At 48.3% G+C, this 69,713-nt stretch overlaps 5 protein-coding genes across 7 annotated transcripts; 1 reads left to right on the top strand and 4 right to left on the bottom strand.

The window, feature by feature from the left end:
* Positions 1-249: 249 nt before the first annotated feature.
* Positions 250-3,237, bottom strand: LOC120679351 (cytokinin dehydrogenase 11-like). The gene is made up of 3 exons (XM_039960920.1): positions 2,100-3,237; positions 1,421-1,689; positions 250-906 (listed from the first exon to the last, which is right to left on the bottom strand). The coding sequence occupies exons 1-3, from the start codon at positions 3,033-3,035 to the stop codon at positions 579-581; spliced, it is 1,533 nt and encodes a 510-aa protein (XP_039816854.1). The 5' UTR covers positions 3,036-3,237; the 3' UTR covers positions 250-578.
* A 5,645-nt stretch (positions 3,238-8,882) lies between these two features.
* Positions 8,883-14,504, bottom strand: LOC120678975 (F-box/FBD/LRR-repeat protein At1g13570-like). 3 transcript variants are annotated; one of them, XM_039960447.1, is made up of 6 exons: positions 13,628-14,497; positions 12,597-12,746; positions 12,217-12,515; positions 9,775-10,374; positions 9,623-9,694; positions 8,883-9,539 (listed from the first exon to the last, which is right to left on the bottom strand). In XM_039960447.1, the coding sequence occupies exons 1-4, from the start codon at positions 14,450-14,452 to the stop codon at positions 9,927-9,929; spliced, it is 1,722 nt and encodes a 573-aa protein (XP_039816381.1). In that variant the 5' UTR covers positions 14,453-14,497; the 3' UTR covers positions 8,883-9,539; positions 9,623-9,694; positions 9,775-9,926. The 3 variants fall into 3 exon arrangements, with proteins under 3 accessions (XP_039816381.1, XP_039816382.1, XP_039816383.1); XM_039960448.1 differs by having other exon boundaries at positions 8,883-9,528; XM_039960449.1 differs by lacking the exons at positions 8,883-9,539; positions 9,623-9,694 and having other exon boundaries at positions 10,052-10,374; positions 12,217-12,359; positions 12,449-12,515; positions 13,628-14,504.
* A 214-nt stretch (positions 14,505-14,718) lies between these two features.
* On the bottom strand, positions 14,719-20,134 carry LOC120679395 (F-box/FBD/LRR-repeat protein At1g13570-like). Its single transcript, XM_039960980.1, has 6 exons — positions 19,257-20,134; positions 18,358-18,510; positions 17,984-18,287; positions 15,380-15,629; positions 15,226-15,300; positions 14,719-15,084 (listed from the first exon to the last, which is right to left on the bottom strand). The coding sequence occupies exons 1-4, from the start codon at positions 20,067-20,069 to the stop codon at positions 15,577-15,579; spliced, it is 1,323 nt and encodes a 440-aa protein (XP_039816914.1). The 5' UTR covers positions 20,070-20,134; the 3' UTR covers positions 14,719-15,084; positions 15,226-15,300; positions 15,380-15,576.
* A 19,204-nt stretch (positions 20,135-39,338) lies between these two features.
* On the top strand, positions 39,339-51,840 carry LOC120678180 (protein DETOXIFICATION 16-like). Its single transcript, XM_039959332.1, has 10 exons — positions 39,339-39,469; positions 42,376-42,499; positions 42,603-43,147; positions 43,229-43,315; positions 43,411-43,467; positions 43,584-43,810; positions 51,172-51,183; positions 51,285-51,403; positions 51,512-51,598; positions 51,679-51,840. The coding sequence occupies exons 1-10, from the start codon at positions 39,339-39,341 to the stop codon at positions 51,736-51,738; spliced, it is 1,449 nt and encodes a 482-aa protein (XP_039815266.1). The 3' UTR covers positions 51,739-51,840.
* Positions 51,841-51,961: 121 nt separating this feature from the next.
* Positions 51,962-55,288, bottom strand: LOC120678946 (12-oxophytodienoate reductase 7-like). Its single transcript, XM_039960411.1, has 5 exons — positions 54,937-55,288; positions 54,691-54,831; positions 53,657-53,787; positions 52,933-53,115; positions 51,962-52,803 (listed from the first exon to the last, which is right to left on the bottom strand). Exons 1-5 carry the CDS (start codon positions 55,035-55,037, stop codon positions 52,163-52,165), a joined length of 1,197 nt encoding a protein of 398 aa, XP_039816345.1. The 5' UTR covers positions 55,038-55,288; the 3' UTR covers positions 51,962-52,162.
* Between the last annotated feature and the right edge of the window lie 14,425 nt (positions 55,289-69,713).

Raw genomic sequence — 69,713 nt, 5'->3', positions numbered from 1 at the left:
GGTCCGGGGTGCCGCGAACCAACGGCCCGGCGGCCCCACGCGTCGCGGTCGCGGCGTTTGGATCCGGCCGGGGTGCCACGTGGGGTGCCGCCGGGCGGGGACCAGCGCGGCGGCTGGCTGGCGACGGCGAGCGAGAGCTATCGCGGGGGCCGAACAGAATCGAAGCGCGCGGAACGAACAGTTGGCGGGCGCGCGCCACGGCGGCGAGCCGACGGGGCCCGAGGGGAGGAAGGCTCCCGCGAAACCCGGTGGAAGGCCACAGCTTTCGTTTTCCTCTGCGCCTTCATACTTTTTTCCCTTTCTCCATGGAAAATTCATGGAGATCTCCACGCACACACGCACGCCAATCCCTTTGGGCAGCAAGCAGCCGCCCCGCAAGATCGGCCGGACGCACCTAACGGTGGCCCGATCGCCATCATTACCCTGCTCGATCGCCACGGCCGCGGTAGCCCCCTCCCTCCTCGATCGCCCATCATCACCAGGATCAGCGGCGTAATCAGCATCATTACCCGGCCGGGGCCATCATCCTTCCCTTCCTCCCGGCGCTCGCTGGTCCTCACCGTCGCCCACCCCTGCTGCTACAGCTGCACGGCGACGGAGGCCGGGGCCCGGGGGAAGATCTTCTGGCCCGGCGCGAGGATCGCCAGCGGGTCGTAGCGGGCCTTGCGCTCCACGAAGCGCCGCCACCTGGCGGCGCCGAAGTGGCGCGCCCACTCGGCCTCGCCGCGGTAGCTCGGGAAGTAGGCCTTGTGGTCGTACCCGTTGGCGCGGCACTCGCGGAGGATCTCGCCGTTCTGCGCCACCAGCTCGCCCACCGCCGGCCCGCCGCCGCGGCAGAAGCGCAGCAGCGCCACCAGGTAGAAGATCTCGCCCTCCGGCAGCGCCACCGACGTGTTCGGGTCCCACCTGCACCAACCAGCAGCCAGAAAGAGTTAGCGCGCGCTGTGAGCAACGGACCCTACTTGACATGGGCTGTGCAGTCGTGTCGAGGACAAATAATAATTCAGTTTTGCATCAATCCGAAACAGAAGCGGCCATGGATTCATGGATGGGGAATCATCGGAGCTCGAATCCGGCCGTAGCATTTGCAGGTACGGACGGCCAGCTGCCCGCCCGACTCGGCACCAGACGTCAGCGAGACGAGGAGCAGAAGAGGAGGACCCCGAGGGCAACGGCGGCTCACATGGCTCCCGGCCCCTTTTGCCGCAAACGGCAACTGCACCCGCCACTGCACGGCAGTGGCAGTAGCCACCTCCAGTCCTCCACCGCCACCGCTCCGCTGTGCCCACCCGTACGGCCGTGTCCACCACACGGCAACGGCAACGGCAAGCTTGCTGCCCAACCGATCGAAGCAGCTGCGGCGAGGAGCGAAAAAAAAGGAAGAGAACAGAGAGAGAGAGAGAGCAGGGGATGGACTCACTTGCTCTTGAGCATGGGGTAGACGAGCATGGGCCCGTCGATGCCGTCGGCGAGCATGCCCTTGATGACGGCGCGGTCGAAGTCGGCGATGTCGCGGACGGAGACGAAGAGGTTGAGCCAGGGGTGCGGCGCGTCCCAGCTGCCGTTGCGCCGGGCCTCCTCCTCCACCCGGTTGACGCGGGACAGGAAGTCCACGTACCCGACGTCCGCCGCGAACTCCAGCCCCCGCACGTGCTTCAGCGGCGCCATCATCCGGCTCACGGCCGCCGCCTGCCACGAGTTCAGGGATCGGATCAGCGTCAGCGTGACGACGGCGCGCCGCACGGCCGGGCCGGATCGCCGCCCGGTAGGAGCAGAATCCCGAGCACTCAATGCGCGTCACCCGGCGCCGCCGGCGCATGCGCCTGCGCTCCGTGGGGACAAGGCGTGGTCACGAGCCGGGGGCCGCCGCGCGATCGCGTCCGCATTGTACGCGCCCGGCCGATTCGGTCGCCCCACCGGCGGCTGCGAGGGAGATCGGGGGCGCGGCCGTGCGTACGTGGGGTGGCTTGGCAGGACGCGGCAGGGCAGGGGCCGCGCCCCCGTCACCGAATCCAGCGGGGGGATCACGCGACGAGGCCGCGGAAAAGTACACGGGGATGGGGGAGGCAGCAACCAGCAAGGCAATTACTGCTACCTACCTTGTCCTCGTCGTCGGGGTACCGGTACAGGGCCACCTCCAGGCAGTAGAGGACGGGGCCGGCGCCGGCGGGGAGGAGGGCCGGGTCGAAGCGGGCGCCGCCGGGGATGGGCACGGACGGCCACCCGTTGACGGGGTCGTCGCTGTTGACGAAGGCGAAGCCCTCGACGTAGTCGAAGGCGGCGTCGGGGGCCCGCGTCACCAGCCACTCGGCGTCGGCCGCGTACTCGGCGAAGCTCGCGTACACGGCGCGCGCCCACCGCACCTGCGCCGGCGCCCGGCGGAGCGGGATGCGGGCGCGGGTGATGACGCCGAACTGCCCGAGCCCGCCGAGCACGGCGAAGAAGAGGTCCGGGTGGGAGGAGGGCGAGCAGACGCGGCACTCGCCGTCGCCGGTGACCACCTCGAGCTCGGCCACGTTGGACACCTGCGGCCCGTAGCGGAAGGACTGCCCGCTCACGCCGCCGTTGGAGAGCGTGCCGCCCACGGTGAGGCGGAGGTAGTCGGTCCAGGACGCCGGGGCGAGGCCGTGGCTCTTGACGCCCCAGTGGAGCACCTCCTCCCAGAGCGCGCCGCCGGGGACGTCGGCGAAGCAGGGCCCGCCCGCGACGGGGCACCCCACCAGCTGCATCTGCGGGCGCCGGGACAGCGCCAGCGCGCGCATGTCCAGGACCAGCCCGCCCTCCGCCGTCGCCTGCCCGGCCACCGAGTGCCCGTTCCCGCGGGCGGCCACCGTGAGGCCCGCCGTCCGCGCCGCCGCGCGGATGGCGCTGGCCACGTCCTCCGCGCTCGCGGGCCGGACCACCGCCGCCGGCATGGCGCTCACAAGCCCGCCGAAGTCCGTCGCCGCCGCGCACCCGGCCGCCTCGGCCGCCGGCTCCCCGGCGTCCTCCGGCTCGGCCGCCGCCGCCGCGCGGTCCATGTACGCGAGCATCATCCTGCCTAGCTTGCGCGAGGGAGCGTGGCCTTGCGGCTGCTGCTGCTGTGTGCTGTCCCAACCCAAACCCCCCCGTGCAGGTGCAGCCGAGCTGATGCTGAGGCAGCTAGCTAGCTCAGCTACAACGACATGCTGCTGGCTCTCGGGCGCTCTGCCTGTGCCTGTCTGTGATGTCACCGCGGCGCTCTCCTCTGCTCGTGGTAGTTTGGGTCGCGGGGGGTTTATAACGAGCGGACACGCGGACGCCCCAAAACGTCCCCAGAAACAAAAACAGAACGGAAAATAAATAAATGGAACAAACAAACGTCGGCATGTTGCAAATTCCAATCAAAATTTACAACCCTTTCTTTCATTTCATCCCTTTCCAAAATCTCTTCTTTCGTTCACATGCCTGTTCCTCTGTAGCTTTCTCGTGAGGCCTGTCCTGTCCGGTGCTGCTCCTTTTTTCGAGTTCCACAGATGATTGCAGCGCGGGACGGGTGCTTAGGATCGGATCTAACGTTGGCCTGTCTGCCACTATTGCGCTTGCAACCGAGCGAGCGAGAGAGGCATCGTTTAGTTTCCAAAAAATTTCAAGATTTTTCGTCACATCAAATTTTTAAATATATGTATGAAGTATTAAATATAGTTTTAAAAATAATTAATTGTAACTGTAAATGATGAGATGAATCTTTTAATCCTAATTAGTATATAATTGGACACTAATTACTAAATAAAAACAAAAATACTATAATAGTCAAACCCAAAAAATTTCGCGAACTAAACACACCCAGAATCAGATGGCCCACCGTGAGCCTCTCGGACCTGCAAATAATTCATCGCCTTTTTCCCCCTGTACTGAAACCCTGAAACTCCCGCCCCGTTTCAGCGCAACAAAACCCTCGCCTCACATCGATCGATCACTCGCTCCGTGCAGACGAATGGACATGGATGGACGGAGACGAGAACGAGCACGGGCACATGCTGGCATTGGCTACCGTCCTGCGCCAGGCCAGATTTCGCCAGGTTGCCAAAATTTCTCGATCGCGGCGCCCATGCCCGCCCAGGGGATGGATTCATGGACGCCCCACGCGCCCCTGTTGCTGCTCAAGTTTCCATCGCCCCGGCGGCCGGTGTACCAGGGCGCGGCGCGCACTGGCGTGGCCAATGGCGTGGCGACGCTGTGTACTCTCCTTGCCGCCGGATCGCGCCGAGGGCGGGCCGAGCACGGGCGCGGCGCGATCGGCGAGGCCGGGATTGGAAGTTTTGGGGGTAGGGTCCCAGCGTCCACTCGCTCCCTCGCCGTGTCCCGCTCAACGTTCCACAACGAACGGGGCCGTGCCGTGTCGTCTTCCTCCGGGCAGGGCGACGATGGGGCCGCGCTCTGCTGCTCGGATTGGCATGCGTGGGCGGCGGGTGAAACCTCACTGCAGCTGCAACCGGCGAAGGAAAAACCGGAGCTGCAGACAACGAGAAGGAAGGCTGGCTGGTTTTTCTTTCTTTTCTGAAACAAGGAAACTGCCCGGTGGTCCATGAGCTTCCGTTTATTTCCTCGCTTGTGGTTTTGGTTTATGCGGATACAGAGGCTGGCCAGAATGAGGACATCTTGTTGTGTTTTCTTCTGAATGCTGCTACAGGAATCCCGCGGTGATGATTGATGAACTGTAAAAGAAGGGGTTCAAATGGCAAGATGAATCCACACAGACACACAATTTCGCAGGTAGATGAGAGTGGCAAAATAGGCACTTTGATCCTTCAACTTTGCTCTAAGGGTCAATTTGGTCTCTCAACTTTCAAAAAGACCAATTTGATATCTCAATTTTGTTTTTAGATCAAATTTGTCCCTATACTGATGTAATGCTCCATAATACCATAAGACTAATGCTAAAAAGTCATCGTTACCCCTGACTATTTCCTCTCATTCACAATTTGCATGTTTAACAGTGGTGCAACATGTTAATCAAACATGTGTATAATATTCTTATGTGATCTAGACTAAATTAAATACGAAAGTGCATTTCAACAAATACGAGAGACATCAAATCAGCCGACAGAATAAAAAATCTATTGTGGCATATTATTGATTAATTACAACTATACAATAATGGAAATTGAGTATGAGAAAGAGGTAAGGGTAAAAATGACTTTTCACATCTATCTCATGGTATTATGAAGCATCACATCAATATAGGGACAAGTTTGGTCTAAAAACAAAAGTTAAGGACCAAATTGGTCTTTTTGAAAGTTAAGGGACCAATTTGATCCTTGGAGCAAAATTGAAGGATCAAAGTGATCAAAGTGGCTATTTTGCCGATGAGAGTCAAATGCGCATGGTTCGTGCAAGTGTTAAATTGTGTGGAAGAATGGAGCATGTGTTTTGGATGTCAACCTCCGTCCTAAAATATAATAACTTTTAGATTTTTCGAAGTCCAACATTTCCATTTTTTATCAATAATATCTTTAAAAATAATTATTTTTAAATAAAAAAGTTTATATGTTGTGAATAAACTAATATCACTATTATATTATCAATCTTTATTTTTTTATCATCTACGGTTAAAGATGAAAGTGTTTTGTTATATTTTGAGACTGAGGTAGTAGCATCTATGTGGGAAAAAAAGGTCATGATTCATGCCAGCCCAATTCGCATTCATTTTGTTGCACTAATGTTTCTGGACTTGAAAAGTGAATCCCAGTGTGTCCTTACAGGTGAGTGCTACGCCGATCGAAGTTGCACAGCAGATGAAATCGCGCGCATTCAGATCGCGATCGCAGCTATTTGCGGTACCGAATCCAGAAGCTCATCAGGGGCCACGTACGTCGGTACGTGCCGCCATGACTCTTGGCCGCAGTGCTGGTGCCTGCACTGCACGGTCCTCTGAAAGCGCGTATGATAAGTTCGTGAAAAGTTGGCGAAAAAGTTATTGGAGCATGGCAACTATTGTCCAACCATGAAGTAACTAGTTTCAAAAGATTCGTCTCGTCATTTAAAACCAAACTGTATAATTAGTTATATTTTTTAACTACATTTAATACTCCATGCATGTATCGTAAGATTCGATGCAACGTGCGTCGGAGAAAAATTTTGAGCACTTTTTGGAGAACTAAACACAGCCCTCAGATCTTCAGGATGCAGGGAAGTACGCGTGCAAGTGCAAGACGGCCGATGCGGATCCTCAGGATCGGCCTCGGAAAGACTCCGGGCGCGTGTAGCTACACTACCCTGCACCGGCGATCCTGTACCGTGGCGGAGAGCGCCAGGACGATGCGCTCGCTGTGGCCTGTACGCGCGGCGCCTTCAATGGCGGCCTCAGCTAGCATCACAGCTCGCAGCGGACTGAAACCCTGGACGGGACTCAGGTGCCTGCTCCTGGCTCACTGCCGTCACCGATCTCCCTCGCGCAGCGCGGCGTCGTTGTCGCCAGGGCGGGGCCTGGCAACCGTGCACCCCGGGCCGGCTCAGAAATCCACGCCGCCACGTGAGGGCGGGCGGCCGCGGCCGCGGTCGCCGGAGTACGGCGGCATCGATCGATGAACCCCCGCACGGCGGCGGCAGAGGGGATCGCGGCGCCAGTCGTGCGCCAGCTCGTGGCGTCACGGCGCTGCAGCGGCCGCGCGCAATAATTGCCCGGCTGGTTGCACCGGTGACGGTTGGGCCGGGTCGGGTCGGGTCTCCATCGCCGCTGGCAGCGGCGGCGTGTTTGGACGGGAGGGCGAGAGGTGTCCAGGGCCCGGGGCCGGGGGCCCCGGCCGGCCCTTTGGAGACGTTCCGGAAGGGGGCCAACGCGAGCTTGCTCTGTCCATGGCTCTGTCTGTCGTCTCTGCCTCTCTTTGACTTGGTCGCCGGATTTTAAGCAAATTTTTCAGGGTTTTTGGTGATTGCATTGTGCATGGAAACTAGTAGCAACCGTGGAAGTTGATTCCTCATTGTTCAGCTTCATCCAAAGTCCTTGCCTTACCACCTTAGGCCAGGTTCAGTAGAAGTTTCATGATACAGTTATCAACACTGGAAACTAGGTAACTGTATCAGATGAGTTTTATGGTAATGAAACTCTCCTCACATCCCATGAAACTCCAACATTCTCTCCTTACCATGTCAGCAAAATTGATGATATTTAATATTATGAAATCCTCCATAAAACTCCCATTAAAACTGACCTTAAGCTATAGAGGAGTACATACTGATGAAAGAGTTGGAGCTACAAAAAATGCTACTTTTTCCTTCAACATACTAGAAGCTAGGGCCTATCATTTTCTTGACTAAAAAAAGGCAGATAGTCAAAAACTAGTTATAAAAATATTTCACTGTATTATAAATCAATATGTAAGAGTAAGAATATACAGTACAGTTGCAACAGGACAAGTCCGAGTCACTTCAGGCCGTGTTTAGTTCTTTACATGTAAAAATTTTGCGTTGGAATCTTGTTAATCTGAAGTACTAAATGAAGTCTATTTATAAAACTTTTTGTATAGATGGGTTGTAAATCGCGAGACGAATCTAATGATGCTAATTAATCTATGATTAATCCATAATTAGTGGATGGTTACTGTAGCATCACTGTTGCAAATCATAGATTAGGTAGGCTCATTAGATTCGTCTCGCGATTTACAGCCCATCCATGCAAAAAATTTTGTAAATAGACTTCATTTAGTACTCTATACATGTGCCTCAACATTCGATGTGACGTTTTTTCTGTGTTTACGATATTTACGGCTAAAGATCGGCTCAGTCATTTTACCGGTCACGAGCCTGACCCCGTCCGAATAAAACAATATTGTCGATCGCGCACACTGCCGGCGTTGCTGTTTCCGTGGAGAAATGAAAGAAAAAAAATGTAGTGGAAGCTGCTTCCTTCTCTGATGAGCCGTCGATGGCTAGCAAGCTCGCCGGCAGATCGGCGAGGGCGTCTCCGTCCGGCAGCGCCGGCTCGAAGCGGAGGCGAAATTCTCCCGGGCCTTTATTTTTTCTATGGACACGGAGGGAAGTTCTCCTCCTCCCTGGGCGCCGTCGCCGGTGTCATGTAGCCGGAGCGGCAGGAGCGCAATGATTTCTCGGAATCTCTCTGCGTCTCGCCCTGCTCATGCATGTCCTCACCTGGCAACCTTGATCGTAGCGTCGTTGTCACTTGATTTTTGCTCGCATCGCGTATGGCCTGTATGGGTTTGGAATTTTGGATCTGTGCAGGGCATGGCGTGCTACTTGCAAAGGCAGGTACAGGTCAGCAACATATATCCAAAACAGAAATCTTTTTTTTTTCTTTAGGGAAGAGCAGAGAAAACCTCTTGGAAAAGGCAGATTTTCTGGCCCACAATTCGTGAAATGAGAGTTGTGTGAGCTTTGTAGGATTGCAAGGAAAAGAGTGCGTTTCTCTGCTGCCGTTTAGATACATCAAAAAATGCAAGTATGTGTAAAATTGAATACCCTCCTTTACTGAGAAACAGATTTTTTGGAAATTTAGGTACAAACTGTCACTCCCAATCGAGCAAGACAAGCAATAATATGCCCCCTGAAAAGACAACAAATGATGAAACGTTGATCTGAGATGGAACACAATAATTGGCCAGGAAATGTCAGCTTCAATAGGCTGCCTTTCTTAGCTTTCCTTATCCTATCAAACTTGTGTGTCGGTAATCCAACAATCATTCCGTGAGAATGTGCACTAGTCTCACCTACAACAGTGTCATTGCCCTTAAAAATAAAAAAACAGTGTCATTGTGTCAAGCGTCAGGTTCCAGCCGTTTGGAATTGCCAGTGTGGCAAGGTCATTCACCTTCACCGTTTGCACAGTGAAGGAAGCACAAGACAAGATGGACTAGTTCAGCTCGATCAGGCACAACTAGCCATCACACGCACCATCACAATTCATATAGGTCTTACTATCAATAGCCAACAATATTGAATGTCAGATTCAGAGACAACCACCACGTCATATCAAATTGAACAGGTCAACATATGCCTGATGCATTGTCAAGCGTAGTTCACGATGGAAGCAAATCGTACATTTGTTCAGTAAGAGTGCATGGCATCAACAAACTGAATAGGCAAGCACAGAAACAGCCAAGTCGCAAGAGGACCGGACTCATGAAATCAATCATCAGGAACGGCATGCTCATAAGAATCGAGGGTGCTAGCACCATTGGCAGCATGGTCACCTGAAGAATCCACTTGAGCACTGGAAGCGCCACTTACTCCATGGTCTTCTGGATAATCCACATGAGCATTGGCAGCTGTTGCCCCGTACTAAAAGAACATCGGCAGAAGCATCATTTATGCATGTTCTGAAGAATCGGCAGGAGCCATGCTAGCACTATTGATGGAACGATTAACATCGGCAGAAGCATCATTTATGCATTTTCTGAAGAATCACGTTGAGCCATGCTAGCATTATTGATGGTATCTTCTAGGGGATTTAGGTGAGAATTATCAGCGTCATTTACACCATGATCTTCTGAGGAATCCACATGAACACTTGCAGCACCATTGACACCAAGATTGACAGGAGAACCTTCAGTTCTGGACGTGGCCTCCATCAAAAGGAAGTTATACAAGACAAGCATGTAAGATGTGTCGTAGTTGTTGCTAATATCATCAGGCAAGGATTACCTACCAAAAGCGATGATAGGACCGATGAAGGCTCAGGAAACAGTGGCAGACTAATGTTGGTACGCTCAGACAACTCCTGCATTTCCACCAGACAGTATGAGTCACTTATTTTTTTGCACATGAAGTGAAGAATTGTTAAGCTAGACCAAGCTTTACCTTGAAGCAAGATTGGTACTTTAAATTCGCAATAACAGTATTAAGCAGCTCTGTCCTACTCTCAAGGTCCAATCTCCTGCGGTCAAGCTGCAGCTGCAGCCGCACCTTCTCCTGCAGTTCTCGCATATCCACCTTGAGCTGCTCCAGCTGTGCTACAGACTCCAATCCAGCCGTTGTCGCCTCCGAGGGTGTGCACCGTTCACCAGCCCACTGTCTGCTACCTGTTTCTCTTCAACATCAGCATTCTCCGTGGACATATTGATGGATTCATGCTTGCTGTCTGTTGTCTGTATCTTATCCACCTTAGCATTTTCAGTGCACATTTTGATAGATGCACACCCGCTGCCTGTTGTCTGTGTCTCTTCCGCCTCATCATTCTCAGGGGATGTAGAGATAGTGCCACTCTTGCCGTCTTCTGTACGTGTCTCTTCCATCTCAGCATTCTCAGTGGATGTAGAGATAGAGCCACGCTTGCCATCTTCTATACTTGTCTCTTCCACCTCAGCATGCTCAGGAGGTGTGTCAACAGAGTCATGCTCTCTGCCTGTTGTCTGTACCTCTCCCACCTCAGCATTCTCAGTGGACGTATTGATAGGGCCACTGCATTTGATGAGAAATTTGATAAGAAATTAGGCTATGCACTAATGCACCCATACCAATTGTAAAGTGAATGTAACTTAGACCATGCTCACATACCAATTGCAAAGAGAATGTAATTAGTCCATGCTCACTATATTGACTGACCTATCTTAGCAGTCAGAATCTCTCATAATAGAGAAAAAATGGGGAGGATAAAAAAAACCGAAATTACTAAATTCTTGTTTTCTCAAAAGATAATTGTTTTAGAACAATGGATCCCAATAAACTAGCCTGCAAATTTTAAAAGGAAAAAGTCTATATCACCCCCTCAACTATGGGGTTGGACTACATAAACCCCCAAACTATGAAATGGTCTATATCACCCCCTGAACTTTCCAAAACCGGTCAAATTACCCCCTAAATCAGTTTTGAAAAATCATAGTAAATCACAGAAAAATCATAAAATAAAAAATCAAATTGTGTTAGACTCCAAATGAGTAGATCTACACAATGAACATATAATATGGTATGCTTTAGTACAATTTTTTACAGCTATGAAGAAAAACATAGATCTAAAGCTACAGAAAAAAAAATATACTAAAGCATACCATATTATATGTTCATTGTGTAGATCTACTCATTTGGAGTCTAACACAATTTGATTTTCTATTTTATGATTTTTCTGTGATTTACTATGATTTTTCAAAACTGATTTATGGGGTAATTTGACCGGTTTTGGAAAGTTCAGGGGGTGATATAGACCATTTCATAGTTTGGGGGGTTATGTAGTCCAACCCCATAGTTGAGGGGGTGATATAGACTTTTTCCAATTTTAAAATGAGAGTACACAGGTGCGTATCCCAGGCAAACAAACACTGGGTGTATGATAAAAATACCATCTTGGTATGGCCACCAAACAAACATGAAACATTGAAAAAAACTAAAAAACATACTTCTCATCAAACATATTGATAGGACCACTGCACTGAAAACTCGACCGGAGGGGGGTATGATGGCCCCTGCTATTTTTCATTAAGAGGAAGCGACTTCGGCTTTTCGGCCAAGAAAACCCCCCGAACCCTAGTTTCTCTGGTCAGCGAGGGGGATTTATTTTAACCTTAGCCTGAAATTCGCTCCCACCAGGAGTCGAACCCAATGTTAGGTTTCATGCACCAACCAGATGAACCCAAAAGCTTAAGCTCTTGGGAAGAGGTGGGCAATCCACTAATACTTCACAACACTCCCACTCACATGCAGCCGGAACAAGGCGCAAATGGGGAAATAAAGAAGGGAGCGGAGGACTTAAAAGATGCCTCTACCAAGACTCGAACTCGAGATCTCTGGCTTTGATACCATATTAGGTTTCATGCACCAACCAGATGAACCCAAAAGCTTAAGCTCTTGGGAAGAGGTGGGCAATCCACTAATACTTCACAACACCCAAGACCTAAAGAGTGCTATTGGAGCCATGTAACCAAGTCAGCTAGAGGCTCGTTCGCGATAGGACCACTGCACAAACTTTGAAGTATGAATTGATACCATGCGGCAAGGATTAAAAGTGATAAAAGCTTCAAAGTTATACATCCAAAGGGAGAAGAAAGGAGGGGATGGGGACAAATAAAGCTACTATCCACATCAACTCTACTTAAAGACAAAAACATGAATTTACATAGCAAGAGTTTGACATTCACAAAAAAACATATTGGACTTGCAGCCAATAATTAAAGACAGCGAATACTGAACCGATTGGGTGCCAAAACAGCATGCCAGACATAATAACAAGGTACAATTGTAGTTTTAGAATCACAGAAAAGATTGGCAGATATATTGGAATAAAGGAAATATCAGAATAGGAGTGCTTACGTATTTGTAGATTCACTACCCAAAAAGATGACTTGCACATCAGGTGAAGCTTTTGGATATTCCTTTATAGCAATAAACACTGCCTCATTACTGCATAGGGCATCAGGACCAAGCCTAACAGATAGCACTTGCAAAACTCTTGCCTTGTATAGAATGAATTCCACGAAGTGCATTTCATTAGAGAAGCATAGAATGTTGTTCATTCGCACAACATGAAGTTTGCCAAACATACCATCAACACACTGAGCATTCAAAAACTTGTCATCCGCATTGACTACCTGTGAACCAGTGCTCCATCCCTATACCCAAAAAAAGAAGCATTAGCAACACACGAAGTAAGTAATGGATGAAAGAATAAGCAAGTGACAATTAGACATTACATAAACAAGTTCTTCAAGAATAGGAGCACTTCTTAGTAGACAGAAAAAGGATAAAATTGCGAACATCTCAGTAAAATCAACGGTAATGAGTAAGCTCCTCAGGTTCTCAAACAGGAAAGGTAGCCGATCCAGCACATCAACTTCAGCCCACTGAAAACAGGAAGACAGACACTTTGAGAAATGAATTCCATAAACATCAACAAATATCTTTATTTTAATATTTCCTTTGCAGATTACTCTCGGTGTAATAAATGAGTGGAATGTCAAGGTAAATAAAATTAAGTTGAGAATGCTCTTGATCAAGCTAACGAAAAATTCTTAGTTTCAAACTAATCTATAACTGCACATTGAAAGTGTTCTCTTCTGTTATTCCTCCAAGTTAGTATGCATAAAGAAATATCATCAGGAAATACTTGTGCATCAATGCTAAGTAGTAAAGTACTTGAAATTGGTATAAACCATCCTTGTATAATAATAGTACTAGTTGCAATTACAAAGGAAATGCGTAAGTGATGTTTAGCAAAAATAGACAAATTGAATCACGAAGATGGATAAGGAAAAATCAACTGATGTAAGCATCTTCAAACAGCTTGTCAAAACCTCCTTCTATAAACAAAATCGGCAACAGGAGACAACACTTGGTTAACATGCCCAAAAACAATGATAAATTGGGCCACAGCCAGAAACACCATAAATGCGTGTTCTTTTGCTGGTTGGCACCTAGATGTAATTGTGCACTAGCAAAATGGAAACGACATTATAGCGCTAACTTTAGACCAGAGAAGAAAGTCTACGACAATGAAGCATGTCCAAGAGAAAACACTAATTTGTGGTCTGTTTGAAGCAAACGATAACCAAGTGCAACGTCTTTTATCCATTTTTATGCTGTTATAAATTATAATTATAAGCTAGTACCTATTTTAGTCTCTTTCCTTGGAACAATCCTCAGATCATATGGTTGGAATATTATCAGTAAGCACAAGACAAAAGTAAGTAAAAGAGAAGATGCATCTGGGTTCTGGGGTATTTACCCAATCAAAGCCCGCAAACTCAAGCTCCGTAATGTGTGACATCCCCATCAAGAACTTGGCGTAATTGCAGCCAACTAGAACCCCTTTCTGCAACCGCGGGAGTTCTTCAACACGGCCACCATAAGGAAAAGGACTAGCTATTGTCAGCTCTCGAAGGCTGGGTGCCTGAATCACCCACTCGTCTTCAGCTTCGGGGTCGTCCCCAATGAGCTCTACTCCTTTGAGCTCCACTTTCTCAATTGACAACGATCTGGCGATTAGGCCCGCCAATTGCTTACCCCCGTGCTCCGGGATGGAGACCTTGTCAAATTGTAGCCTATTCAGGCTCGGGAATCCGGCGAACCCCGCCGGTGTGGGCGGCAGGCGGCAGGAGAAGAGGCTGAGGGAGGTGAGCTCGCGGCAGGAGAAGAGGCTCGAGTGTAGCCGGAACCCGACCGGCGGGAACCAGAGGAGGAGGGTCTCGACGCCGTTGCGGGAGAGGTAGAGGAGCCAGTCATTGAGGGCGTCGACGTACCAGGACCTGTTCCCCACGAGCCGGAAGGTGCGGAGGGGCGCGGTCCGGCGGAGGAGGAGCGCATCGACCTCGTCAGCGTCGACGGGGGGCCCGCCGAAGAGGTTGACGGTGGGAAGCGTCTCCCACCGGCGCCGCCACGCGCGGGAGAGCACCGAGGTGCGGACGACGTCGTAGATGTGAAGGCGGGAGAGGATCTTGTCGAGAACTTCGAGGGGGAGCGGCGTGAGAAGGTCCGGCGCCACCCCCGTCGCCGCCTCACCCTCGGCGCCGGCCTCCAACCGCGGCTTCCGGCGCGGCGGCGAGTCCGCCATTTTCCTCCCCAACTTCCGCGCGCTCCGAAACCTACGCCCTCGAACTCTTCTCGAAGCCCTTTCTAGTAGGCTGCGCGGTGTACTCACTTCAGTCAGTAGTTGGGCTCGGCCCAGTCCGATTAATCTTCTGTGTCAAAAACTGGTCCGCTATTCTTTTTTTTTTGTTTTTTTTGGTTGGAAGAGGTCCGCTTATTCAGCAGATTTTCAGAGCGAGAAAAAGGGCATACTGAAGAAAAATTAATTTAGTTTTTTTTTTGCTGACTGAATTGATGCTTAAACCAGATGATTTTCAAATTTCAAGCTTGCGCCAAATGGCACAGCTCCTGAAAATATGGAGTTCGCAATAAAGGGCAGCAAATTGAAGATACATCGTTCGTTATCCAGCAATCCAATCCAGGATGTAACCAAACTGGATAGTTACAGCCTTACAGGCTTAGTACAGCGGAAAGAGGGGGGGCTGGGGAGGGGGTGGCACTAGACCAATCTCCTTGTTAGTCATGGTCTGCTGGAGATTTCAGGTGAGAATCCGTATGAACATTTCCAGGTTCACCGACAGCATGGTTTTCTGGAGGATCCACACGGGAATCATCGATGGCAGTGTCCACTGGAGTGCCTCCTTGTTTGGAAGTGCCCTTCATAAGAAAAAGTTGCACATGATAAACACGCAAGACAGCCATTGTTGCAAGACAGAAGGCAGATTTCTTTTTTCATCATCCAAGTCATGCAAAACTACGTGACAAATTGTTGTAAGAGTACTACAAAGCATTACTTACTGCATGGTCCGATGACGATGCACGAGTGGCGGCATGGTGGTCAGCGCAGGCAACATTGCATCCTTTGCGCAGCAACTGCATTTCCATCAAACAATAAGAATATTCGTTCTAGGGCATGAGGCAGAGAACGTTTAAGCTAGTACAGATAGGATACCTCAAGGGCATATTTGTTGTAACTGACATACTTATCAACATCCTTATACAGCACTGATATCTCCTCCATCAACCGTATTCTGTCCCTGAGAACCTGTACCTCCTCATTTTCTAGATTTTGTACCTCCTCCCGAAGCTGCTCCACTTGTGCCACAGACTCAGATTTCAACCGCTGGCGTCTTCGAGGGCGAGCTTTATCTACTGATATCTCATCATCAGAATCCTCGGTGGTGATGAAGCCTCTGCATTCACTGAGGGGAATCAAAGTACTAAGAAATTACGGACAAAAGTAGAATGCATATTACTAAAGAAACTATAAGCAACATATACTATGCTCAATCTAAAGCAAGACTTACAACATCAATGATTACCGAACAACTCATGCCATACTGCTAAGAGAAGTGCAAATTATTCACTGTGCACTAATATTTTGAATGGTTGAGTTAGTTTCATATTTGTAACCTTTCAACAGAATTTAGTATAGAATGAGTTCGTAGTCATACAGAGATACACAATGTGCTGGCCATATATCCTGCACAATATGTTCCTGAAATTAAAAATGTGCTAGAAAGCTCCATGAACTTGGATTTAAGCTCTTGCTTAACTTGTTTCACTAAACACCCACAAACTATGCAGTTGGACTGATTTGGTGATGAAGATTGCAGGCATGGAGGAACTAGCCTATGTGACACATCACCAACTGGAGGTCTACCAAATAAAACAAACATATGAAGATAAATAGCCAAATAAGAGTAGAACCATGGCCAAAAGAGAACACAAAGCACAGTCCTCTATCACTTTATTAATCTCTGCAACTAGGGGTGGGCATTCGGTCTATTCGGGTATTTCGGTTCGGTCTATTCGGGTTTTGCGAATTTCGGGTTTCAAAAAATGAGAACCGAAATTTTAAAGACAAAATTAGGAACCGAACCCGAATAGACCGAATATTTCGGTTCGGTCTATTCGGTCCACCGAATTAACCGAATAATAAACACACTCTCATCTTCCATCAAAATATATGCAATGAATAGTTAAATAGAAGTACGAGTAATAGCGATAAGTAACTATGAAAAAATAGCATAATGAAATAGACATACAAATATTAAGATGAGATAACAACTATTAGCTAATAAATTCAAAAATCACATAAGATATCATGGCATACCAAGAGTTTGAATGAATTTCGGGTTATTCGGTCTATTCGGGTTTTGGAGGCTAGGAACCGAACCCTAACCCGTACCCCGAATTAAACCATAAGTGTGGACCGAACCCGAACCCGAGAACCCGAATAGACCGACATTTCGGTCTATTCGGTTCGGTTCGGTTCGGTTTGGTTTTTTCGGGTTTTAAATGCCCACCCCTATTTGCAACCCCGTTAGCCTCTTAGGCTCCCAGCATTATTTAACCCAACAATACCAAAACCTACCCTGTCAGGTAGTTTGATTTCTTATGTCTATTATTTTTTATAAAGCTTTTGCATATTGGCAATAGAAGGGCGGGCCTGGTGCAGCGGTAGAGCCTACCGTCTGTAACCGGAAGGTCCCGGGTTCGAGCCCCAGCCTCTACACAGTGCGGGAAGCCTACGGCACTGGGTACGTCCTTTTTGCATATTGGCAATGTACTAGATAGGACTTAGGAGCAAGCAGGATAAATAATAACGTGCATATCATTTTTATAAGATCCAATGGCTTGACGTGGACTTGTGGAGAGCAAAGTAAAAAAGAAAATTCCTGCCAGGACCACCATAGTAGACTTATGTTCCATGTTGAATGTCACATAAAAAAAACTTTATTGGACCAAGGTGGAAAAGGGCCAGTAAGCTTAGGAAACAAGTCTAGGGGAGGCGTAACCCAAAATGCTTCGGGAGTTATGTGGCAAGCACATAGGCACAACTTTAGGGACCCAAAATGCAAATGCCACCAGAATAGTCAATGGCATCTGGGGTCTGGTCCTACATGTCAATATGTCATTGAGACTGGTTGGTGGTATAGATGAAAAGCTCAGCTCAAACAGTTAGGGGAATAATCTCTTTCTTATTTCTTTCCCATGACGACTAGGAAAAACAGTTTTTTCGTTAGTGCTGATACGGTGCCTCTCCTGAAGTATACTCATACCAATTACAGGGCGTGCGTTAGCACTACGGCTTTTCAGCCTCCCTTTGCTCCTTCTCCTTTTTCTTTTCTAAAGACGCAGCAGAATCGTGAAAATATCCCTCCCAAAACGCAGTCAATACAGTATATACTGTATCAACCATGTGTCAATAAAGTACTAGCAGCATCTACAAGCACAAATGTACTCCATCAATGCCAAAATGTAAGACGTTTTAGTTTTGTCCACCAAATTTATCGAAAAATGCACCAACACCTACAACATCAAATTAGTTTCATTAAATCCATTATAAATATATCCTGATAGTGCATTTATTTGGTATTGTAGAACTTAATATATTTTTGTATAAACTTGGTCAGGGTTAGAAGAAGTTTGACTTAGAACAAAACTAAAACATCTTACATTTTGGAATGGAGGGATTAGTTCACAACACCTGAAGGCACTGACAAATATATGGAACAAAACAAGAGGGAAAGATGAGGATCTCAATGCTTACTTATTTGCAGATCTGGTTCTCTTCCCATGAAGATGACCTGAGCATCAGATGAAGCTCTAGGATATTCTGCTATTTCAGTAACAACCTCCTCATTACTGCATGTGGCATAGGAATCCAGGGTGACATATAACACTTGTAATACTCTTGCTTTCAATAAAACAAACTCTATAAAGTGCATCTCATTAACGAGGTATGCAAACTTCTTCATATGGACAACATGAAGTTTTGCAAATATATGATCAGCACACTGAGCGTTCAAGAACTCGCTGTTTGTTTCAATTTCCTGGGTTCCATCGCTCCATCCCTAAAAAACACTAATTATCATCATTCTGAAGATGTTAGAAGAAAAATTGCGAGCGAGAAATCGACATTACCCAAACTTCAAGTTCCTCAAGAACAGGGGCACTTCTGAGCAGGCAGAACATAGAAAAAATGTGGCACATTTTGCAAAAATTCACTGTAACAGATAAGAACCTAAGGTTCTCAAACAGGAAGGGAAGCTGCTCCAGGACATCAACTTCAGTTGGCTGAAATAACACAAGCTTAGAGATAAGTGTGATATCAACAGAAAGTGATGTGTGTAGTGCTCACATTAACATTTCCCAGAACTAGGAACCAAAAACAATCTTATCTATCTATTAAAAAATGCTGTTTTGTACAATGACATTTCTATTTTGGTATTCCATTTGATGATTATCAATCCTAATAAGATAATTAGAGAACTATTGGAATAATAAGAGTTGAGTAAGAGCAGCTCCAGTGTGTTGGTAAATCAAACGGAGAGTTGCACGGTCCGATTTACACACTTGGTATCAATGCGGGAGGAAAGATTCCTTTGTTTGACGCTTCAACTCGGTTCAGACCGAGGCAGCTCAAACAAATATACAAATCCTATGCATCAGGGCAAGGGAGGTTCTGCTTGGATGAGAGCAGCGCACTGCCTCAAATCTTTCCCTCTCTCAACCTTGGCCAGGCCCACAGTCCGAACAAAAATCTGAAGCTATCGCACCGTGATCCACCTGATTGAGCCATCTGCGCTCAGTTCGCACCACCAGTAGGGGTGCTCTAACGCAAGCTACAATACACAGATTACAAATATAACAACATGACTGATCAGGCATCGCAAGGTTCACCAAATTCTTCTTTTTTATATGTACTAGGTTACTGACTACAATCCCTTTCCTTGATTCGATCCTCAACGATTTGGGTTGAAAGAAAAGGGGATCAAGAAAAGGAAATCAGATGAAAGCACAATGCAAGACCGGAACCTTACCCAAATGGAAATGAAGCTGAAGTCAAGCTTGGTGATTCCCACCATCCCAGTCAAGAACTTTGCGCAATTCGTGCCGAAGAAAGTCGCTTCCTCAAGCAGCGGGAGGCTTTCTGTTACGCCACCATATTTAAAAGCACCGAGAATAGAAAGCTTCCGGAGATTGGGCGCCCGAATCACCCACTCATCATCGGGGCCGTCCCCGTCAAGCTTCACGCAGACCATCTCCACATCCTCAAGCACCGGCGACGCGCCTATCAGGGCCGCGAACTCCCTCCCCGCGTGCTCCTGAGCGGCGATGAAGATCGTCTCGAGGCGCAGCGTCTTGAGGTTCGGGAACCCGACGAGCCCCGCGGGTGCCGGTGGGATGCGGCAGTGGATAAGGCTGAGGCGGGTGAGCTCGCGGCACGAGAAGAGGCAGGAATGCAGCCGGAAGAGGCTGAACCGGGACGGGAAGCCGAGGGTTAGGTCCCGGACGCCGCGCCGGGAGAGGCAGAGGAGCCAGTCGTGGAAGTAGTTCCAGATCATCCACGTGGGGTCCCTCGCGGGGAGGCGGAACGCGCGGACGGGTGCGGAGCCGCGGCGGAGGAGCAGAGCGTCGATGTCGGAGGCGCAGATGCCGGGGCTATGGGAGAGGTCCACCGTGGGGAGCGACTCCCACCGGCGCCGCCACGTGCGGGAGAGCACCGAGGTGCGGACCACGTCGTAGATGTGGAGGCGGGAGAAGATGTTGTCGAGGACCTCGAGGGGGAGAGAGGCAAGCGCATCCGGCACCGCCGCGAACCGCGGCTTCTGCCTCGGCGGCGAGGCCGCCATTTCCCCCCACCGCACGGCCAACACCGCCGCCGCGCGCTCTGGATGGTGGATTCTGGAACCTTTGGTCCTTTTCTTTTCCCTTTGGTCCTTTTTTATTTGAAAAAAATATGTTTTTGTTTTCCTCCCGCAACTATGAAACCGGATATTTCACCTCCTCAACTTTTTAAACCATGCATGTTACCTCCCTCGAATGGTTTTGAAAACTGTTTCGCTACAGAACCATAGTTTTTTCTTTTTAAAAAAATTCAGTTGAATCTTTGAAAAATCATTATAAATTATAGAAAAATCTTAAATTAAAAAATTCAATTTTATTGGACTCCACATGAGAAGATCTACACATGGAACATATAATATGATATGTGTCGGGTACCATAATTAGGAGCACCCTCATTAGAGGACAAAATCGCACTCAAAACGCAAAACCTGCATCAAGCCGCCGGGCCCACGGAGGCCCACACCCTCTCCGATCCGGAGGAAAGGAAATGACTCAAAAAGCCCAATCCAAGGCACAACAACACAGCATGGCCCAACCAAACTCCCTCGAGCCCGCAGGGCGGACACCGCCTCGCTCGAGGGCCCCCGCTGAGACCCTCGACGGCGCCCCGCATCTCCGCCTCGCTCGATGGTAATGAACCCACCCTCGAGCGAACGGATCGGCTCCGCCTCGCTCGAGGCCACCCCTCGACGGAAGGGACAAAGCGGCCAACCGCTCACCTGTAACGTCCAAAAATTTACCTAAATTAAATCACACGTTAAAATTATTTTCTTATCGTTGAGCTCAAACCATTCTAAACCCCGAGCCCTTTTTCCCCGAAACCATCCCATCAGATCAACGAATCAATCGCTGTCTCGTTCCTCTCTTTTCCCTGGTTCCGCGCGTCGCGTACCGCCGACCGCCGCGCCACGCCCGACCAACGCGCGTGCGCGTGCAGCCGCGATCGACGCCGCGATCGCCGCCGAGCGAATCTCTCTCCCCCCTCTTTCCTTTTTTCCTTTTCTTTTTCTCTTTTTCCCTTTTTCTTTTCCTTTTCCTTTTCTCCTCCCTTTCTTCTCTCTCCTTCCTCCCTTTCCCCTTGCCGCGCGCACCTGAGCGCCGCTTGGCCGCAAGCGCCGCGCATGCCCACCTCCCCTGCTCGCCCACGCACCGAGCGCGCCCGGCCCGGCCACCGCCGCGCAGCCCCCTCCCGCTCACCCCCGCACGCCCTCCCTGGCCGTGCGCCGCGCCGCGCCGAGCCACCCCCGAGCCGTGCGCACGCGCGCTTGCGCTCGCCGTGCCGAGCTCGCCACTCTGCGGCACCGGCACGCTGCGCGCCCCGCCGTGCCACGCGCCGCACGCGTTCCACGCTGCCCTAGAGCTCGCCGCGCCGCCCGCTGGTCAGCGCCACCACCGCCCTCCTGTAGCCGCCCTCGCCGCCGGCCACGCCCACGCGCTAGTCGTCGCCTCGCCGCTCGAGCCACGCGACGACAAGCGCAGCGCCCCGGCCCCCCCACGTGCCCGCACGCCTGCCGAGCCGTCTTGTCATCCTCGCCGCCGCACGCCGCGTCGCGACACCGGAGCGCCATTAATGGCGCCCCGCGGTGCCCGCCGGCCGCCACCATCGCCCCGCTCCCATCTCCACCGCCTCGGCCGCCTATAAAAGTGACCGAGGAGCACCCCCGGCGCTCCCACAACCGGCAGCGCCGCCCTGCCCAGCACCTCGCTGCCTCTAGTGCCGCCGCCACGCAAGCCTTCGCCGGCCGCCGCTGCCCCGCCTCCTCACCGCGTCCCAGTCTAAGGTGAGCGAGGGAATCAAACCCCCTCGCCTCCCTTCTCCTTTTCCCTCCCCCTACGGCCGTCGCCGGGGCTCGGGCCGGCCAGATTGGCCGCCGCTGGCGCCTGGCCTCCCCCTCCTCTGTTTCCCGTGGAGGGAGGAGGAAGGAGGTGGCCTTTTGCCACAAAACCCCCTGGCTTTCCCTCTATTCCCGAAAAGAACCCCCCTTGTGTCACTTTAGTTTAAAAGCCCTTCTGCTTTTAGCTATTTAGAAAACTAACCCCTCATCATATAAACTTAATATCAAATAAACCCCAACACCTTTTTGGCAGGCCCCAAATATTTCCAGAAATTACAACTAAGTCCTTTCCATTCCAAAACAATTTACAAATGAGCCCTGAACCCTTATTTAACCCCTAAACCTTTATATAACCTATCATTTCATGTGCCAAACGACCTCGGATCTACCTAAAACTTTACCATGCCTCTCATGACATAGTTTTGTACATGCCATTAGGAAACCGCCCAAAAATATTATTTCTATCTCCATAACTTAATTGTTTCCGATTCGAGCTCAACGATAAAACTTTTACTTTCTTTTTCTTGATTGTGTGTTTGTTTGTTTACGTTGTAAATCACGGTGTGAATGAGGGAGAACCCGTCGAAGAGCAGTTCTGTGAGCAAGCGAACGAGGACCAGTTCCGCGACCCCGAACCCGAAGGACAGTGCTTCGATCAGGACCTCCCGGAAGGCTTTGAAGACGGCAAGTTCAATTCCGCCCTTTGATGCATATTTTGTACCAGTTTTTATAAACACAATCTATTGGCCTGTTTTACAAAATTGTATATGTTTTGCCTGCTGAAAACATGGTTGGATAGCCACCCCTTGATTTGTTATAACCATTCCTTGACCACCTAGATTAATGTCTGAATGTGTTTTGTTTGGACGTTAATCGATGCTAGAACGCTTAGGACCTTATACACAATACAACTTGTTTTATAAAGAAAATGTGTGCGTGTGTGGGAAGGGAGAAATGTGGAATTTCGAAAGAAGAGTTTAGACAGGATAGATGTCATTTCTGTGTGATTTGCCGATTGGTGTGCTTGTACCTATATGGTTAAGCAAGGAAGGGAGATAGCCATCTTGTCACAACTAAGGACCAGGTTGGTGTGTCATCTCACCTAACTCTATTATCGTGCAAACCACTCGACCGTTGAATGGGCAACGGCTTAGCATAAACTCCACTAGTTAGTCTGATAGCCATCAGGAGAGCTGAGAGCAACGGGTGAACAAGAAGAAGGGATTAGCTCTGTGTGACATATGCCCCGGTTACAACCTCTGTGATAGGTCAACGACCCCTTGGTGCAACCCCTGATGGCTAGTCAGGTCTAGCTAAGGTGGGTAATGGTTTTGTTGGGATTTGCAACGACACTAAGGTGATCGAGTTGCGGTACTCCGCTTGTGGGTAAAGTTGCACACCTGTGCAGAGTTAAAAACCTATTCGAATAGCCGTGCCCACAGTACTGGGCGAGTTACGGTGTGGTCACATAACTAGTGTTTATTTTGGGATGGGTTGGCGTGAGTTGTTTCGGAAATGTGTCCGGCAGTTGTGCCGTGTGCTACGGCGGACGAGGAGTCCGGTAGCATCTTAAAACTTGGATCCTGTGTGGATCAACCCTTCATGTTACTCGGTACAAGAAAACTGGTTTTGGAAATGTTTTCTTTCAAATGAACCATTGCATAAAATATTGGTTTCCGCAAAAGTAAACCTTAACCTTATCCTTGAATTACCCTGTGCATTATTCTCTATTTATTCCCCCTCCGTGGGTGTGATTGGACTTGCTGAGTATGTTTGTACTCACCCCATTCTTAATTTTTACAGAGGAAGACCCAGACTTCATTCCAGAGGATGTTGAGTAGGGTACCGTCCTGCACCCAGCCTTGCCTGTGGATTGGGGTCACCCGCAGGAGATACCGCATGACGCAAGACTCTGATGACCCCCTTTTTATATTTAATATCATTGTGTGGGTGTGGGTTGTAATCCTCGCGATAGTGGCGCTTCTCTGCTCACTACCGCGTAGAGTTGTACAGTAATGAACCATCTGATTTAATAAATGTGTCATCAGCCTCCTGGGACTCATGTTTGTATCACATTTAAGTCTTCTCTTATGAGGGGACGCTTCATCATCCTAGAAACACTCGCCAATGCCCTCGTAAACAAGCGGCCTCGAGAGCAAACCATGAATGACAAGCTGACAGCTTTTCTGAGGACCAAACCGCCCACCTTTGTCGGATCTAGCAACCCCTTGGATGCAGATGACTGGCTGCGTATAATTCAGAGGAAGCTCGAGCCATTCGAGTGCCAGGACCGATGTAGGGTCGAGATGGCGGACTAGAGGGGGGGTGAATAGTCCTTTCTAAAACTAATTACGCCGGCTAACCGAAACTTATGCGGAATTGAAACTATTTGCTTAGCCAAGACTTCACCCCTCTAACTATGACTCTAAGGCACCTCCAAAAAGGATCCTACACAAAGCAAATGGAGTGCCAAGCTAGTAAGAGCTCTCCTAACAATTCTAATGCCAAGTCACACAAGCCTAAGCACTAGTACTTCACAAACCGGGGGAGCTCCTAAACAATTCTAATGAGCAAAAGCACAAAGGCAAACCTAAGCTCAATAGATGCTCAAGGACAAGGATACACAATCCAAATCCAAGTGCTCAACTTGCTTAGCTACACAATCTAAGCAAGAGCAACTAATTAAGCTACACAAGCTAACTAGTTACACTAGGATCTCTACTTCTAGCTACACAAGCAAGAAGTTGATTAGCAAGCTACACAAGCTAACTAAACACTAGAGAGCAACTACACAAGCACAAGATATAGAAGAATGTAAATACAATGCTTGTGATTTGGAGAATGCAAACCACCGAGAAGAGTAGACAAAGTTGACACGGTGATTTTTATCCCGAGGTTCACTTGGTTGCCACCAAGCTAATCCCCGTTGAGACAATCTCCAAGGTTGCCGCCGATCCTCTTGCTAGTGGTGACTCTCAAGTCACACTCTCCCACATGGAGTGCTCACATCGAGCTCTAGCACATGATCCGGCCGGACCACTTGTTGCTCTTCACGTCTCTCTCAACTAGAGTTGCTCTTCGCGGCTCCCGCGGGGTGAGCACAATACCCCTCACAATCTCTTCTCCGGAGCACCGCACAATCTTCTTGCGGGCTTCAACGGAGCCTCTTGCCACCAAGCCGTCTAGGAGGTGGCAACCTCCAAGAGTAACAAGCACACCGGCTTGCAACACGATCACCTAGTGCCACTCGATGCAATCTCTCAAAGCAATCGCACTAGAATCGCTCTCTCACTCGATCGGATGATTACTATCAAGTTAGAGTGAGTAGAGGGCTCTCAAGCACTCTCACACATGGACACAAAGTCCCCAAGGTGCTCAGCCAAATCAAATGGCCGGCCACACCCTCTATTTATAGAGGGAGGCCCCAAACTAGCCGTTACACTCAAATCCCGTGAAAACTGAGTTTTCGCGGACTGTCCGCCTCACAAAAACCGGACCGTCCGCCATTTAAAACCAACGGCTAGAACTGCAATGATTATGTGTCAGAGTTGACCGTTAGAGCCCCGGGCGGACTGTCCGCGCCCCTGGGGCGGACTGTCTGCGGTTCAAAACTTCGAACCAACCGATTTGCAAACGTCTCTGACTAAATCTAGAAGTTACCGGCGGACTGTCCGCTCCCCAGGCGCGGACTGTCCGCAGTTCAAAACGTGAGCACACACAGAAACCGCAGTGTTTCTGTCCCAGAAATTTCAGTAGGAGGCGGACCGTCCGCCCCCAAGGACCGGACGGTCCGCAGGTCATTTTGGGCACCCAAGACAGAACAACCAAGTTTCTGCGCCCGTTTCAGCTTTTAAAGGCGGACCGTCCGCCACCATGGACCGGATGGTCCGCAGGTCATTTTGGACCACCCACAGAGCCAAAAACGGTTCTGTTTGAGCTCAACCGAGATAACGGCGGACCGTCCGCCCCTCAAGGGCGGACCGTCCGCAGGTGTAGGGCGGACCGTCCGCAGGTCTATTTCCAGCAGAAATGTACCTCGGTAAAACGGCCATAACTCTTAGCTCCGATGTCCAAATTAGGTGATCTTGGACTCTATGGAAAGCTAATTCAGAGGGCTACACAACCCAACTGAATTCTTGATCCAAAACACAATGGATCAAAGCAGTATTCCACTCCAAGAGACAACCTAATTTCCGGAGAAAACCAAAAGACCTTTCTTGCTTCCCAAAGTTGATCAACATCAACTCCAACTCTTTCTCCTTTGCAAATGTGCCAACACCACCATGTGCATGTGTGTTAGCATTTCACAATCATTTTCAAAGGATTTTCACTTGATCTCACCACGCCACTCGATCGTAGCAACATCGCAATGTTAGATCGCTCAAGTGGCACTAGATGACCGATATGCAAACAAGTTTGCCCCTCTTGATAGTACGGCCATCTATCCTAAATCCGGTCATGCACTTCTCTACACAACCTTTGACCGGTGAAATGAAATGCCCTACAAGTCATACCTTTGCCTTGCGCATTCCATTTCATCTTCCCAAATGTTGATGCCACACAAGCACCAAACTCCATCAAGCCTTTTGATCATCATTATGAGTCAACACTTGGCTTGATCTTTCTTAAATGATATGATCCACTCCATATCATCACATGACCTCTTTGGTCCATCGATCTTGACCTTGCTCGCTCTTCACCGTTGCCTCGGTCCATCGGCGCCAAATCTTGCCCAAGCTTCACCGCCTCGCGGTCCCTCGCTTCAAAGCCTTGACTTGCCCTTCTCCATTGCAACCGGTCCATCAAGCCAAGTCTTGTCTTGATCTTCTCCACTTTGGTCACATAACTCCATGTCATGTCTCATATGCAATGAGCTCATCGATCACACTATATGAGCATAGCATCAACACTTAGCCATTTCTCCTCCATGGCACATGTTGCTCATATTAGTGTCTTTGTGTGGACTAATCTCCTGTGTATCTCAACATAAACACTTATTAGTCCACATAAGTTGTCACTCAATTACCAAAACCAAACAAGGGCCTTTCAACTGAGACAAAGTCCTTCTGGCAGCCCACCAACTCACCGGGACTGCCTTAGCCTGGTGGGAGAATTACTGCGCTGCTGCCGAAGATGCCTCCACCATCACAAGGAAAGAGTTTGTGAAGGAGTTCCGCCAATATCATATTCCCTCGGCCACCATGAAGCGCAAGGCGGATGTGTTCCGCGCACTACAGCAAGGAAGCATATCGGTGGAAGAGTACGTCCATCAGTTCATGGAGTTGGCCCGATATGCACCAGAAGAAGTGAACGATGATGAAAAGAAGCAGAACATGTTCAAGAAGGGACTGAACCCAGAACTCCGGACCTTTCTTACCCCTTAGATCTACCCTGACTTCAATACTCTGATGAACAAGGCGATTCTTACAGAAATGGCCAAAATTGAAGAAATGAAGGATAACAAGCGCAAGTTTCTGGAAAGCAAGTCCCGCCAGCAGGATCGCTTCCAGAAACCCAGAATCTTCAGCTACATTGCACCAAGATTCCAGGCCCCTATGCAGTATAGGACTCAATCTCAGGTGACAGGCCCACAGGCCCCTAACACACAGCTCAGGAGCCAGAACACCATGAGGGCCCCCGCAGAGCAATGCAAGCCAGGTCACCACCAACAACAGCAATGCTAGGGTCTGTTTCAACTGTCGTGAGACAGGACATTTCATTGCCAACTGCCCATATGCCAAGAACAAGCCTACTACATCAGCCTTCTCCAACACGGTGAATGGACCAAGGACAGTTCTGTCAGGTGCCAACCGAGTGCCCATCCGCAGCAACAACAACACCAACAACAACAGTCAACAGATGAGGCAGCCCCAGCAGTCATTTGGACGAGCCCGCGTCAACCACATCAACGCACATGAGGCTCAAGGAGCTCAGGGCGTAGTGCTCGGTGAGTGCCTAGTCAACTCAGCTCTTGCAACGGTATTATTTGATTCTGGAGCATCACACTCGTTCATATCCTCGAGTTTTGTGGAAAAAGCACAATATACCTACAGTATTACTAAAAACACCCCTATTAACCCGGACGCCTGGAGGTGACATCAAGTGTCAACTAGGTTGTCTACGGGTAAGGATCAATTTAAGTGGGGTAGAGTTTCTAGCAGACCTAGTAGTACTTAAGTCTAAGGGAATAGACGTGATCCTTGGAATGGACTGGTAAAGCCGACACAATGGTCTCATAGGTTGTACTGACAAAGTGGTACACCTAACAAACCCAGAAGGAGTACGAGTGACCTGCCATACTCGGGAAAGTGGATCAGACCCAATGGTGTTTAGCATGGAAGCCAAGTCCTTGGAAGAAGTCCCGGTAGTAAGTGAATACCCAGATGTTTTTCCCGAAGAACTCCCCGGTGTAGGATCAAGAACACCGACTAGAGGGGGGTGAATAGGCGGTTTAAAATCTAAAGCCAACAACACTAGAGAAATTTAATTAGTAACAAAGGAAAGCCCTATGTCAAGTTAATACTATCTCTAGATGGGTTTGCAACCTAGGGTGACAAGATGCAAAACAAGCTCCAGTAAAGTAAATTGCTCAAAGTAAAACAAGAATTAAAGTGAGCAAGAGAAGTAACCAAGCTTGACACAAGAGTTTATCCCGTGGTGTCGATGACTTGCCGGTCACCCCTAATCCACATTGAGGTGGATTTCAAGAATCAACCGCTCCTCTATCAAGAACCTCTTGATCTTGAGCCGGCTTGAATCAAGGAATCGCTCCACATCTCGATTCCACTAGAGTTGCTCTTCACCACTCCGGTGAGGTGAGCACAAGACCTCTAACAACCGAATTCGGGGCTCCTCAACAATCTCCTTGGTGGTACTCCACGAAATCCTCTTCTCCAAGCCGTCTAGGGAGCGGCAACTCCCAAGAGTAACAAGTTGATGACGTTTGCTTGAAGTTTCCCTAATGCCACAAAGCTCAAACTCTTGATGCAATGCACTAGGAAGCTCTCACACTCTTAAGAATGCAATCTCTAAGCAAGTGTGTGTGAGAGAGGGATACCTTAGCTCTAATGTGTCAAGAATGCTGTCCAAATGGCCAAGAGAGCCTCCCAAAGGCCGGGCAATGGGTATATATAGACACCCCTTCAAAAACTAGCCGTTACACACTTTTCTGCGAAGTCGCGGACCGTCCGCGTTTCAAAAACCGGACTGTCCGCCGTTATAAACTAGTGAGTCAGAGTGCATTTAATGCATGTCAGAACTAGCCGTTAAGCCCTGGCGGACCGTCCGCGCCCCAGGGGCGGACCGTCCGCAGTTAAGAGTTCCACACCACCAGAGACTAACAACGTCTCTGGAACAACTTTGAAATTAGCCTGCGGACCGTCCGCGCCTCAGGAGCGGACCGTCCGCAGTTAACTTATCAGCCCAAACCAGAGAAACAACCTCTCTGGTACAAATCTGAGATTAACCGGCGGACCGTCCGCGCCCCATGGGCGGACTGTCCGCCGTTCAACTTTGAAGCCCAAACCAGAGAAACAACCTCTCTGGTACAAGTTTGAAATATAGTGGCGGACCGTCCGCCCACCTGGGCCGGACTGTCCGCCAGCCCACCAGAGCCTCTGCAAGCTCTCTGGAACGGGCACGGACTGTCCGCCCCTCTGGTGCGGACTGTCCGCCGTTACTCAGTCAGCTCTCAAACTTAGACTTTTTCGAAACTTTTCAAAACACAGTTAGCCCTCATGCATGCAACTAGACATTTTGAGCAAAATGGCATTAAAGACCCGTCAAGCATGAGTATACAACCCCTCTTGATAGTACGGCAATCTATCCAACAAATCCGGTCACTTTTCATCCACTAAACGCCTTGTGACCGGTAAAATGCAAAAGCCCTATTTTATACCTTTGCCTTGAGCCCGAGCTTTGCTCATCATCTCCAAAACTCCATACGTTCACAACCAAATCTCTTTCATCCGTGGATTAACCTATACTCATCATCTCAAATGAAATCGTTAATCCACAAACCGTTGTCATTAATTACCAAAACTCGAATTAGGGGCCTAGATGCTTTCACCCGGAATGCCACCAGATATGGATATAGAGTTTGTCATCGATCTTGTCCCTGGAACCTCTCCTATAGCCAAGACACCCTATAGGATGACAGCCTCTGAATTGGCGGAATTAAAGAAGCAACTGGAGGAATTACAACAAATTGGCTTTATCAGGCCAAGCTCGTCGCCTTGGGGAGCCCCAGTCCTATTTGTCAAGAAGAAGAATGGGAGTATGAGGTTGTGTGTGGATTACCGAGCGCTGAACGAAGTTACCATCAAGAATAAGTACCCCCTCCCCAGGATTGATTACCTTTTCGATCAATTAAAAGGAGCCAAGTACTTCTCCAAGAATGATCTAAGGTCAGGATATTTTCAGCTTAAAATTAGAGAAAGCGACATCCCAAAGACAGCCTTTGTCACCCGATACGGGCAGTTTGAGTTTACCGTAATGCCTTTTGGACTCACCAATGCACCTGCATATTTCATGAACCTCATGAACAAGGTATTTATGGACGAGTTAGATAAGTTTGTCGTAGTCTTTATCGACGGCATACTTATTTACTCCAAGAGTGTTCAGGAACACGAGCAACATCTGCGGGTAGTACTGGAAAAGTAGAGAGTACATAAGCTATATGCCAAATTCAGCAAGTGTGAATTCTAGCTTGAGAAAGTAGCTTTTCTTGGACATATTCTAACCGCAGAAGGAGTAGCAGTGGACCCCGAGAAGGTCGAAGCAGTTTCCAACTGGCAGCAACCGACCAATATTAGTTAAATTAGAAGTTTTCTTGGATTAGCTGGATATTATCGGAGATTCATTGAAGGATTTTCCAAGATAGCCCGGCCCATGACAGAGTTGCTCAAGAAGGAGAAGCAATTCACCTGGACAGAGTCATGTGAGAGGAGTTTTCAAGAATTGAAGAATATGTTGACGATCGCCCCAGTGCTGACCCTACCGGACATTCATCGGGATTTTGTCATTTATTGTGATGCATCCCGACAAGGATTGGGTTGTGTACTGATGCAAGACGGGAAAGTTGTTGCATACGCTTCCCGCCCACTCAGGCCTCATGAGCAGAATTATCCAACCCATGATTTCGAATTTGCAGCTGTAGTGCATGCCCTTAAGATTTGGAGACATTATTTGATTGGGAATAAGTGTGAGATTTACACCGACCACAAGAGTTTGAAGTATATTTTCACCCAGCCAGATTTGAATTTGAGGCAAAGAAAGTGGTTAGAATTGGTTAAGGATTATAATGTGGAAATTCATTACCACCCTGGCAAGGCTAACGTGGTAGCCGATGCCTTCAGCCGGAAATCCTATGGACCCAAGGATGATCATCTGCGAGACGAAATGGCACGATTGGATGTGCACATTGTCCCTCGAGGCTCCAGCCACGTTCTGAACGTCCAATCCACACTAGAGGACGGAATCAGAAAGGCCTAAGGTTCGGATAAGGATTTAATGAAGATCCGCAAACATACTGGAGAAAACAAGGCACCGGATTTTAGAGTGGATGATAAAGGAACGTTATGGTATAAAAATAGGATTTGTGTGCCCCAGAAAGGAGGCTTCCGACAAGTGATCATGGACGAGGCTCATAACTCACCATATTCCATTCACCCAGGATCCACCAAAATGTATCTGGATTTAAGACAAAAATATTGGTGGAATGGAATGAAGGTGGATATTACACGATTCGTCGCCCACTGTGATGCGTGTCAGAGAGTCAAGGCCGAACATCAGAAGCCAGCAGGATTGTTGCAACCCCTACCCATTCCGGTTTGGAAATGGGATGAGATAGGAATGGACTTTGTAGTAGGACTGCCTAGAACTCAGAAGGGGCATGACTCCATATGGGTAATAGTGGACCGACTCACTAAAGCGGCTCACTTCATACCTGTGCGGACCAATTACGGTGGAGAAAAGCTAGCAAAGCTTTATGTGGAAAATATAGTAAAGTTGCATAGTGTGCCTAGTAGAATTGTTTCAGATAGAGGGACCCAATTCACCTCTAGGTTTTGGAAAAGTTTGCATAAAGCCAGGGGCACCAAATTGGATTTCAGCTCCGCTTATCACCCACAGACGGATGGCCAGACAGAAAGAGTGAATCAGATTATGGAGGATATGTTGAGAGCATGTGTCCTTACCTATGGCAAAGATTGGGAGCAGAGTTTACCCTATGCCGAGTTTTCATACAACAACAGCTACCAAGCAAGCTTGGGCATGTCACCGTTCGAAGCTCTCTACGGGAGAAAATGCAGAACCCCTCTTATGTGGTCAGAAGTTGGAGAACGTGTCCTAGTTGGACCCGCACTCATAAAGAAAGCAGAAGAAAGAGTGGCTGAGATTAGAGAGAATCTGAAGGCCGCCCAATCTCGACAGAAAAGCTACGCAGACAAGAAAAGATGAGAAATAAGCTTCAACCCAGGAGACTTCGTTTATCTCAAGGTTTCACCCATTCGGGGAACTCGAAGATTTCAAGTACAAGGAAAGTTGGCCCCTCGGTACATTGGACCGTACCAAGTTCTGAAGAAAGTCGGAGCAGTAGCGTACCGTCTGGAGTTACCAGAAGAAATGTCGGATATACACCCAGTGTTTCATGTCTCGCAATTAAGAAGGTGTTTGAGAGTACCCGAGGCAGAACACGTGCCAATAGAAGCAATAGATCTGCAGCCAGACCTGCGATACCAGGAAATACCGGTCAAGATCCTAGACACAGCCACTAGGAGGACAAGAAACTCCGAAGTACAGATTTGCATAGTTCAGTGGAGCAGACGCGGAGTAGAAGAAGCTACGTGGGAACGCGAAGACGCTCTGAAAAAGGAGTTTCCCCATCTGTTTAGGAGCCAGCCGAATCTCGAGGACGAGATTCATTTTAAGTGGGGTAGGTTTGTGACATCCCGAAAATTTATCAAAATTAAATCACGCGCTAAAATATTTTTTTCCCAAAACTTTTTATCGTTGAGCTCAAAATCCTCCTAAAACCCTGAACCCTAATTCCCGGAATTCTTCTCTGTTCCAAACGTCCGATTTCCAACCCCCCCCCCCGACCCCTTTCCCTGTGGCCTCGTCCGCGCGCGCACGCGACCGCTGAGCGTGGTCGACCGGGGCCGCGATCGCCGCCGGCGCACGCTCGCCCTCTCTCTCTCACTTTCTCCTTTCCTTTCTCTTCTTTTCCTTTTTTTCTTTTCCTTTTTCTCTCTTTTCTTTTTCTCCCTCCTTCTTTCTCCCCTCCCTCCCTCCCTTCTCTGCCTCGCGCCCCCAAACGCAGCTCAGCCGCCGCCGCCCTTGGCCCACTCGGACGCGCGCACGCCCGCCCAGTCCGGCCGCCTGCCCGCGTGTGCACACCTCCCCCTGGCGCGCACCCCACCGCGCCAACGCTGAGCCGCCCTGCCGCTCGCCTGCCTCGACGCCCGCGCTCCTGTGTCCGCCAGCGAGCCAAGCCGCGTGCGAGCCCCGCCCACGCCGCCGGCCACCCCTGCGCACGCCCAAGCGCAGCACTGCTCGCCGCGCCGCCCGCCGTCAACCACAGTGCCGCTGGCCCGCTCGCCGCGCCTGCCCGAGCCGTCCCATCACCCCGTGCCGGCCTCGCCGCCCGTGTGCCGCTCCACCACCTTATAAAGAGACCCCCCGCGCCGCTCCTCCACCCCACAGCCACCTCTGCCACCTCCAGCCCCCTCTCGCCTAGCGCCGTAGCGCCGCCTCCGTGCGTTCCTCGGCCCGCTGTCACCCGCCGCCGTGAAGGACCGTCCACAAGCCACCCCGGCCCAAGGTACGGGGCGCACCGGGATCCCCTCCTCCTCCTCTCCCTTCTCCACCACTCCCTGGCCGCCGCCGCGCTCCACAACGCCGCTGCCACAGCGCCGCCGCCCGCCACCCGCCTCCCTGCACCCCGGCCCAAATCGAGGCGGGGAGCAGGTTCCCCATGGCCTCATCCCCCTTTTCCCCCTCCCCATGGCAGTCGCCGACCCTCAGAGCCGCTGGCCCCGACCGCCGGCGCCGCACTACTCCCCCTCCTCTGTTCTGTGCCTGAGGAGGAAGAGGGGGGCACTTTTGCCAAAAAAAAAGCCCCTCCCCTTCCCTCTATTCTATAAAGAGCCCCCATCATTTTAGCTTTTTAGCCCTTCCTTGTGTTATAATCCAAAATAAATCATTTCCCATATATACTTAATTTTAAATAAACCCCTACACCTTTTTGGTATGTCCAGGATATTTCCAGAAATTATGATCAGGCCCTTCCACTCTCAGAAATAATTACAAATAGGACCCTGAGTCCTTATTTAACCCCAAAACCTTTATATAACCTATCATTTTATGTGTCAATCAACCTCCGATCGATCTGAAACTTTACCACACCATTCCTAGCATAGTTTTGGCCACACCATTAGGAAACCGCCCAAAAATATTACTCCTATCTTCATATTTTAATTATTTCCGAATCGAGCTCAACGTTAAAACTTTTATTTCTTTTTCTTGATTGGGTGTTTGTTTGTATGCGTCGTAGATCACGGTGTGAATGAGGGAGAACCTGTCGACGAGTAGTACTGTGAGCAGGCGAATGAGGACCAGTTCCGCGAAGGCGAATGAGGACCAGTTCCGTGACCCCGAGCCTGAAGGACAGTACTTCGACCAGGACCTCCCGGAAGGCTTCGAAGACGGCAAGTTCAATCCCATCCTTTGATGCATGCTTTTGTCCTAGTTTTTATAAACACAACCTATTGGCCTGTTTTAGAAAATTGCATATGTTTTGCTTGCTGAAAACATGATTGGATAGCCACCCCTTGATTTGTTATAACTATTCCTTGACCACATAGATTAACGTCTGAATGTGTTTTGTTCGGACGTTAATCATTGATAGAACGCTTAGGACCTTATACACAATACAACTTGTTTTATAAAGAAAATGTGTGCGTGTGTGGGAAGAGAGAAAAGTGGAATTTCGAAAGATGAATTTAGACGGGATGGATGGCATTTCTGTGTGATTTGCCGATGGGTGTGCTCGTGCCTGTGTGGTAGAGCAAGGAAGGGAGATATCCATCTTGTCACAATTAAGGACTGAGTTGGTGTGTCATCTCACCTAACTCCACTATCGTGCAAACCACTCGACCGTTGAATGGGCAACAGCTTAGCATAAAATCACACTAGTTAGTCTGATAGCCATCAGGAGGGCTGAGAGCAACGGGTGATCAAGGAGAAGGGATTAGCTCTGTGTGACTTATGCCCTGGTTAAAACCTCTGTGATAGGTCAATGACCCCTTTGTGGATCCCGTGATGGCTAGTCAGGTCTAGCTAAGGTGGGTAATGGCTTTGTTGGGATCTACACCGACAATACGGTGTTCGAGCTGTGGTACCCCACTTGTGGGTAAAGTTGCACACCTCTGCAGAGTTAAAATCTATTCGAATAGCCGTGCCCACGGTACTGGGCGAGTTACGGTGTGGTCACATAACTAGTGTTTATTTTGGGATGGGTTGGCGTGAGTTGTTTTGGAAAAAGTGTCCGGCAGTTGTGCCGTGTGCTACGGCGGATGAGGAGTCCGGTAGCAGCTTAAAAATTAGGGTCCTGTGTGGGCCAACATTATGTGTTATTCGGTACAAAGAAAGCTTGCTTTGAAAATCCTTTCTTTCAAATGAACCCATGCATAAAAGATTGCTTTCCGCAAATTAAACCCTAGCCTTATCTTTTATTTATCCTGTGCATTATATTCTGTTTATACCCCCTCTGTGGGTGTGGTTGGACTTGCTGAGTACGTTTGTACTCACCCCATTCTTAATTTTTTCAGAGAAAGGTCCAGACTACGTTCCCGAAGACGTCGAGTAGGGTATCGTCTTGCACCCAGCCTTGCCTGTGGATAGGGTCACCCGTAGGAAGTTTCGTATGGCGCAAGACTCTGATGACCCCCCCTTCGTAGTTAATGTAGTTGTGTGGGTTTTAGTTGTAATCCTTGCGATAGTGGCGCTTCACTGCCCATTACCGTGAAGAGTTGTACGGTGATAAACCATCTGATGTAATAAATGTGTCATCAGCCTCCTGGACTGATGTTGGTATCACATTTAAGTCTTCTCTTATGAGGGGACGCTTCACAACACTATAGCTAATATACATTAGTAACCATATATTTTCTGTCTCGAGGGTTTAATGAAACTAGAAAGGCCACCCGCGCATTTGCGCGGTTAGATGTTACCATCTCTAATGTTATATTTTAAATTATTTAATTATTTATATTTATTATTTGTGCGGCTTGATGTAAGTATATTTAAGGTTACATCTTTTTAATCGGCTTTCATAAAGCATTTTTTTGTCGACAAAAATCAAGATCTATTAAAGCTATTTTGAGGGTCAATAATTTGATTTTATTTTCATACTCCTTCTAAGTTTGAATTGGATATCATTTTGAGATAGTTCTAAGTTCGTTGTAGTATATGTTGATTAAAAAATATTTAGTTTCACTAAAGTGTAAATTTTTTAATAGTACTCAAAGTTGTATTTTGAGGATCGCGTCAATGGCAAACAGATTATTATTCATTTGGAGGTAGTGTTAGTTTTGACATAAGAAATGTTTTGAGCATTTTTTTAGGTTTATGTGTTACAGTTAATGTTGTAGTGTAATGTTTTTATTTATTTAATTTGAATTCTATGTCAATGATTTGCGGCAGCTTCTTGGCGTCTTTCCGGTACACACCTGCTGGTGCTGCTGCTTCTTATTTGCTGTTATCTTGGTTGCTCAAGGGGAGAGACAAAAAGGAGAGGTTTACTCTCTCATTCCCAGCTTAATTCGTAGAATCGATAGAGCATGTGAATCCTATTCACCATCAACCATTTATTTCTTCGTTGTCGCCCCTAATCCAATAATAGTTCCTCCACACTCCACGCTTCACTCCTCCGCGTCGTCCACTCCGTATCCGCGCTGGTTTATGGCCTTTCCTTTTTCTTATTTTCCTTTTCCTTTTTTCTTATTTTTTTCTCATCCCCTTTATCGTTTCCAATGGAATAGGGGTTTAGTGCACCTATTTTGTTCCTCTCTTAGCCTCGGGTACTCATTTAATCAATTCAAATATATTGCAACTGATTTGACTAAGATAGTGAGATAAACAATGGTTGACATAAGGTTGTTTCTGGTTTTTTCAGCGCCATTTATTAGTTTTAACATGACTTTTGACTGAAATGTTAGTAAATAGAACACATATTAACTTTGTCTGTACATATTTTGATTGTATACTAAAAATAATATTCCTCACTCCTATATGGTTACAATTATTCAACTAAAATGATAGTATTTCTCATTAAACTGTGAGGCTACAACTTTTCTACTTTTTCCAGCGTAGTGCTGTGGTGTGCAAATATTTTTCTAAAGCTTGTTCGGAATTGTTTATCAATGTTTATGCCTGTAGAAAAAATAAATTAAAAATCATGATAGTAATTTCTATGAATCTCCTAGTTTACCCAACGCTAGTTGTTTGGAGTCTCATTATTATGTTACATATTGGATTAACTTCTTTATAATGCCATGGTGGGCTATATTTAGTCAAACAAAGTGGTATTTTTGGCCGATTTTTATCGTAATGACACTGGTGGGTAATTTTAATTTCTCTTATTTCTTTCGATTAACATGAGAATTTTTAGTCCTTGAAATCAATGTGGAGGCTCCGTTTATTGGCCAAATAATAAATATTTCAGTACACTGTAGGCTACAACTTTTCTACTTTTCGAGCATGGTGTTGTGGTGTGCAAATATTTTTCTAAAACTTGTGTGGAATTTTTAATCAATGTTTATGCCCGTAGAAAAAATGAATTAAAAATTATGATAGTAATTTTAAAAATCTCCTAGCTTCCCAACCCTAGTTGTTAAATATTCGATTATTTTCTTTATAATGGCGTGGTGGACTATATTTAGTTAGACACAGGGGTATTTTGGGTTGACTTTTATCATAATGGCAGTTGTTGGAATAATTTCTTTTATAATGGCATGGTGGGCTATATTTAGTCAGACACAGTGGTATTTGGGCCGATTTTTATCGTAATGATAATGGTGGGTAATTCTAATTTCTCTTATTTTTTCTGATTAACGTGAGAATTTCTAGACCTTGAGAGCGAACGTGGTGGCTCCGTTTGTTGGCCAAATAATAAAATAATAGATCTTTCGATCTTGTTAATGGAAAATTGCAACAATGCCTCCAGAGATGCCATTGGAGCGGCTTTCCTGAAGAAGTAAAAAAAACACCGGTGTCAGTTTTGCAAATTCTCCAAAGTAAGGCCCTATTTGGCAGGGCTCCAAAATCGGCTCCAAGATCAGCTTCACGTGAAGCCCTGCCAAACGGGTGTTCCTGCAGCGGCTCCGACGCCGGAGCCCCCCAAATCCCGCTCTCTGGAGCAGTTTGGGGGTGCCGGAGCCAAAAAAAACGTGGCTCCGTCGGCTTCGGCCGCGGCTCCGCGACAGCCTGCCAGCTTTGCCCCCGCGGCCTCTTCGCGCGCTTGACCTCCACGCAAGCCCGAGCGGCGGCGGGTCCCTGAGCGGCGGCGGCGGGCGCATGCGGCAACGGTGGAGGCCATCGCCGGCGGCGTGGGAAGAGGCCGGGAGAGGGCGGTGTTGGCGGAGGCCGCCGGCGGCGGGAGTAGTTGACGTAGGCGAGGCCGAGAGGCGGCGGCGCTGTAGAGGCCTCCAGCAGCAGAAGGAGGAGGGGCCGGTTGCGCTTGCCGAGGCCACCGCCGGCAGGAGTAGTAGGCGTGGGCGGAGGCCGAGATGCGGCGGTGCTTGCGGAGGCCGCCGGCGGCGGGAGGAGGCAGCGCAACTGGAGGCCGGCGAGAGGAGGCTCGGGTGGAGGAGACGCACGGGAGGAGGAGAGGAAACAGATAAGGAGGAGAGAGAATGGGAGGAAAAAGAAAAAGAAAGGAAGAAAAAATAAGAAAATGATAAGGGTATATTGGGTATTTCACATTTTCAATCTATGAGAGAGAATGGGAGTGAAGCTGTTTTGCTAAACGGTCTCCAAAATGACTTCAGCTTCACCAAAGAAGCCGCTTCACCATAGGAGCCGGAGTCGTTTTTTAAGGAGCCGAAGCCCTGTCAAACAAACCCTAATTTTGACCAAAGCTTTTGATGGCGTAGTCTGAAATTATGTAGGACTACACCTTGCCAGCAAAGATGTTGTCGTTTTTGTGCGAATAGTCTGGTCACTATGGAATAAATTTATCTCGGTCTCTACATCGCACTATGTTTGTAAGTAACCTTTTGAGTTTTGACTCTCGCATTTTTTTTCTAAAGAAATTAACATGTGTACTATAAAAAAAAGTGAGCTCTATCAGAAGCAGGTCAAGCAAACGGGGAGGTCCGGATCGACCACCATTGCTACCTTCTCTGCTTCGTCGCACACAGCGAAGCGAGAAGCAAGTGCATGGCCACGGAGGAGCCGCTCCTGGGCCTGAGCGGCACGGTCGCCGGGAGCAAGCACGGAGGCGAGGAGGAAAGCCTGGTGTGGGCTGAGATCAAGAGGCAGCTGTGCCTTGCCGGGCCGCTGTCCCCGGCTACCAGGGGCGAAGCTAGAGCTGGGATGACCCTGGTGCATTGCTTTAACATTGTGTTTCTTTGCCTATATGTTATGTATATTTTTTTTATAATGGTTGGGGGAGAAATAGACGGCTCACGACATTATTAATACATCCACATTCTTAGGCCCTCTATGCCTCCACAGTGTACAAGTGATGCCTGAAAATTAGATAGGCCCTGCGGCAGGAAGCAGGAATTGACGTGATCAGCTGCAGCGTGAGAAAAACTGGGCACTGCCTGTTTGGTTAGCGCGCTAATGGTTAGTGCTAACAGTTAGTGCAAAGGAATTTTACTAGTAAATAAAATTTATTTAAAAACCTGTTTTAAAGATGGGTCACTACTACAGCCACCCCTATCACCGCCGGTTCTAAAAGTTCATCACTAACGGTTTTGGGTACCATTGAATTTAAGTCGATGGTGATAGCGGGGCCATCATTCCTCACCGCCGGTTTATGAACCGGCGGTGATGCGTGCGCCAACCGTTGGTGATGTGCACCCATCACCATCGGTTCGTATCTGGAACCGTTGGTGAAGACCTTTTTCCCATCAAAAAAAATTCATATAATAATATTGCATCATATGTACAACATATATAATATATAATTATAGCAGCAGAATTCAGCAGATAACATAGAGGATGAAAGTGCAGGGTAGAATGAGAAAATTTCCGGTATTTTCAAGTAGGCAGACATACTAAGACCAAAAGGCTGACCTATGAGATTGGTTTAAACTTCACAAACATATATTAAGAAAATTGATATAGCCATGAACTCAAGGATTGAATCGGGAATGAATAACATAACAGACTGATCATGGAAACAGAACATGACAGAATACACTCAAAGCTCCAAATAAGCTTGATCATACTATAAGTATGCATAGAAGAGCACAAGGGTTGCTACATACCTACAGCAGCACAATCATTGTGCCAAAAGAGTGCCACATCAGTGGAGCCAAATCTGGAAACATCACCCTTTTCTGAAAAATAGTTGCAAAAAAAACATTACATACTAAAGGAAGGTAATCAGAGGACGAGGACTTACTTCCTTTCTGGGGAACAATGAGGAAATCACCGTCTGTGTTGCAAGGCTCATCCGTCCACAGACCTGTTAGTAGCGTATCTAGTGTAGAGTAGAGTACATGATATATATAACAAAAAGCATTTATTCTCAGAAGAAAAGAGGCATGAATGCCACCAGTCTAACAAAAAGCATTTATAATTGGTACTGAAGTTTTGCTAGCAACAACCATAATCATAACCAGTCTAACAAGCAACATAAGCACATAGCCACAGCATGGTAGATATCACATACCTAATGATCCTCTATTCACAAATGACATGCATGGCATGAAGAGCAAGCAATGGAAATTGGCAACAGCATGGTAGATATTTCTAGTAAACAGATGGTATGTCAAAAAAGCAAATCATGAGATGGGTAGAAAAGCTTACCAGAAAGAGAAGATATGATGAATATTAGCTCCCTGTGAACAAATGAAAATGAATTATAGTCAGATCCTACAAAATGAAGCTTAGCTTTCACTTAGCTCATTGCATTGCACACATAAACTGATACAATAGCTCATCGCTGGAGCCATCATCCCACCGCACGATGCCGCAGAGGGAGGCCGACGTCAAAGCGCCCGCGCCGCCATGAGCCCTGCTCCTCCAAGCCGCCCGCACGCACGGAGCTCGGAGCGCCCGGATCCGGCCGCCGCCGGAGCTCGGAGCACCAAGGCGCACCCGGATCCGGCCGCCACCTGAGCTCGGAGCGCCATGGCGAGGGAGGGAGGAGGGCCGACGCCACCGCCATGGGACGTTGCGGGAGGAGGAAGTACGAGGCGACGTTGGGCCGGCCGCCGCAGATCCGCCATGCTCTGTGCGGATCCGGCCGCCATGGCCGCCGCACAGGCCTCTACCATAGCCGCCGCCATGGGAGGGCGTGGGAGGAGGATGAGGCTAAGGGCCGGCCGCCGCTGCCATGGGAGGGCGCGGGAGGAGGACGGGGCGGAGGGCCGGCGCCGCCGCCCTGGGAGGGCGCGGGAGGAGGGAGGACGGTGTCGCGAGTGAGGGTGAGGGAGGGCTATCTGCCCTTTACTGCTAAAAAAAAAGAGGGCTATGGGCGGACGCAAGCGGGGCAGGCGTGGCCTGTGGTGATGTGCCTCATCACTGCCGGCTCGTGGATGGAACCGGCGGTGATGGTCGGCGACCTTATCACCGCCGGTTCGTGTTACCAACCAGCGGTGATGATGGACATCACCGCCGGTCCCAACAGGATCCGGTGGTGATGAAACATCACCGCCGGTTCGTTTCGAACCGTTGGTGATAGCCCGTTTGCTATGACCAGTTCTGTAGTAGTGGGTGTAATTTCGCCAGACGAATCCAATGAACACAATGATGCTACAGTACTGGGGCGGACGAGGAAAGGGCGGGATCGGAGGTTGGAGCTAGCACGCGAGAGTAGCTATTGTGCCGGAGAAGAAGCACAGTACCAAAGCTGGGAGGAAGAAGAAATGCTCAAGATTGTCCCATGAAGATCCTATGATATATGATCATTATGGAGTTAAAAATTAGGCGCTAGCGCAATAACATATCCCTAAATATGTATATGTGTTAATATGGGAATTTAAAATAGAAAGATTCTAAATGGCCAGATGGGGGAAATCTATAGCTTTCTATGCTATATATCAGACAAACATATTGAGGTGTGTGGTGCACATTCCATGGCTAGGTGAAAGCACGAAGCACACCTAGTGCCTTAGCATGGTAGATAGATGGGCCACGTGGTCATCGACCTGTTGCACACATTTGCTCAAGGGTGGTGCACACATGCCTCGAACTCTGGTGCCAGTGCACCACCCGGTCAACGTGGCTCAGCCCCTACCGGCTACCTCCTGCAGTACGTCGTCCAGCTGATGTCGCTCATGTTCGTCGGCCACCTCGGCGAGCTCGAGCTCGCCGGCGCCTCCGTGGCCACCTCCTTTGCCACCGTCACCGGCTTCAGCTTGCTGGTACGCAAACGCGCCCTGCACCGCATCACCACGCCGGAGACAGAGCACGTCTCTGTCACCGTACTGCCTGAAATTGAACAACGCGTCTTGCTTTCTCCTGCAGGGGGGCATGTCGACGAGCCTGGAGACGCTGTGCGGGCAGGCCTTCAGCGCGAAGCAGCACCACCTGCTGGGCGTGCACCTGCAGCGCGCCATGCTGGTGCTCGTCCTGGTGAGCGTCCCGGTGGCGGCGATGTGGGGCTACACGGGCGAGATCCTGGCGTGGTTCGGCCAGGACCCGGAGATCGCGGCGGCGGCGGCGGGCTACATCCGGGGCCTGATTTCGGCGCTGCTCGTGAACGGGCCGCTCAACTGCCACATGCGGTTCCTGCAGGCGCAGAACGCCGTGGTGCCCGTGATGCTGGGCTCCGGCGCCACGGCGCTGGCCCACCTGCCCGTCTCCTGGCTGCTGGTGCGCGCGCTGGGCCTGGGCAGCGCCGGCGCCGCGCTGGCCATCGCCGTCTCGTACGCGGCCAACCTGTGCTTCCTGGCGCTCTACGTCAGGCTCTCGCCGCGATGCCGGAGCACCTGGACGGGCTTCTCCCGCGAGGCCTTCCGCGGCATCCCGGCCTTCTTCAGGCTCGCCGTGCCGTCCGCCATGATGGTCTGGTGAGCGTGTCCGTTGTAAAGCTGTCTTCTTGATCACCACGAGATCAATCTATCTTATGGGTTAATCTCTGCACTCCGCAGCATAGAGTGGTGGTCCTTCGAGCTCCTGGTGCTGCTCTCCGGTCTCCTCCCTGATCCCAAGCTCGAGACGGCCGTCCTGTCCATCTAGTGAGCGTTCTTGCTTCAATTTGGGGATGAAATTTGCCATACCCCTTGCTCTGTCTCTGTCTGCCATTCAGTACTCACTGCCGAGATTCTTGCAGCATCAACACCATCACCTTGGCATTCATGGTTCCTTTCGGACTTGGTGGTGCCACAAGGTCAGCTCCTCCAACAACATACCATGCCAACAATCCTTTTCTGGAAACTAAAATATAAGATTTGCAAAATCATCTTTGCAATAACTTTTCCCCATCGTGACGTTGACGTCATGCAGCACGCGTGTCTCGAACGAGCTTGGCGCAGGGCGGCCGCAGGCAGCCCGTCTGGCGGCCTGGGTGGTCGTGCTCCTGGCTCTCATGGTCGCCGCCATCGGAGGGCTGGTGATGGTGCTCGTGCGCAACCTATGGGGGTACGCGTACAGCAGCGACGAGAGAGTGATCAAGTACATTGCCAGGATGCTGCCGCTCCTCGCCGTCTCGTTCTTGTTCGACTGCGTACAGGGTGTTGTAGGGAAACGGGTAGGCTACGCTAGCATCACTACCGCACAAACCCAAGATACTTGCGAGTAAAAGATCATAGATCGTTACCACCAGACGCGCAGCGCAGCGGAAGAAGTCGCGCGTCGATATAGAGGAAGTAGTCGATCACGTCCCACGAACCGAGCTCCTCGTACTTGATCCCAGCAGCCGATCAGCGCAGCAGTCGCAGCAGCGCCTCCACGGAGTCCACACGTATGGGGATGAAACGCCGGGCGTCGGTGTGCTAGCACCGCACGCACGGCAAGGGCGGCGGCCGAGAGAGAGGGAGGGGCGGCGGCTAGGGAGGTGGCGCGGCTCAGGTCATCGCCCCCCCTAGCCCCTCCCTCATATATATAGGGCGTACTAATGGGCTTCTATCTCATAGGCCCATTAGTAACCCTAATCCCTCTTGGATCATTATCCACTTGGGCCTTTAAACCGTATTGTGATGATGGGCTCTTGGGCATATCACCAACAATCTCCCACTTGCACTAGAGACAATCATACATGCAAGCTTTCCAACATTCCAAACCCCTTAAGTGTGTGACCCGTTAGGTTCATGTGTAGGTGGTCGTGATCGGAAATCATTTCCGAATCACAAGTCAATAGCGGCACCTAGCAGGGCATAGTGACTCACAAATACACATAAAGATCATATCGGCCGAACCATAGATATACTCATACACCGATCCCTTTGCCACACGATACCAGTCAAGCTCAAAGCGAGATGCGTGCCACCTTTGTGATAGCTCGACCATTCTCTCGATCTAATAGTGGATTCTATTCATAACTAACCTTTAGTCATCATGATTAACTCTTTAATCACTTTGGCATGGCCATGCACTTTCAAATCCAACTATCTCGAGGGGCCCAGAGATATCTCTCCCGTTATCTAGGAGGGGCAAATTCCATCTTGATCCGCTCACATCCCATTCCATGTTTCATGACATACCTGTAAGCTGCTTTTGTAACTACCCAGTCACGGAGTAGCGTTTAGCAGCCCCAAGATGCACCACTACACACAGTGAGAAACAATGGCGATATCAGGTCTAAGGATTCAGTAGGTATAACACTCAAGAACAACTGATGGCACATACAAAATAACAATCCCAACATTGTCTTGGAGTGGGTCAATCCAACACCATGTTCACCAACATGTGTCCACATCATTAATCCGATATCTCCATATCCATGATCCGTGAAACATGATCATCAATTAATGCATGTGCTAGTCTCAACATCGTTGTTGTCCCACACAACGACATAAACTAGGGATAATTTAGAATCATATCATTTTCAACAAAGAGTTTCACGAACAAGTCACATACTTGATAATCAATGTAAAATAATCATCCATGGAACAAATAACAATTATTTATCATTACATAAACATACTCATGACACAAAATCTCCCACGCACACTAGAATCACTGATGTAAGTATCTAATACTCATAGATCTCATGTGCGCCTCATGCTTTGGTTGTGGGAGAGGCTTCGTCAACGGATCAGCAACGTTTGAATCCGTGTGCACCTTGCAAACCTTCACATCACCTCTCTCAACAAAGTTACGGATGAGGTGATACTTTCGCAGTATATGTCTGGACTTCTTAGTTGTTCTAGGCTCCTTTGCTAGTGCAACAGCACCACTATTATCACAATAGAGGTCCACTGGACTGGACGCACTAGGAACAACACCCAAGTCAGAAACAAACTTTCTGATCCAAACAGCTTCTTTTGCAGCTTCGGAAGCTGCAATATACTCGGCCTCTGTCGTCGAATCAGCCACCGTATCTTGCTTGGAACTCTTCCAGCTCACTGCCCCACCATTGAGGCAGAAAACAAAACCGGATTGCGATTTGGAGTCATCTTTGTCTGTTTGAAAACTAGCATCGGTGTAACCCTTTACAAGGAGCTCATCTTCGCCTCCAAATATTAGGAACATATCCTTAGTTCTTCTCAAGTACTTAAGGATACTCTTTATAATTGTCCAGTGAGGTTCACCGAAATCTGACTGATACCTGCTCGTAACACTTAGAGCAAAGGAAACATCTGGGCGCGTGCAAAGCATAGCATACATGATCGACCCTATGGCTGAAGCATAAGGAATCGTACTCATCCTCTTTTGCTCATCAGGTGTTGTAGCACACTGACTCTTGCTTAGAGTAATGCCATGTGACATTGGCAAAAAACCTTTCTTGGAATCTTGCATATTGAACCGATTCAATATCTTGTCAATGTACGTGTCTTGGCTCAATCCAATTAGCCTTTTTGATCTATCTCTATAGATCCTAATACCCAGAATATAAGCCGCCTCTCCTAAATCCTTCATCGAAAAACTCTTTTTCAATGAGGTTTTAACGGCTTCAAGCATTGGAATATCATTTCCGATCAGTAATATGTCATCCACATATAGGACCAGAAACACAAGTGCGCTCCCACTAGCCTTTTTGTAAACACAAGGCTCATCTTCATTCTTGATGAAGCCAAACCCTTTGACTACTTCATCAAAACGAATATTCCAACTCCAAGATGCTTGCTTCAATCCATAGATGGACCTCTGAAGCTTACATATTTTCCCAGCATTTTTAGGATCGACAAAACCTTCAGGCTGTGTCATATACACATCCTCACTTAGATGTCCATTAAGAAAAGCGGTTTTGACATCCATTTGCCATATCTCATAGTCATAATATGCGGCAATTGCTAGGAGAATCCGAACAGACTTTAGCATTGCGACGGGCGAAAAGGTTTCCTCATAGTCAACACCTTGAATTTGTCGGAAACCTTTCGCCACCAATCGTGCCTTATAGATGTGAACATTTCCATCCATGTCTAATTTTTTCTTAAAAATCCACTTACAGTTGACAGGTCTTACACTGTCAATCTGATCGACCAAGTTCCAAACTTGATTATCATGCATGGATTTTAACTCGGATTCCATGGCTTCAAGCCATTTGTCGGAGTCGGGTCCCATCATTGCTTCTTTGTAGGTCAAGGGCTCATCATTTTCCATCAATAATACATGGCGCTCCTCCGTAATAAGGAGGTTGAGCTTGTCAGTAGCGCGACGTGCCCTTATAGACCTTCGTGGGGCTGGTGCCTCAACTACGGGTTGTGCAACATCTTGCACATCCCGTGGATCTTCAGTGGGTGCTGAAACAGTTTCGGGTGTTTCCTGAATTTCTTCAAGTTGCACCTTGCTCCCACTAAATCCTTTTGAGAGAAACTCCTTTTCTAAGAAAACACCATTGCGAGCGACAAACACTTTGTCTTCCGCCTAATTGTAAAAATAATATCCTTTGGTTTCCCTAGGATACCCCACAAGGAAACATTTGTCTGACTTTGGAGTGAGCTTATCTGACATCAAACGTTTGACATAAGCCTCACATCCCCAAACTTTGAGAAAAGATAATCTGGGACGCTTCCCAGTCCATATCTCATATGGTGTCTTCTCAACAGACTTACTTGGAACCCTATTCAGTGTGAACGCAGCAGTTTCAAGAGCATAACCCCAAAATGACAATGGAAGATCAGCTTGGCTCATCATGGACCTAACCATGTCCAACAAGGTTCGGTTCCTCCGTTCGGATACCCCATTCCATTGAGGCGTTCCGGGCGGAGTTAGCTGCGGAATAATTCCACATTGCTTCAAATGATCACCAAATTCAAGGCTCAAATATTCTCCTCCACGATCAGATCGCAGAAATTTAATTGTCTTGCCTAATTGATTTTGTACTTTATTCTGAAATTCTTTGAACTTTTCAAACGATTCAGACTTGTGCCTCATTAAGTAGATATAGCCATATCTACTAAAGTCATCTGTGAAAGTAATGAAGTACTGAAAACCACCTCTGGATATTGAGCTCATTGGTCCACATACATCGGTATGTACAAGTCCCAACAAGTCACTCGCCCTCTCACTCTGACCAGTGAAAGGCGCTTTGGTCATCTTTCCAAGCAAACAAGACTCACATGTGTCAAATGATTCAAAATCAAATGAGCTTAACAATCCATCTTTATAGAGTTGTTCAATGCGCTTCTCATTTATATGACCTAAGCGACAATGCCAAATAAAAGTGGGATTCAAATCATTTGGTCTAAGCCTCTTAGTATTAATGTTACAGACAGATTTATCCTCAAGATCAAGAACATATAATCCATTCACCAATGGACAATGAGCATAAAAAATACCATTGCAAAAGATAGAACAACGTTTGTTCTCAATTACAATCTTAAAATCACCAACTTCTTCCAAACATGAAGAAGAAATAATGTTCTTTCTCAAAGCAGGAATGCAATAACAATTATTTAATTCCAAAACTAATCCGGAGGGTAGAGACAAGTGGTAGGTGCCGACCGCCAACACCTCAACCTTTGCGCCATTGCCGACCCGAACGTCCAACTCGCCTCTTGCAAATCTTCTAGTCTCACTTAGACCCTGCAACGATTTGCAAGTGTGAATCATCGATCCAGTATCAAATACCCATGATTCACTAGAAGATAATGCAATATTTATTTCTATAACATTTATACCTGAAGTGGAAGTCTCACTTCCCTTCTTCTTCTTTTCTTCCAAGTACTTCTTGCAGTTCCTAGACCAATGTCCCTTTTCATGACAGTGGAAGCATTCATCTTCAGAAGTAGGGCCAGATTTGGCCTTAGGTGCTGGCTTTAGCTTAGAGCCTGAGGACTCACCACCGAAACTCTTTTCCTTGCCTTTACCTTTGGGATTAGGAGGCGTCCAACGCTTCCTCTTTTTGTTCCCCTTCTGAATCATCATCACATGATTGGGATTCTTCTTAATGCTCTCCACTGCTGTTTTTAGCATCCCATGCAACTCACTCAATGTTTTATCCAAGCCATTCATCTGAAAGTTCATGATAAAAGGCTCATAGCTCGCCGGGAGGGACTGGAGAATAACATCAGTAGCCAAGTCTTGGTGAAGTTCAGAACCAAGTCTATCCAAAGTCTCAATGTAACCAATCATTTTGATCACATGAGGACTGACTGGGCTACCTTCTGCCAGCTTGCACGCAAACAAGGATTTTGAGATATTGAACCTCTCAGTCCTGGCTTGGTTCTGAAACATCCCACGCAGCCCCTCGATCATGGTATGAGCATCCGCATGCTCATACTGCTTCTGCAGATCAGGGGACATGGTGGCGAGCATCAGACAGCTGACATCAAGTGAGTCATTGCAGTGCTTCTCATAAGCTCTGCGATCAGCAGCAGTTGCATTGTCAGGGAAATCATCAGGATATGGCTGCTCAAGAACATACTCCTTTTTCTCTTGCCTGAGAACAATTCTCAGGTTGCGGTACCAATCAATAAAGTTTGTTCCATTCAACTTTTCTTTCTCAAGAACAGAACGCAAATTAAAAGCGGAATTGTTACTGGCAGACATGATCTACAACATTAAAGTAAAGCAAGATTTCAGCACTAAGTTTATGTAAAAACTTTCATTAACTGATTTAACAAAAGACAACCTACTATATCAAAGTCATCTTCCCTCTAATGACATATAGTGGTTCAAGATCCATAATCACTAAAATTCTAGTGAGCTTTAGCATCACGGCTAGAAAAGTAGTGATACAGGTAAGTAACAAATTACTAATCACATCTCTATGCGACTCTTGTTTGTTGGGTGGCATCCAATGCCCCGGCCCCAACCCTATGCCTTAAAGCCCAAAACTGTTTTGATAGCTTTGCTGAGTAAACCAATACTATGCTTGTGAATGTCCGACATCCACCCTATACAAAAGTGATAGCTGAGGGTACTCTACTTTGGTAAACCTACCACACAACGATCAAAATTTATAGGTGCAGCTATTGGTAAAAGGCATCAAAAACTCAACCTTTTCTGAGGGAAGCTATTCTATCATGATTAAAGCATCCACCATATGTAAAAGCATGAAAGAATAGTATGACAGGAAAATAAACATCACAAGCATATAATCATATTATATTGTGAATAGTATGGCCTCTTGCATCACAATGGGCACCATCGCCATGGCTCTAAGGTGACCTCCATTGCCATCCGTCCTGTCTTGTGGTGATCATCATCGCCATCATGATTGAAGCCTCCATGAAAAGATACTAAGCTACTACATCTAATAGCTAGTGAAATAATTACATGAGGATTCAAACATCACAAGTCGACACGCAGGTCGTTATACAATAATGGTGCAACCTCAACCCGGTTGTGTTAACTTGCGACACGCAGGCCGCACAAATCATCACATACATCATCACATGACATTGAGGCCATACCATTCACATCACACCCTGCAAAAACAAGTTAGGCGTACGACGTGTTCTACCAAAGTAGCGCTTGAGAAGCCGCTACAGCGAGAAAGCAACGGCGGGTCGAGGGGGGAGCCGCCCCCCGCGGGTCTCAGGGCAGCGCCCTGAAAACCTCACGGAATTACACAGATCGCATCTATGGAATCCCTATGAAAATCTCATCAGAGTGATCGCATCACCTCAAATCCGAGCCATTCATAATGGCTCAATTTTGACTAGGTCAATCACCTTGACCGTGCAAACTTTGCACTTGAGAAGACTGCATCTACACATGACCTTGATCTGTTGGTTCAATCTGCTGACTATGCACACAGTTAGTCCCGATGGTGATTCCAGCCGGTAGGGACATGTCGTATGCATAACAGAGAAAGAACACAAACTAATCTTTTGTCATATGCCGCGCAATCAACTCGCTCCAGTTTTAACCCCTTATGACCAATTGATCTAATCAAACCGTGCAAAAGTAATAGATCCAATCTACTACAACAACATATCGCCTATATGCAAAAGATCCAGACCAAAAAACTACGCAAGATGGCTCTGGTACCACTGTAGGGAAACGGGTAGGCTACGCTAGCATCACTACCGCATAAACCCAAGATATTTGCGAGTAAAAGATCATAGATCGTTACCACCAGACGCGCAGCGCAGCGGAAGAAGTCGCGCGTCGATGTAGAGGAAGTAGTCGATCACGTCCCACGAACCGAGCTCCTCGTACTTGATCCCAGCAGCCGATCAGCGCAACAGTCGCAGCAGCGCCTCCACGGAGTCCACACGTACGGGGATGAAACGCCGGGCGTCGGTGTGCTAGCACCGCACGCACGGCAAGGGCGGCGGCCGAGAGAGAGGGAGGGGCGGCGGCTAGGGAGGTGGCGCGGCTCAGGTCATCGCCCCCCTAGCCCCTCCCTCATATATATAGGGCGTACTAATGGGTTTCTATCTCATAGGCCCATTAGTAACCCTAATCTCTCTTGGATCATTATCCACTTGGGCCTTTAAATCGTATTGTGATGATGGGCTCTTGGGCATATCACCAACAGGTGTGCTATCAGGTAAAGAAGACGGAGAGAGCCACTGGCTTGATCTATGACTCTGTGAGCAAATCCATCTGGTTTTTTGGAAATTATAAAAGATGGCCCTGCTTGATCTGCAGGTGCCATTAGGGGCTGCGGCCGGCAGAAGATCGGCGCCTCCATCAACCTTGCTTCCTACTACCTTGTTGCTATCCCTCTGGGATACTTCTTCGCCTTTGGCTGCCATGTCGGAGGAATGGTAATTGATTGATCCCTTCCATTGATGTCTTGGAGAATAAATGGTTTATACTATTTCTAAAAAAGTTTTAATTGTATTATGAAAGATTTTGGTTTGAACTTTGAACAGGGGCTCTGGTTTGGCCTCTTGTGTGGGCTGGTGGTGCAGACGATCTTGCTAACCTGCATCACATTATGCACCAACTGGGACAAAGAAGTAAGAACATTTTAGATGTGTCAATATACATGCTTTGGTTGTTTTTTTCTTGTCTTCAGAGTTTATATCTTGATCTTCAGGCAGTGAAGGCGCAGGATAGAATCCACAGTTCTGCTTGTCATGGAGATATGACAACATGAATGCAGTTTCGTTGTGAACTCGAGGGACCATTGGTGCTGTGATGTGAGAGGACCAGAAGGGCTTTATATTAGTGTGCTTTTCAATAGCAATGTTCGCAATTTGAAGTTTGAACTGGTAGGTTTGTGTGGAGCTGAGGGATTATGAACAAAATCAGTCAAGAAGCAACCCCCTTTTCCAAACAAATCAGTCAATTGAACAAGGGCTCTTCCAAACAAGGAGGCATGGCTGAGGACAAAGCATGAATATTGACTAACACCACCGTTTTCCCCCATTAAGTCACCAATTTGTCCTTAAGATATCTTAACAGTCTGTTGCCCTGGATATTGGCCAACAATCACGGCTACGAAGACGTCATCTTATTTTCTCACGTCACATTACACAATCAACAATGCACCTCTTGTAACTACCATTTCCATCTACTTATCACATGCGCGCCTTAGGCTGGCCGAGGAACGGGTAGTCCGTGTACCCGACGACGGGGTCCGGCGTGTAGAACGTCTTCCTCACGTACTTGTTCAGCGGCGCGTCGCGCCGGAACCGCTCCACCAGGTCCGGGTTCGCGATGAACAGCCGCCCGAACGACACGAGGTCGGCGTCCCCGGACTCCACGGCCTCCACCCCGAGCTCCCGCGTGTACCCGCCGCTGCACATGAAGGTGCCCCGGTAGGCGCCGCGGAGGGCGCGCATCATCCGGCTCTCCTCCTCGGCGCTCCCGTGCTGGCCCGACTCCGTCTGCCCGTACGCCGTGTACCGCGGCTGCGTCACGTGGAGGTAGGCCAGCCGCCCGACCTCCTGCTGCAGGGCGTTGAGACGCTCCACCACGGCCAGGGCGAGCTGCATGGGGTTGGAGTCGTAGGCGTCGAGGTGGTCGATGGCCGGTGACACCCGGACGGCGACACGGTCTGCCCCGATCGCAGAGACCACGGCACGGGTCACTTCCAGGAGGAACCGGCAGCGGTTGGAGAGTGAGCCACCGTACTCGTCGGTCCGGTCGTTGATGCCATCCTTGAGGAACTGATCGATTAGGTAGCCATGGGCGCCGTGGATCTCAATGCCATCGAAACCTGCAAAGGTATTCCTCTCAAGATGAGCAAACAATAGCAAATTGCGGGGAATTTTCTTGTGATGACCTATGGTTGGGGATGCACTGTGCAAACTTTGAGGATTCATTCATAGGAGTTCTATTCCATTACCTGCTTTAATGGCGTTAACCGCAGCCTGACGATATTGGTCGACTATTTCAGGTATCTCAGATGTGGCAAGGCGCCGAGGCGTTGGATACGTGCCATAGGAGCCATCAGGCATCAGTATCCTCCACCTTGATGATATTGGCTTATCGGTTGAGGATATTGGAGCAGCACTGCCTGGCTGATATACTGATTGGTGATAAGAAAACATTAGTTAATATCTGATGCTGTGACACAGTAAGTTGAGACTGGTAAAGTGAATCATGCACATGTACTGAATCCATTGACAGTTGAACAAGCAGCATATGATCAACAAGGTTAATTACTGAGTTGACATGTATTACATTAAACACTGTGATCTGAGGGTGCAGACTGTAGTGTATTCACTAAGATCAATGGACGGCAACCTTTATTCCTTGTCGCAGTCAGAGAAGAAGCAATACAACTCAACAAAAAACTAAGTGCAAGCCAGAAAGTTCCTCCTTACTTTCCACCAACCCAAAGTCCCAGATTACACATCATCCTTAATTTGCCAACAATCAACAACTACATCAGAACACAAACTTTTCCAACTGCAATATGATTTCACGATGTTGGACTGAAAAATCATTAAAGGCATATTCAATGTAATTTCCCCAATGCATGAAATGTCTAGCAATTCGGTGTGATTAAAAAATTACTGACCATTTCCAAATATTCTTTGTGAAAATTGTGCATGTAATAAGCATACCTTGATGAGAAGCCCGGCCTACATGCCAAAGTTGGCAGAAAAAGATGGCTCCCTTGGCATGAACAGCATCAACTACCTTTTTCCATGCATCGATCTGCTCTTGATTGTATATCCCAGGGACACGAGGGAAGCTGATACAACAATGTTCTGACACTTAGCGTTCTGATATGATGATTCAGAAGTAAAACAACATGCTAAAAGCTCATCTGAAGTGAGCAAAAGAAAATATATAACATAACAATAGAGTTAAGTATTACAGAATGTGTTGGGCCATTGATTGATAATACTGAATTACGGATTCCCTTCCACCCTTTATTGACACAGGTTACGAGATCCAGTAGCTAAGGGATACCAATTTCCCGTATTGTGGCTGGGAAACTTATCAAGCTTCGTTTACTTCAGAAATAAAATAGCTTGCTTTTCAAAAAGAAAATAAAATAGCTTGAATTCAGCACATGGTCACTCCAGACATAAACCATGTGCAGTAGCTATGATCTAAGCATCAACTCCTTTCGAGATGGCCACATGGTCAAGAGAGGGCCGTCAGTTCCTCTAAATTTTCTACTTCCCCTGCTCCAGCGCTCCAGCATTTGAAGCAGAGATCAAACAGAGACACTCTTCTGACCAGGCACACGGACCGCCACCCCCGAGACTACCAACAGAAGTAGAGTACAACAAACCCACATGATGATTGGAACCTCAAAAAAAAAACCCACATGATGAATGGTAATAGAGAAATACTATTCCCACCAAATACCAATTGATATCGGGGCGCCCTTGATAATGGACCCCAAGTCACCAACCACCCGTCGCAGCGGGAGGACCACGTCTCCGCCAGATCCAGCGCGCATCCCCCTATCCTCCACTAGCGCACATGACTTCAAAGTTGAGTAGCTGACACGAAGGCGCGAGGAAAACTAACAATAGCATGGTGGCGGAGTAATCTAAGACCCCCAGCACGGATCACCGGGGAAGGCAGAAAAAATCGATCACGGGAACTGGTAGCAAGCCATGGAGCAGAGGAGATCAGTTACCCCGGGCCGGCCGGCGAGATGATGGTGCCCTCGGAGATGAGCAGGCCGCCCTCCGTGGACCGCTGCGCGTAGTACTCCGCGAGAGCGGGCCCCGGGACCGCGCGGGGCGCCCTGCACCTGGTCATCGGCGCCAGCACCACCCTGCAAGCCACAGCCACGGGCACGCACGGCGGCAGGTCAGACCGGGCCGCGGCGGGAGAGAACAAAAAAATCGAGAGGCGCGGGGGAGGGGCCGGCCGGGCTCACCGGTGGGCGAGGCGGAAGCGGGGCGTCTGGTACGGCGAGAAGAGGGACGGGCGCGGGCGCCGCTCGTCCGCCACCGGCGGGGAGCGATCCGCCGAGGCCATGGATGGGGAGCGGAGCGGAGCGGGAAGGGGAGGGGAGGTTGGAGAAAGGGGGAGGGGGAAAGCAGACTAGCAGAGGGTGGCGAGAAGCCGGAGAGGAGGAGAGGGAGGGAACAGGAGAGGAAGTGAGTGCGGTTCGAAAGCGAATCACGCGAGTGGGGCGCCCGCCTCCGTGACGACGACGACGCGTCGCGGCCTCGCGGGATGGCGGAGAGGAATGGGAAAGCAGGCGCGAGGGAGGGAGGACGGAGGACGACTGGGAGCAGAGGAAGTAGGAGGCGCGCGACGGGTCAAGCTGGCCGCCAGGTGGGTCCCTCCAGCCTCCTCTATTGGTTAGGCAGCCGCGTCGCCATCTCGGCCTCTCGGGGGCGATTTTGAGCATGTGCGTCGCGTGGGCGGTGGACGGAGAGGTGGGTCCGCTAAGGTGCGTCGCCCACTATGATATGACATGCTCATGCGAGAAAAATTGGAGCGGGGTGAAAATTCTTGAGCCAATGTTAATTTCTTAAAAAATTACTATTATGTACCGGTTTTCTTCCTCCAACTGCTTGCCTAAGCAGGAGATGTGGTTACCTTTGTCCATATCACGAGCTCAGCTACACATTGCAGCAGACCAGCAGTTGAAAAAGCAAAGCTAACCTTTTATGACAGGATCTGATCTTTTTTCAAGCTTCACTCCACACGGTGGAAGATCTAAATCCTATTTAAATTTTTAATTTTTATTTCTGCAACTACGTACAACTAAAAGCTCTACTCGTATTTGAGTATTTTTATTTTTGACAAAATTAAGGCTGGGTCAGCGCAGCCGCGCCGGCTGCAGTCAGCACTTGGCAGTACAATTGTGACTGCAGCGAACATGCGCTGTCATTTGAAGGAAGGCGGCGCACAGCACAGTTTGCATACTTGCATGTACATTTCACACGCCCTGCCACTGCCGAGATTCGCAGCGACGGCGACGAGCTTGTGCGTGCTTGCTGGACAGTGGACACCTCGGCCCTCGGGCCATCGTGCATGACGCGACGACGCTTGTAGATTGGTCACCGGATCGGAGCAGGGAAGAGTGCGACTCGAGATTGGGTGTCGTTTCCCTCGTCGGCAGGACCCGGCGGGCAATGGAGCCGGCGAGGTTGGCGTCGATGCGGCCGGCGGCCACTTCAGTGAACGACTAAACGTGACCGTCCACCACTCTGGACTCTGGTGCATTTTATTGTGATTTTGTATCTTTTGAGGAGGTTTAACTTTCGAATCTTGCCACTCAGCTTTTGTAGTATCGCAAATTGGATTGAACCAAATGGGGAAATCCCCCCACAAAAAAAAAAACTAGCATATAGCATCATAAAAAACTCGATCTTGACAACAGAAATGAAGATCATTTCATTCTTTAATTAAGATATGGGTATGATTTCAAATAATATAATGAACCAAACAAAGATAAGCTGCAACTTTGATCTCCTTTTCAACTTTTAAGGAGTTTGTGAAGGTAGTGGGCTGCAACTGAGTAATTATTACAAGAAGAAAAAAAAATCTGATTTACCTCCTTCAACCAGGGTTTTGAATCCCGACCGGTGACCGGTAACCGCCGGCCTCCGGTTCCGGTATACCGGTCCGGTTTGGTCGGTTACCGGTCGGAACCGGTGGAATTCAAATTTGAATTCAAACGCCCACGTTCAACCGGTTCCGACTGGTATACCGGTCGGTTAGACCGGTATACCGGCCGGTTTGGATGGTAACCGAATTTTTTTTCTTTTTTGTTTAAATTCAAATACCCACAAAGTATACTAAATAAATGTTTGTATAACATATTTTAGTCTAAATGAACCCTCCAACCCTTTTTTATACTACTTTTACATTGTATTTGTATACTTTCGTATGCACGTTTTTTTATTTAACTTATAAATTCCGCAAACCATACTAAATGAACGAATTTTTGAGAAAATTTGACACCATTAGATTCTTTGCACCTTGAAATATTTTTAGGAATTTTTTGGGAATTTTTCATTTTTTTGAATTCAAATTTAAATTTTAAATTTTGACCGGTTTCATACCGGACCGAACCGGAACCGGACCGGTTCCCGACGGTTCGGTTAACCCTGCCTTCAACTATCATGAAAGTTTAGTTTTCCTCCCACAACTACGAAACCGGGTACTTCACCTCCCTCAACTTTTCAAACCGTGCATTTTACCTCCCTCGAGTGGTTGGTTTCGAAGACTGTTTCACTACAGTAACCGTGTTTGCTACGGTAATAGTTTTGTCTTTTTCTTTTTTAAAAAAATTTCAGTTGAATCTTTGAAAAATCATTGTAAATCATAGAAAAATTATAAAATGAAAAATTTAATTTTGTTGGACTCCACAAGAGAAGATCTACACATTGAACATATAATATGATATGCTTTAGTATAAAGTTTTTGCTACGAAGGTTTTGTCTTTGTCTTTTTTATTTATTTGGCTGAACCTATGAAAAAATATTGTAAATCATAAAAAATCATAAAATAGAAAATTTAATTTTGTTAGACTCCACATGAAATTGAACTCACAATGATTTACAAAATTAGATTCCACATGAAATTGAAGCTAACAAAATTCAATTTTGTAAATTTAATTTCATGTGGAGTCTAACAAAATTAGATTTTCCATTTTATGATTTTTCTATAATTTACAATATTTTTTTATAGATTCAGCCAAATAAATAAAAAAGACAAAGAACCTTCGTAGCAAAAACTTTATACTAAAGCATATCATATTATATGTTCAATGTGTAGATCCTCTCATGTGGAGTCCAACAAAATTAAATTTTTCATTTTATGATTTTCTATAATTTACAATGATTTTTCAAAGATCCAAGTGAATTTTTTTTTAAAACCACGGTTACTGTAGTGAAACAGTCTTCAAAACCACTCGAGGGAGGTAAAATGCACGGTTTGAAAAGTTGAGAGAGGTGAATTACCTAGTTTCGTAGTTGCGGGAGGAAAATCAAACTTTCGTGATAGTTGGAGGAGGTAAAACAGACTTTTTCCTTACCAGAATGTATCTCGAAATTGGGCCATTACCCAAACCCAAAACACCGGGCAACACGAAACAAGCCCAACCCATGAGGAACCCAGCATCAAGAGGGATCTAGGTGCGGTCCGGTGGCCTGGCCCATGCATAAGCCAGATACACCAGCCCATGCGCAAGCTCACCCAGCTACAGCAGCCCATGAGAAAACACCCAGCTTCAGCAGCCTATATATGGCCAGCCATGGCTCGCGACGGCACACCGCTCCCTCTCGCTGCCTCGGAATTTGCAAATCGCTCCTCCTCCCCCTCCACCGGCGTGCCCCGGATTGATTGATCACCCTCCTGGCATCCCCGTTCCTCGCCCTAATCGCCCGGCCACCTCCTCATCTGAACTGACCACCATGGCCGCCGCCTCCGTCCTGACTCCGCCGCAGACCGACCGCCCGGCGCTCCTCATCTGAACTTCTTCAATGCACTGATGCTTTTTTTAAAGCTTTAATTGGTTTTGCTTTGAAAGTTAGTTACTTTTAAATAGAAGGATTTCATTTAAGTCATATTTGCCAAATTCTAGACATTAATCTCTGCTATGTGATGTAAGCGTAACAGTCGGTTGACAGAGAAATGTAAAACTGTTTGCACCTTGATGAGGGCTCTGCTTCTGTTTGGAGCATTCCAATCACACACTGCAGTCGCTTGGATGCGTTGCGGAACGCTGGTACGTGGCCACCACGCTGGCACACGCACATCGTTCCCAACTTCCCAACTTCGAGTCGGATTGCAGCGCCGTCCGCCGCCGCGTCCGCCAACCGACTCGGAGGCTATTTGCCCGCGATTATATAGTGCGTTGAGGGCTTGAGGCCCGAGGGCGTCCGATCCGCCTCACCGATAATACCAGATCCGATCACCTCACCTCACCTCACGATCGCGCGCAGCGAAACCGCCTCCCGCCGGGCACCGCCGTCGACCACCTTCCGTGCGACCCATGGCCATGGCAGTCTCCGCCATGGCCCCGAGCTGCCCACCGTTCCTCCACGGCCTGTCCCGCCTCTCACGAGCGTCCGGTGTCGCCGTGTCGCAGCCGCCGCCGTTACTGTTGTCAACGGAACGCCTCGTGCGGCTGCAGGCGCAGGCGTTCCGCAGCCAGCTCCAGGCGGCGCCGCCGTTCTCCTTGGACGACCTCCACGCGCCGATCTCGGAGGACGACGCCGACGTTCTGGCGCGAATGTTCTGCAAGGAGGAAATCCAGGCGCTATGTGCCGCGCCGCGGGCGTCGCAGCAGTCCGTCGTACCGCGCTCGGACGGCCAGGCCGGGCGGAAGAGGAAGTCTCCGCCGTCGCCGTCGCCGTCGCCGTCTTGCACATCGGACGACGCCGAAAACGAGGAGGCCTCGCCGCCGCTGCCGCCTCCGGTCAAGATAGCCAGGACGAGCCGCGGAGGCCGGCGCCAGGCGTCCCTTCGCCAGCTCCGGGAGTGGTGGCGCAAGAAGATCGCGACGCGCATCCTGCGGCGGAACTTCCGCGCGCCGGAACTCTCGCACGGCCGGACCGCCCTGGGGTGCCGGTGCCTCGAGCTCGCGCTAGCGGGAGGCGGCGGCGGCGGCGGCGCCCCCTGCGCGCTGCACCAGGACGCGCCGCAGCCGGAGCACCGGGCGTGGATGTCCTCGGCGCAGGGCCGCGTCCCGCTCGTCGGCGGGCCCGGCGAGGTTCTGGTGCCCACGCTGACCGCGGGCGACAGCAGGGCGACGGTGTCGCAGTACGCGCGGTGGCGCCGCGGCGTGCGGATGCCGACCCGCTTCTACTACGCGCAGGCGCAGCGGGGGGCGGCGCCGGCGGCCGAGCCGCAGCTGGACGACGGCTGGCGCGGTGGCGCCGCGGCGTGCGGATCTACTACGCGCAGGCGCAGCGGGGGGCCGCGGCGGTCGAGCCGCAGCTGGACGACGGCTGGCGCGGTGCCGGTGTGGCCTAGAGGCAGGACCGGCCAGCTGTAAGGCGCATGTTGATGTTGTGGTCGACTCCCGAGACATCGGACATAGTATTGCTTTTCCGCCTCAGATGATTATATTGATCCCTAATTTATAACTGGAACACACTTGTATCTGTTTGTGATCTTTCAAAAAAAAAATGTATGTGTTTACCATTTTTTGCTATGTACTGCAAAATCTTTCAGGAAGCAGGAACAAGCACATGAACGATTAACCAGAAACTACAGGAACACAGCTGACGTAGACTAGACGTTCTTGATTTACGAATTCTGGCATCCGAAACTCTCTGGGAAACAACTGTAGCAGCCGTTCCAATTCTGTCGTGGTCATAGTATATCCTCCTGACTGTAACACCCCGGTGTTAATCCATCTTAATTAAAGTTAATCATAATTAGTTCCAAACCTAAATGATCAAATCATAAGATAGCATTTTTTTTGTCAGCCTGGCCAGATCGGTCTGACCGGTTCTTTGTCAGCCTGGCCAGATCGGTCTGACCGGTTGAGCCGGTTTTAACCACTTTGGGCCCCACAGCTTTTAAATCTTCTCTCTCTCCCTCATCAGTTCACTCGCCTCCCTCAGCTCCCTCACTCCCTTCCCGAGCCCCTCCTTTCCCAAACCCTAGGATTTCAAATCCTCACCCTAAATTCAATCTCAAGGCCGGGTAAAAGATCAAATCGGCGTGTGAAGGCTCCTTCTCCACGATTCCCTACCCAGGGGTGCGTCGGATCCAAGTTCCTCACGGGGGAAGAACTCATTCGAGGTACTCTAGCTTGGGATGGCTCGATATCTTCTTCTAGGCGGATTTAAGTGATTTCCTCTGGTCAAACACCCTTAGGGGTATACCTGAACTAGATCCTAGCAGGGTTTTGGAAGTGGTGGGCGATTTTCGCCGTGCTAAGGATTTTAGCTTTTGGTCTGGGCAGGACCGGTCTGACCGGTCGGATGGACCGGTCTGACCGGTAGCGTGGCTATGTTATGTAGGACCAGTCTGACCGGTCGGGTGGGCCGGTGTGACCGGAGGCCCTTTTATTTATTGGGCAAAATCTTGTAGGTTGCCTAACAAATTAAGGAAAAATCTCAAAATTACAAAATTAGTCTTATTTGAATGTTTGGATCTAAATCTCTAGGGAAAATATTAATTCTTGTGAAATGACCTTTTTTGGTCTCCGTCAAAATTTAGGTTGTGTTTTAGGCTTGTTTAGTTAGTTTCGGCAAATCTATTAGTCTAAAAATTATGAAGTCTAGGCAGTAATTTAATTTATGCATGTGTAGTTCAATATTAAAGTTTCATGTCTAGAAAGCATAGTTTGAAGTGTTAGCTGGCTTCCTCATGTGTTAATATGTTTAGAAATTAAGGGATAGTTTACAAGTAAGAAGAATTATGTAAGTTAAATTATAGAGATGTACTAGTGGTTTAGAACTTAGTTGGAGTTATTTTTGGCCGACCGGTCTAACCGGTACGAGCCACCGGTCTGACCGGTAGGGGTCCGGACAGTCCGGCCATTTGTCCGGATACTCCGGGTTTGTAGTGGTCTAGACGCTCCGGGTTTAAGTTCGGATTCTCCGGGCTTGGGAGTCCGGATACTCCGAGAATACGTCCGAATATTCCGGATTTAGGGTTTAGAGTCTCATCCAGTCACGACCGGTCTGATCGGTTTTGTAGACCAGTCTGACCGATATTAGCAAAACAGAGTAGGGATCGGTAGGAGTAAGTTAGTGTAAATCTGTCGGTACCCCAGAACTGGGGTACCCCTCTTGCTGTGTCTAGGCAGGAGCCTTGTGGTTATCCTTGACTACGTCCAAACAGCCAGATCCCCGCGGTCCGGAGCCCTGTTCACCCAACAACGGTCCCGGACCCGTCCCCCGGCTGGGAAGGGTCTGGGAGCACCACGTGTTTCGGGAAAAGCAGGCGCTCAGCCCGAACAGCCGGGAGCCCCGGACCTTCCGTGGAGGTCCGGACCCCCGCGGAGTCCCGGACCCCCCATGGGGTCCCGGACCCCTCACTAAGGGAAGGAATTGACACCTCGCCCCGGGGAGGTCCGGAGCTGCCACGTGTCTGCAAGCACAGACACGTATATAAGGCCACTTGGTCTCCATACTAAAGGTTCACCTTTCGCTGCATTCATTGCGGTAGGTGGACGTCCGCATTGATATAGCAGAAGCCGAGGCAAGTCTTTGACCAGGGGATACTATTGATCGCATATTATCAAGACGTGTATTGGAGCCGCTGGCGCCGCCCACGCCGTGCCTGTCAGTCTGCCATGACAGATGGACACGATGGCTCGGCTTCACCCATTATGACGCCTACATAATAGCCTCAACAGGCCACGCCGCAAGCTACGTTTCCCCAACGGGCACCTTGCTGACGGGACAAAGAGAAGACCTCCCTGAGTCAGAACGCCAGTAGGGCATGGAAGTATACAGAGAAAAGATTCACAACTACTGTAGACATTTAAGTACTCTGCGCAGTATGCTACATAGTCACGTTGGGCCCACCTGTCGGGGCCTCAACGACCAATGTATCCGCACCCCTTGATCTATAAAAGGGAGGGCGCCCGCTAGAAGGTGGAGAGGCTGAAAAAAGGCCAAGGCCCGGCAGAGGATAGGTTCATACACAACCAAGAACAATACTTCTCCCAGTGGATGTAGGGTATTACGCTCCGGCGGCCCGAACCACTCTAGATCGTGAGTTCATGTGTGCTTGCCTCCGTGCTAGATTAGCCTAACCGCCTAGTACTTCCCCGAGTCCTCCCTCACCGGGAATAGGCGGGTGCGCTCCGCCACCCGGCTGTGGGTACCCTAAAAATCCCACGACAAAATCCTTAGCGTTTGTTTCCAATTGTTGGTTACTTGTAATTGCAAAATCTTATTTGCATTCCCTTATGTTATGTGCATACATGTAGAACTTGTAGCGAGAACGTTGTCTGCGAATGGATCGTGAAGCCCAGGATCGGAGCAGAAAGATCGAGAAGGAATTCGTGAAGACCCGGCCCAATGGTCGGAAGGGCCCAAGGCCTTGCTAGAATTAACACTAACTTAGTGTTACCCTCAGGTAAGCCCCGGTGCACATCCTACTATTTTCAATTTATGCCACCTATATATGTTTTAATTACGTGTGCATTAAGTTTAGGAACGGTTTGGAACCCTAGTTGCATGATCCCTAGACTTCCTTGAGTTATACTAGTATGTATAGGATGATAGAAGTGCTATGCTTAATGGTTCTCGATAGAAGTTGAGTGAATTTTTGTCACTCGCGAGATATAGGATATTTAGAAGTCGAGTAATTCTCGGTTACTCGCGAGAGATAGGATATATTCGTATTCCAGTACATGAGTATTGAATTTGATATGGAATGAATGGAAATTTGAGATCGGACGGGGAATGATAATGGTATATAGGTATGACAGCAGGACAGGGTTCTTGGGTGTCTTAACCCCGTTCGTGTCGATTAAGGACCAGTCGTTGTCGGCAGTGCTGATCGGGGATTGAATTGTACTAGCCGCATGCCGGGAGTAGGAGATAGTCGAAACCGGTAAGCCGAGTACTGCTTTGCTTCGAAAGTACAGGAATCCGCACCCAACTCCTCGGGCGAGTCGAGTAGTCGCAGAGAATTGGGGATGCATATGTTTACTTTTGGTGGTCTCACGTTGAGCTCAGCTGACCATATGTCGTTGGGCTGGTTCCTGTAGTTCGAGGCGGGGAGGGGAAAGGTTGGTGCGTGGGGTCCGACTGGGCTTTTACGTGCCGTGTTGGTTAGGTTCACCTTGCAAGGTTAAATCGAATCGATTCGCCGTGTCTCGCGGTAATGAGGGCCTTGATCTCTTTGCTGCATCGTAGTCTCATGATAGAATGAGGAGGATATGTATAAATATGACCATGAACACATTGAATTATTATTTGATTGCACCACCATGCTTGCTATAGTTGAGTCATGCAAATATTAGATTAGAGTTAAGTTGTATAGAATCTGGGGCTAAAATACTGAAACTAAGAAATTACTTTAGTCGCTTTTCTGCAAAATAACCACCAGCCAAATGCCTTGCATGTCTAGGTATGTGGGCTAAGTTATACCCACTGGTCGGGTAAGTCTTGCTGAGTATTAGTTGCTCAGGGTTTGTTGTTTACCCTATTACAGGTATAGGAGCTACCTAGGTTTCACATCGGTGGGTTCGATGTGGCCCCTTGTCTTCACATCTCGGTAGTCCTCGGTTTATTTAGTTTGATTTATTTATTCTCTGGTAAAGATGCTATGTAAATTAGATTCTCTTCCGCTGCTATCTTTTCTTTTGTAAATTTTAAATTTAAAACTGCTTTATAAAAGTCTTAATATAATTTACTATTTTTGTAAGTTTATATCGTGCTGGTACCTTCTGCGCTCGCCTCCATACGAGACTTCTTGTGTGTTTCGATGGGCCTGTGGGTTGGAAACAGCATGTCAAGTTATACTTAATTAAGCTAATGCGCCTGATGTGTTCAAATGATGGTGATTACGCTTAATTAAACATTTTAACTCGGCGGGTCTGTCACAGCTGGTATCAGAGCTGAAATGCACCTGGGGTACCAGCAATATTATTTTCGTGTTTTCAAGACTAAAAATGAATTTCAGAAATCTACATTTCTTGCGCTTAAGAGATTAGGAGAGATTAGTTCGTAAGCCCTATATAGTGTAGGTTATTTCAGGTGGCTATGTGTATAGTATCAACTAACTTCTGACCATTTATTAGTCGTGAATATATATACATATTATGATTCTTCTGCAGGTACACTAACCCCGCTTATGTAGGGAAAAGTTAGTAGTACACGGCTAGTATATAGGGAGAGTACGTATTGTGCCACCGAAGGATATCCGTATATTGTCATAGTTTGATTGGCAAAAATTTTATTTTTGTGAGGACATATAGGTCATGCATACATCATATCATACGCACTATTTTTGCTTTGAATGTTTATTAGCATTTCATCATAGTGATCATATTGTTTTGCTTCGGGTGTTTATTAGTAGTTTTTGTACAAAATTCCTTCACGCCATGCTTATCTCGTTTTCAGTAATTTCAAACCCCACGTGGTTAGGAAAACCTAAAAACCATTGCGTTGTATTTGAACAAAATTTATCTACGGGATTAAACAATTGAAATGCGAAGTTACGAATCTTGTAGTGATTAGTGCTTCATGTTTCTGCGGATAAAAGTTCCCTAGACGGTTCAACTCTCCTAGAGAGTCAAAATAAGGATGTTACCCTTAGATGAGACCGTTAGTTGTTTATTCTGATGTATCTTTCCCATCACGATCAGCTAATCTTATGATATCCATGGTTCTATAACCATTCTGTTTCATCCAAATGTGGGTGTTTTCTACTATAGGTCAAAGTTAGTTTGAGATCATATATTTATACTTGTCTCTAGGCCATTCGTTCAATGCTTAATGCCAATCTATCACGGCCATCTTGAATGAGAATAATCCTGTGGTTCTAGCATTGATCTTCGCTTATTTCTAATCACCTTGATTTGTTTACCTAAAATAGACCCACTTACATTCTTGCTCAAATAAAAATAAATAAATCAAGAACTTGATCATAGACATTATAGTCATCTTGCATGAATAAGGTTGCACGTTTGTTGCATGGGAACCACATTATTGCATTACATAGCATTACATTGTTGGGCCATGCAAAGTTAGGGAAATCTTGGTGGTAGTTTAACTAACCATATGGGTTCATGCATTTGAATATGTTTTCTGACTGCTTTTGCCTCTTTAATCTATTTGTATTCGATCGTGTTATTCGGATTGCTATTATTGGTTCTTATATGGTGGAGATTTGTCCCACGCCCTATAGTGCCGCGACGGGACCTAGGGCCTCGTGTGTGCGTCCGCCACGCGATTGTGCTCCTGGGAGCGCGCCGGTGCTTAAGTGCGTGTGGATGAAACTACATTGCCCATTTCTTTTGTGCAAGCTTTGGAATCATTTTTCTCCGCTTTTGTTCGTTAAGGGGGTAGGCCCTAAACAACTAACAAAGCGAATAGGTTGTTTTAGGGTTGAATTCTAGGGGTGTTAATACACTAAGTGGCATGACAACATGTACATCTTGCATCATACAGTTTAATTAAATAAACAGTTTTGAGCAAGAATGTCTTTGAGCAAAAATTTGCCTTGATGCCCTTCTTTCCCGTTTTCAGGGGCACGTCAACTTTTGCCTTACGATATCATGACAAGTGAGGCAACAAAAGTGCAGCTTGAGTCTTGTCACTACTGTAAGATGTATGACCGTCCTTGTGTACAAAGCAGTTCCGGTGATAAGAAAAGTATTTCCAGCAAATTACTTAAAGAAGATACTAATTCCAAACCAGAAACAACTTGGGAGCCAAAGGAGACCAGCCATGTTTATCTAGACTCGCTAATGCCACCGTCACAACTCCTGATGGAACTTCAGGATCATCAGGTAGATTGTCAGACTCTCAAGCATGGCACATGTGACATAGACTTGAGTGGATGGGAAATTACATGCACAGATTTCGTCCCACGTGGTAGAAGGCAAGCTCGTTGTACTACCCACACCGACACAATCATGAGAATAAGAACTCGTTCGCATGTTCGGGAGTTCCAAAAACCAAAAATTGGATGTCGCTGCCCTCTTTGCCAACCCTATTTCAAGTGTGGCGAATATGGCCATTTCCTTGGAGACTGTCGTTCTTCCATTTGGAAATATCTGCCAAATCAGATCAGCACACCTAGCGACTTAAATTGGACAGGGCAACCATCTAGTATTAAGTCAGGAAGTCAGTTAAACAAGCACCTGCGGCAGTTGGAGAATTCTTGTAAGTGGTATCGTCGAGAAAAGATGGGTCATGTCAGATCACTACATCCAAGAAAAATCCAATAGTTATGTCGTAATGACATTTTCATTAATGAACTATCCTCCTCTCTATCAGTTCCTTTTGTCCGTAAATCTAGGGACGAGATTTCTTTAAGGGGGAAGGATTGTAACACCCCGGTGTTAATCCATCCTAATTAAAGTTAATCATAATTAGTTTCAAACTTAAATGATCAAATCATAAGATAGCATTTTCTTTGTCAGCCTGGGCAGACCGGTCTGACCGGCTGAGGCAACCAGTCTGACCGGTTGAGCCGATTTCAACCACTTTGGGCCCCGCAGCATTTAAATCTTCTCTCTCTCCCTCATCAGTTCACTCGCCTCACTCAGCTCCCTCACTCCCTTCCCAAGCCCCTCTTTTCCCAAACCCTAGGATTTCAAATCCTCACCCAAAATTCAATCTCAAGGCCGGGTAAAGGATCAAATCGGCGTGGAAAGGTTCCTTCTCCATGATTCCCTACCCAGGGGTGCGTCGGATCCAAGTTTCTCACGGGGGAAGAACTCATTCGAGGTACTCTAGCTTGGGATGGCTCGATCTCTTCTTCTAGGCGGATTTAAGTGATTTCCTCTGGTCAAACACCCATAGGGGTATACCTGAACTAGATCATAGCAGAGTTTTGGAAGTGGTGGGCGATTTTCGCCGCGCTAAGGATTTCAGCTTTTGGTCTGGGCAGGACTGGTCTGACCGGTCGGATGAACCGGTCTGACCGGTAGCGTGGCTATGTTATGTAGGACTGGTCTGACCGGTCGGGTGGGCCGGTCTGACCGGAGGCCCTTTTATTCATTGGGCAAAAACTTGTAGGTTGCCTAACAAATTAAGAAAAAATCTCAAAAATACAAAATTAGTCTTATTTGAATGTTTGGATCTAAATCTCTAGGGAAAAATATTAATTTTTGTGAAATGACCCTTTTTGGCCTCCGTCAAAATTTAGGTTGTGTTTTAGGCTTGTTTAGTTAGTTTCGGCAAATCTATTGGTCTAAAAATTATGAAGTCTAGGCAGTAATTTAATTTATGCATGTGTAGTTCAATATTAAAGTTTCATGTCTAGAAAGCATAGTTTGAAGTGTTAGCTGGCTTTCTCATGTGTTAATATGTTTAGAAATTAAGGGATAGTTTACAAGTAAGAAGAATTATGTAAGTTAAATTATAGAGCTGTACCAGTGGTTTAGAACTTAGTTGGAGTTATTTTTGGCCGACCGGTCTAACCGGTACGAGCCACCGGTCTGACCGGTAGGGGTCCGGACAGTCCGGCAATTTGTCCGGATACTCTGGGTTTGTAGTGGTCTAGACGCTCGGGGTTTAAGTTCGGATTCTCAGGGCTTGGGAGTCCGGATACTCCGAGAATACGTCCGGATAATCCGGATTTAGGGTTCAGAGTCTCATCCAGTCACGACTGGTTTAGACCGGTCTGACCAATATTAGCAGAACAGAGTAGGGATCGGTAGGAGTAAGTTAGTGTAAATCCTTAGCGTTTGTTTCCAATTGTTGGTTACTTGTAATTGCAAAATCTTATTTGCATTCCCTTATGTTATGTGCATACATGTAGAACTTGTAGCGAGAACGTTGTCTGCGAATGGATCGTGAAGCCCAGGATCGGAGCAGAAAGATCGAGAAGGAATTCGTGAAGACCCGGCCCAATGGTCGGAAGGGCCCAAGGCCTTGCTAGAATTAACACTAACTTAGTGTTACCCTCAGGCAAGCCCCGGTACACATCCTACTATTTCCAATTGATGCCACCTATATATGTTTTAATTACGTGTACATTAAGTTTAGAAACTGTTTGGAACCCTAGTTGCATGATTCATAGACTTCCTTGAGTTATACTAGTGTGTAGATTTACTGTAGCAATTTAGTGTCTAATCACGCTCTAATTAGGCTCATTAGATTCGTCTCGCGATTTACAGTCCATTTGTGTAATGTGATTTATTTTTCAACTATATTTAATACACCATGCATACGATTTACAAAAAATTTAAATTTTGAGATTTTGAATCTAAATACGGCCTTAATTGCATCGCGCTCGGTACCTTTGAGTTTTTGCAAATTGCTCACATGCTGTGCGCGAGATTTCGTTTCGTCAACGAACAGCCTGATCCCCCACCTCTCAAGATTCGGTAAGGGCATAATTGCCAAAAAAAAAAGTTGCGCTTAATTGTCTATTTAAATAAAAACCGTAGATCATTATATTCTATAAATGCCCACACCGACAGTGTTGGGAACCCGTTCATGATTTGTTTAGTTTATTTAAACAGTACTCGTTCCACAACTACTTCACTTTAGTCATAAAGATCTCTTAAACATTTTACTCACCAGACGCCACACTAGGAGCCCGTTTGGCAGGGCGGCTCCGGCTCTGTCATAGAAGCTCCGGGAAATGCGGTGACTGGAGTGCGCGGCTCCGGCGGCTCCTTCGTCTCGTCTGCCACCTTTGCCCCTCGTGCACGCTGCGCCTCCGCGCGACGGCCGGCCGCTGCTCCTCTCGGACAGCTTGCCGACTGCAAGAGGCTAGGCGACGGCGAGAGCCGAGGCGCAGCAGCGCGGGGCGGGAGCCGATGGTGCCGGGTGGGAATCGGTGGTGCGGAGGCCACCAGCGGCGAGGGATGCGAGGTCGGGTGTAGGCAGCTCACTGCGGGAGGGGCGGAGGCGAAGGCAGCCACGGTAAGAGTGGGTGGCCAGAGCCTCAACTAGCGCCGGCGGCCGTGCGACGACGGCAACAACGCTTGGCCAGTGGCGGAGGCGCGAGAGCCGCCGCCAGCAGCAGCAACCCATCTGGGCCAGCGGCGGAGGGCAGCGAAGCAGCATATGGCAGAGCAGCAGCGCAACAACGGTG

This window comes from Panicum virgatum, chromosome 6N, assembly GCF_016808335.1.
Source record: "Panicum virgatum strain AP13 chromosome 6N, P.virgatum_v5, whole genome shotgun sequence".
Lineage (NCBI taxonomy): Eukaryota > Viridiplantae > Streptophyta > Magnoliopsida > Poales > Poaceae > Panicum > Panicum virgatum.
The sequence above is the reverse complement of the archived record's forward strand: the minus strand, read 5'-3'. Positions and strand labels throughout refer to the sequence as shown.

Coding starts and splice junctions, on each gene's coding strand:
- LOC120679351 (XM_039960920.1), bottom strand. CDS start 3,035: ATGATGCTCGCGTACATGGACCGCGCGGCGGCGGCGGCCGAGCCGGAG. Junction 1,690..2,099: donor ACCCCGACGACGAGGACAAG/GTAGGTAGCAGT, acceptor AACTCGTGGCAG/GCGGCGGCCGTGAGCCGGAT. Junction 907..1,420: donor TACCCCATGCTCAAGAGCAA/GTGAGTCCATCC, acceptor TGGTTGGTGCAG/GTGGGACCCGAACACGTCGG.
- LOC120678975 (XM_039960447.1), bottom strand. CDS start 14,452: ATGGCGGACTCGCCGCCGCGCCGGAAGCCGCGGTTGGAGGCCGGCGCC. Junction 12,747..13,627: donor AGTTTGCGGGCTTTGATTGG/GTAAATACCCCA, acceptor TCCTGTTTTCAG/TGGGCTGAAGTTGATGTGCT. Junction 12,516..12,596: donor TTCTTGAAGAACTTGTTTAT/GTAATGTCTAAT, acceptor TTTTGGGTATAG/GGATGGAGCACTGGTTCACA.
- LOC120679395 (XM_039960980.1), bottom strand. CDS start 20,069: ATGGCGGCCTCGCCGCCGAGGCAGAAGCCGCGGTTCGCGGCGGTGCCG. Junction 18,511..19,256: donor TCAGCTTCATTTCCATTTGG/GTAAGGTTCCGG, acceptor GTGTTATTTCAG/CCAACTGAAGTTGATGTCCT. Junction 18,288..18,357: donor TTGAGGAACTTGAAGTTTGG/GTAATGTCGATT, acceptor AGTGTTTTTTAG/GGATGGAGCGATGGAACCCA.
- LOC120678180 (XM_039959332.1), top strand. CDS start 39,339: ATGGCCACGGAGGAGCCGCTCCTGGGCCTGAGCGGCACGGTCGCCGGG. Junction 42,500..42,602: donor TCACCGGCTTCAGCTTGCTG/GTACGCAAACGC, acceptor TTTCTCCTGCAG/GGGGGCATGTCGACGAGCCT. Junction 51,404..51,511: donor GCTGCCATGTCGGAGGAATG/GTAATTGATTGA, acceptor AACTTTGAACAG/GGGCTCTGGTTTGGCCTCTT.
- LOC120678946 (XM_039960411.1), bottom strand. CDS start 55,037: ATGGCCTCGGCGGATCGCTCCCCGCCGGTGGCGGACGAGCGGCGCCCG. Junction 53,116..53,656: donor AGGCCGGGCTTCTCATCAAG/GTATGCTTATTA, acceptor ATCACCAATCAG/TATATCAGCCAGGCAGTGCT. Junction 52,804..52,932: donor GGTTAACGCCATTAAAGCAG/GTAATGGAATAG, acceptor ATACCTTTGCAG/GTTTCGATGGCATTGAGATC.